We start from the raw sequence: 70,588 nt of genomic DNA, 5'->3' as shown, positions 1-70,588 counted from the left end.
TGTTGCATGACACAGGATGTCGCCTAGGTAAACCACGAGCATGTTCATGGGATGCCCGCCAGGACATCGCTTCTATCAGCCAGCCAAAGTTCGCTGGCCCGCTGTATAGGCCGAATCGAAGTACCGGAACTGCCACAGCCCTTGCCCGATGGTAAACGCTGTCTTTGGCCGAAGCCTGGGCTAGCTCAATCTGCCAGTAGCCACTGCGTGAAATCCAGCGAGCTAAAACCAGCAGGAGCCGCAATGCTGTCTAGCGATCGTCACGCGGGGAGCTGGTAGGGAGTCTTCCGGTTACCTGGTTGAGGCACCTGTAGTCAACACAGAACCGCCAATGCAGCCGCCCTTCTTCGGTGAGGCAGTACGGGCTAGCCCAGGGACTACTGCTTGGTTTATCACTCCTGCCAGCGGCCATTTTCCTTGATCTTTTTTCTTCAGCTACTTGTCGCTTGGCTTAACGGTAAGTTGCCATGAGGCTGAAGTCGGATGGGCCGGGCATTCTCCGTGTCGAGATCGCGTTGACCAGGCTCGCTCAGCAGTCCCTATCTCTTATGGCGTGAAGATGTCGGTTATGCGCTGCTAGTAGTCTCCGCACCTGGCTACCTCCCAGGCTTCACTCAGCCCCTCACAGGCCACGAGTGCAGAGTTCATTTACAGCTTGCCTTGTCTCTCACAGAAGGCCGCCTCTCTGAGCTGAGAGTGGTGTTTGCTCAACCCGCTTCCTGGCTCTGGTGGCGGAGGCCGAGCAGTGGCGCCCCAGCGAGCCGGACCTGGATGAGACCTGTTGTTTCCACGGGCTTGAGTTTCGCTGGGCTTGTGTGGGGAGGGGCGGAGACTCAGCAAGCGGACCTGGATGAGACCTGTTGTTTTCGCGGGCTTCAGGCGGGGAGGGGCGGAGTCTGGGATGATGAGTACTCTTTCTTGAAGTTCGCTTCCTCATGGACTTGTGGAGTGAGTTAGAGAGTTCTTCGCGCCAGCTCTCCGCACTTCATGCTCTGTTTTCCCCGCCCGTGTGCAACACGCCTGCTCGTCCCCAAGTGTAGTGTGAACCGAAATGTCCACCACAGCCCCCATTTCCCTAGCACGCCCAGGCCAAAAAATGCAATCATCCTGAATGCTAGCCAAACAAAGCCGGGCGGCTCGCCGTCTCACCGCTGGATGCACACACACACCACTTTTTGTCCATACAGTTCTGCTCGCTCTCCGGTAACTGTTGTGATGCGCTGCTTGTCTTTTCCCAGCCTCTGGGTCTGGCTACCAGCTGCCGGGTAAGAGACCAGGGCTGCCGTTTGTGATGGTGGGAGCCAGTATCAATCAAATGCGGACACCGAGTCCCGCCTTTAGCGGCAGTCCACATACAGTCCTCTGGTTTGGCCAGCCGCCCAGCCGGGTAGCCTTTCCATAGCCCCACCGCCCGTGCCACCTTCTTCTAGTAACTGGGGCTGAAGGCGTGAGGGGTGCCAGGGCTGGGCAGTACCACGCGATGTGTCCTGCTCGCACACCGGTAGCATCCGCCTCCCAGTCGGGCTCTTCCCACTCAAGGCGTGGGCGCTTGTGGTGGCTGTGTCGTGGTCTGCCACGCCACCTCCCAGTTCCTCCCCGCCTTCCTCCATCGATGTCTGGCGCGACGAATGCCTCGGACTCTGTTGTGCGGAAGATGTTTTCCACCGTTCGATTCCGCGAGGGTCCGCTGGACAGCCAGCTGGGGGCTCAGGTGAAGGTGTTCTTTTTAGTCGCCTGGGCGGATGCCTCGCATGAATGCTTCCAGTGCCATCTCTTCATGTAGACCCTGGCTGTATCGCTGGGTAGCCCCGCCGGGCATACAGCTTTAGGTCAGCCGCTGAACTTGCTCCAGTCTTCGTCCAGCTGCCGTCTGAAGCGAAGTTGTTCTCTTTGGCATCGCTGATGAAGATTCTCTGGCCAATCGCCGCTTTGAGCTGCTTTGATTGCGGTCCAGCTTACTTTGTTCCGGCTGGTGGCAGGTCTTTCTAATACTTGTAGCGCCTCCTCCAGAGCCAACGCCACCTGTACGCCCGTTCCTTCTCCTCGGGCCCAGCCATCCAGCTCAGCCATTCAGCCGAACTGTACCAGGTATGTCGTCGCCAGCGCCTCTCACCATTGTAGTGGGGGCAACTTTGACGCCTTCTACCTGCTATCGCGACCGGGACCGCCTGTTTCCATCGCCTCGTGGGAGCTGGTTCCAGTGATGGATGCTGCCAGTCTCGTTCGCCTCTCCTCCTGTGGCCGGGGTCTCTTCCGTCACGGTCTGCAGGCTAGTCTCCCGTCTCCTGGGCCCAGTAGATGGCCATGGGCGAAATGCTGTCAAAGAGCCTTTCTTGGCAGGATTACCTTTATCATCGCCAGGGCATCAGTTGCAGCTCCTCCCCCATCTAGTAGGGTCATCATCCCATTTCTGACACCAATGTAAACTGCAAAGTTACTAATTATGCACCAAAACCCACAAATGTCATTACACAGGCAACACTAAGGAGGTCAATTAAACAAGCACGATACACAAACAGGGTAGTCACATACAATACACGGGTAAAACACATGAGGTACAACATAAAGAAAGACTATACCAGCTAACGATACATGACAAGGTAAAACGAATTACTCATACTAAAACCAACATCAACATTACACACACACACATACACTGCACAGCATTATGGGAGTTCAGTCATGAACCAGCTAGGCTCAGTTCACTACACAGCCCCCAAGACTTAGTCTATGTCCCTTTGACTTAAGTCTTACCCTCACGCCAGTCCATGAGCCTGGCTGGGACGCCGACGCTGGCGTTGTGAAGCCCGCTGTAGGGGACACCGGGGCGGCTGCACGGTGACCGGTGTTTTGAGCCCGCGTCTCCCACGACCCTCAGCTGAGGCCAGGGGTCGAGCACGGGGGCCAGTCGATCCGCGGTGGAGAGCCACAACTCTCCGGCGCTTTAATCAGTCTCACACGATAGACCCCGCCAGACAGCTTCTTAAGACATGCATACGGCCCGACCCACTGGCTAGTGAGTTTTGAGGAATGCCTTTCTTTCTCTCTGGCAGTACACCCAAACTTTATCGCCGGTTTGGAACTCCTGGTCACGCGACAGCGGCGTATCGTAAGCTCCGCTTTTGACGATTCCAGCTTCATAGCCTGCCTGGCCAACTTCGTGTACTCCTTTCAGTTCGTAGCTGCTTGTAGTATTCCAGCCCTGGCTTTACCTCCAATCTCCGCTTCCAGAGGCTTAACCGAACACCAAGTCCACCGGGCGTAGCTCTCGCCCGAACATCAGAGCTGCGGGTATTTTCATTGACTCTTGTGACTGCTGTGCGATATGCCCAGAGCACCAGGGGCAAGTGTAAGTCCCAGTCCTTTTTATCGGCGGTCGGCCAATATGGCCAAGCTGCACTGCTAGCGTCCGATTAAACCGTTCCACTAGCCCGCCGCTTTGGGATGCAGAGGTGTCGTTCTCATTTTCCTCGATGCCCATGCCCGAACCGCAGAACATCTCAGTGACGGTCTGTCGCTGTCGTCTGGGCACTCTGATCTGGCACTGCATCGTCTCCAGCCACTTAGTGAAATAGTCCATAGTTACGGCCGTGGCGATTTCCCCTGTGACTGGCAGTGGGCCCATGATATCGACCGCTACCTGCTCCATAGGAGCCCCGACTGCATATTGCTGCAGCAGAAGCGCTGTGGCGTCAGCGTGGGGCCCTTTTTTGCTGTGCGAAGCCACAGCAGTGAACATGCAGTTCAACGTCAAGCCTGCATCCCGCCAATAGAAGTGACTTCTCAGCCGACGAAGAGTTTTTGTATGCCGAAATGAGCCGCCCCCACTGCCCCATGTACCTGTTCAGTACACAGGCTCGTAATCCAGCAGGAACCAGCAACTGAAAAATGTCAGATTGTCTATCCGGGAGCTCGCCAGTGTCTATACAACAGTCCTTGCGTGCTACTATTCCTGCCACTGTGAATAAATCGCTTTGGTCTCTGGATCGAGTGCTGATCGTCAGTCCGTGGCGATCGCTGACCCCGGCTCGGATCCATGACCACACTGGGCGAAAGTGTGGCGTCCTCGATTGTGCCTTTCGATCTCCTCCCTTGACATCACGCCCAATCGGGCGGTTGCGCATGGCCCCAGCTGCCGCTGCGAGTGCTGTGTTGTGGCATTGGAGGCGGTGTGCGCTGTCTCCGCCTCTCGATCACTGTAGCTGGTAGCGGAAGGCGGCGAGCGACCTCGAGTGCTGCTGGCGAGCGTTGACTCTCGCTGGCGTGAAGCTGGCAAGCGGTGGCCCACTGATGGCGCGTAAGCTGGCGGCGCTGGCGAGCGTTGAGTCTCTCGCTGGCGTGCTGCTGGCGAGCGTTGGCCCCCTCACTGGCGTGCTGTTGGTGAGCGTTGACCCTCTCATTGGCGCGACACTGGCGAGCATTGAAAACAGCGACTCTCTCTCTCTCTGCCAGCGGTGATGCAGCCTGTAGCCGACGCCGCTGGCTCGCTTGAGCCGCGGCCAGGCTCCTCTCCTCCTCCGTGGCAGTGCTGGCACTGGTCTGCTGCACACGGACACCTGGACAGGGCGTCCGCGTTGCCGTGAAGGCGACCCGCCCGGTGTCGAATCTCCATGTCGTAGTCCTGGAGCACCTCCAGCCAGCGAGCCAGCTGGCCCTCTGGTTCTTTGAAGTTCAGCAGCCAGGTGAGCTATGCATGGTCCAGTTCTCAGCAGGAACCGTTTGCCCGAGAGGTAGGTTCGAATGGCGCACTGCCACCACCACAGCCAACAGTTCTCTGCGGGTCACGCAGTAATTCTTCTCCGCCGGGTCCAGTGAGCGGCTGGAAGTATCGACCACCTGCTCGCCCTGCTCGCCTGCTTGAGAGAGGGGGCGCCGGCGCCCACGTCCGCTGGCGCCGGTGTCCAGGGATGAGCGGCAGTTGAGGGTCAGGGAAAGCGAGCACTGGGGCCTCACATAGCGCCCTCCCTTGCCGGAATGCCGCGCCGCACTCTCGCGTCCACTTTCGAAAGAGCTGGCCTTTGTGCGCCAAACGATGCAACGGGCTGGCGACTGTAGCAAAGTCCCAGATGAAACGCCCGGTAATATGACGCCAGGCCCAGGAAGCTCGCGAGTTTAGCACCATCGTCGGGAACAGGCCAACGCTCTCCCCGCTCCACCTTAGCTGGGTCGGTGGCCACTCCGGCGGCCCCGACGACATGGCCCAGGAATCCGGTTTGCCTCCGGAACAGGTGGCACTTTTTTGTGTGCAGTTTGAGCCCAGCACCCCGTATGGCGTCGAACACCTTTTCCAGATGTCCTATGGCACCGGTGAAGTCTGTTGCATGACACAGGATGTCGTCTAGGTAAACCACGCAGCATGTTCGCGGGATGCCCGCCAGGACACGCTCTATCAGCCGCTCAAAGTTCGCTGGCCCGTTGCATAGGCCGACCGGAAGTACCCGGAACTGCCACAGCCCTTGCCCGATGGTAAACGCTGTCTTTGGCCGAGCTTCCGGGGCTAGCTCAATCTGCCAGTAGCCACTGCGTAAATCCAGCGAGCTAAACCAGCAGGAGCCGGCAATGCTGTCTAGCGCATCGTCAATGCGGGGGAGCGGGTAGGAGTCTTTCCGGGTTACCTGGTTGAGGCACCTGTAGTCAACACAGAACCGCCACGAGCCGTCCTTCTTCCGGACGAGTACAGCCGGCGCAGCCCAGGGACTACTGCTTGGCTCTATCACTCCTGCCGCGGCCATTTCCTTGATCTTTTCTTCAGCTACTTGTCGTTTGGCGAGCGGTGGCGATGAGGCTGAAGTCGGATGGGCGGGCATTTCGATTATCGATGTCGTGTTGGACCAGGCTCGTTCGGGTGCAGTCCTCATCTCTTGCGGCGAAGATGTCGATTATGCGCTGCTAGTAGTCTCCGCACCTGGCTACCCTGTGCTTCACTCAGCCCCTCACAGCTACGAGTGCAGAGTTCATTTACAGCTTGCCTTGTCTCTACAGAAGGCCGCGCTCTCTGAGCGGAGAGTGGTGTTTGCTCAACCCGCTTTCCTGGCTCTGGTGGGCGTGAGCTGAGCAGTGGCGGCCTCAGCGAGCGGACCTGGATGAGACCTGTTGTTTCCACGGGCTTGAGTTTCGCGGGCTTGTGTGGGGAGGGGCGGAGACTCAGCAAGCGGACCTGGATGAGACCTGTTGTTTTCGCGGGCTTGTGTGGGGAGGGGAGTCTGGGATGATGAGTACTCTTTTGCGAAGTTAAGCTTCCTGCTGCGACTTGTCGCGGAGTGAGTTAGAGAGTTCTTCGTTGCGCCAGCTCTCCGCACTTCATGCTCTGTTTTCCCCGCCGTGTGCAACACTACGCTGCTCGTCCCCAAGTGTAGTGTGAACCGGGAAATGTCCACCACAGCCCCCCATTTCCCTAGCACGTCCAGGCCAAAAATGCAATCATCCTGAATGCTAGCCAAACAAAGCCGGCGGCTCGCCGTCTCACCGTTGATGCACACACACACCACTTTTTGTCCATACAGTTCTGCTCGCTCTCCGGTAACTGTTGTGATGCGCGTTTTTGTCTTTTCCCAGCCTCTGGGTCTGGCTACCAGCGTGCCGGGTAAGAGACCAGGGCGCACAAGCGAGATGGTGGAGCCAGTATCAATCAAGGCGTGACACCGAGTCCCGTCTAGCGTGCAGTCCACATACAGTCCTCTGGTTTGGCCGAGCCGGCCCAGCCGTATGCAATCCATAGCCCCACCCGCCGTGCCACCTTCTTCTAGTAACTGGGGCGCGAGCGTGAGGGGTGCCAGGGCTGGGCAGTACCACGCGATGTGTCCTGGCTCGCCACACCGGTAGCATCCGTCTCCATTAGCCGGCCTCTTCCACTTTCAGCGTGGGCGGCAGGTGGCTGTGTCGTGGTCTGCCCGCGTCACCTCCAGTTCCTCCCGTCTTCCTCCATCGATGTCACGGCGTACGCAATGCCTCGACTCTGTTGTGCGGAAGATGTTTTCCACCCGTTCGGATTCCGCGAGGGCCGCGGACAGCGAGCTGGGGGCGCTCAGGTGAAGGTGTTCTTTTAGCCGCTCTGGGTGGATGCCTCGCATGAATGCTTCCAGTGCCATCTCTTCATGTAGACCCTGGCTGTACGTTGGGTAGCCCCGCCGGGCATACAGCTGCAGGTCAGCCGCGAACTTGCCCAGTCTCTCGTCCTTGTGCCGCCGTCTGGAAGCGAGTTGTTCTCTGGCATCGCTGATGAAGATTCTCTGGCCGAATCGTCGTTGCAGAGCTGCTTTGATTGCGGTCCAGCTTACTTGCTCCGCTGGTGGCAGGTCTTCTAATACTTGTAGCGCTTCCCCCTCCAGAGCCAACGCCACCTGTACGCCCGTTCTCTCCGCCGACCAGCCATCCAGCTCAGCCATTCAGCCGGAACTGTACCAGGTATGTCGCCAGCGGCCTCTCACCATTGTAGTGGGGCAACTTTACCCTGGGGCGCCCTTCTACCGCTGCTATCGCACCGGGGACCGCCCGGTTTCCATCGCTCTCGTGTGGAGCGGGTTCCAGTGGCGGGATGCTGCCATTAGCCCGGTTCGTCTCCTCCTGTGGCCGGGGGCGGGTCTCTTCGTCACGGTCTGCAGGCTAGCTCCGTCTCCTGGGCCCAGTAGATGGCCATGGGCGAGCGCGCTGTCAAAGAGCCTTCTTGGCAGGATACTCATCATCGCCAGGGCATCAGTTGCAGCTTTCTCCTCCCATCTAGTAGGGGTCATCATCCCATTTCTGACACCAATGTAACAAACTGCAAAGTTACGCACCAGAACACACGAACATCATTACACAGGCAACACTAAGGAGGTCAATTAAACAAGCACGATACACAAACAGGGTAGTCATATACAATACACGGGGTAAACACATGAGGTACAACATAAAGAAAGACTATACCAGCTAACGCATACATGACAAGGTAAACGCAATTACTCTTACTAAAACCAACATCAACATTACACACACATACACTGCACAGCATTATGGGAGTTCAGTCATGAACCAGCTAGGCTCAGTTCACTACAATACGTTGTTCAGGGATTTAGCAAGTGGGGAAATTGCCTCTCTGCACAGGTAGATTGAATATGCTCTGTGAATAGAGCAGTCTGAAATGTATTTCGTTGGATATCACTCATGACAGGAATAATATATCCCTCAGGGAGCCCATACCATACCTGTGGTGAAGGTGTTTTTAAACTCTCACTCTGTCTGAACTTTTGATAAAGCCATTACGATGTGTTTGTGTATTTCTAGTAAGCAATTATTAAGCAATTTCTGTGGTAATGTCTGGTTTTGAAAACCTTTCTTTTAAGATGCACAGTTCTACATTCTAAAAAGATAAAAGATATGTTCCCATTTTTACATCTCTTAGAAGTTTAAGTAACAGGTGTATCTATCATGATTTAGTAAATTAGCACTTGTTCTTTCCACCTAAAAAAAAACATAACTTGCAATAACACCTCCTGGGCTCGGAACCATTTGATTCATGGCATATGCCACTTGAACAGAGTCCAATTGTTTGAGTGGAGTATTTCAAATGTTTGACTGCAGGCTGAGTTTTGGGGGAAAAGCTGCTTGGCAAGGTTTGCGACAAAGCTACAGTGATTACAGCATTCATAAACTGAAGTAATAAAAAGCAAAGATTATTTTATAATTTATTATGTTTACATATGGCGTGCAAAGTTTTATAGGTGTGGGATTTACCATATCTTGATTTTTGAGAAGTGGTTGCAACTGAGCATTTTGCAAAACATTAGCGACAGAAGTGCACTGGTTCATTTTGCAAAATGTTTTTGAAACCCTCTCTGGTTTGTGGTGATGTGTAATCTCTCATCTTTGCATGACATGTTTATGTGTCTGTATGTGTGTAGTGTGTGTGTGTGTGTGTGTGTGTGTGTGTGTGTGTATGTGTGTGTGTGTTCCAGTGTGTGTATTCCAGTGTGTCTGTGGAGTGTGTTGTAAAAGCTTCTGTGCTGTAGCCTGAAAAGTTTAATCAACTGAGACATACAATATCATAATCATATTTGAAAATACCAGTGATACTCTAATGTAATATCACATATCTCATGACAGTTTATTAGGATCAACCACAAGCTATGTGTAATTAATCCCTTAGAATTTTTTTTCTCTGAAATGAATTACATTTTCAATTTATTGCATCTGTAATATATTACAAAATACAGTTTGGAGTGGAATGGAGAAGAGCAGTAGTTGGTTTCCCTGATCAGAAAGGAGAAAAAAGATGCACTTCAAATATGTTTTATTGCATATACATGTTTCGCCATAGTGCCTTCTTCAGTGTGCTCAAGTGAATGAATGTTACAACCACTCACCCATACTGTACATACACCCCCATAATCAACCAATTAAATTAAAAAAAAGTCCATCATTAGTTTCAACACATGTTATAAACAGGATTGCATCATACACGGGTCAATTAAATCAGTAGCATCCATTTCCATCCTTTACAAGAAACAAGTCAAAGACAAGACCTCATCCATGCCATTAGGTGTGCATGTGTTCAGATTAAAACGGTACCAAGCCTCCCTCTGTAGCAATTCTCAGGTTCTCCTCCTCTAGACCAACTGACGGTTTCAGGCCCATAAACCTAATTGAATTGGCATCATGGCTTGACCTTTCATCATTCTTTCTAATGGCACACTTATGTTTCAAACATGAATCCCCAAATCCCCCAAAAAATGTCATGGCTAATAATACCCTATATTATTTTTGCCACCTTTGTAACATTTTAGTTTTGGTTTACCGTGGTGTATGACTTTTTAAACAGCGAGTGTGCTTGGTATGATGATCAGCTCCTCTAATGCAGGGTAGGACTACGTTTTGACAAGCATACAAATTCACCTTGTTCTTGCCCCATCTGAAATTACTTCTCTACTTTTGCTGCCTCCATCCTTTCTGTATTTGTTGTGTAAAAAAACGTTGTATATGATGGCACTGAAGTCTTAAGTTAGTGAATTGGCTAACAGTGTTAGTTGGTCACCAAATAGCCTACACATTGCGCTACACGCTGCGTAGGCTACGTGCATTCTCTCTCCTGCTGATTTGCGTTCAGTAGCCAAGTGCGTAATATTGCAAAAGTTGTTTATTGTAGCCTACAGAAAATAAATAGCCTATCATACTGTCAGTTAATTGCCTACAGTGCAGTGAAGAGTTTGGAGAGTAAAGTTATAGGGCAACTTGAAGTTTTATGAAAATAATTTACGAACCAGAACATGGACCATGAAGCTTCTATTTCTTGCAGCTGTTAAAACACCCGCTAGATAGTTTAAATACCCACCAACATTCGTTTTTGCAGTACAGATTATTTCTCAAAGTTATTTGTCTACTACTGGCTGATTTATCAAACTAGTGCTTTCTCGTTCGTCCTCCGCAAACTACAGGTGTTTCGGTAGAGAGCCATTGAATAAGCGATGCTAAGCAATTTCTGTAACACTTTTTGTGACATTCAGCAAATATCTCCTCATTTAATGTAGGTTCCTTCGGACAATAGGCCTACGTTCTACTCTACGTGCAGTTGTCCTCCATCTCAGTTGCATCAGTTTTCTAATTTTGAAGGTTCTAAAACATTATTATGCTTTACTGAATCCTTCTCGTTTTCTTTCATTTGTCCAGCTAACTTTTCCATTGAACCTAGCCATTTATGATGGATTACACACTCGACATTCTGAAATGTCCTGCACGATCAAGGCCAAATTAAGTTATCACGCAGCCAATGTGTCAACAGCATCAGTGCTGACGGTGACGGTGCGTTTCTGATGTCAGATTATTATGTAGGCTAGCCTACTAGACTGTTCTCACGTTGCAGCGCTTTACTTATAGTAGCATTAATCAATATGAGGGGCAGAGGGGGATAAATGTTGTCCCCCCGACGATAAAAAATAATTTAGCAGAGGTAGGGATAGGAAAAGCAGAGGGGGGGAAATCCTCACCATCCCCCTCTACAAATCGCACCCTGCTCACTTCTCTTTCTGGGACGGTAAGTCTCAATGTTGCAAGGTTGGTTTTCCGCCTGGGGACGATAGGCGCAGCGGGGAAAGTCACCATTTTCACCGGAACAGGTCATTTAACCATCCGAATGATTTCTAAACGGGGTTATTACGTTGAAATAGTTGCCAAGTTCCCCTTTAAGACATGACAAATGTGGATAAGCAAGTGATTTTGCCTTTTACTTTAAACGTATGTGTTTGGATGTGCAACATAGTTCTCTATGAGCATGCAATTGCATATAGACAATTAAAGCACTTAAAGTTACCATCTGGTATTTTGAAAGAAAGAGGTGTTGGAGTGGATGCAGGGAGATATGACTGCAGCAGGCAATGTTTGTCATGTTTCTCAAGATCCCCCGGCGGTTCTGCTACAAAAGAGCAAATGAGTGATCGCCTGTCTACATAGATAGATAGATTAGATAGATACTTTATTGATCCCCAAGGGGAAATTCAATGATGCAATCCTGCTTATAACGTGTTGAAACTAATAAGTGATGGACTGTTTTAATTAAATTGTTGTATTGAACAACACTGTATTGCCATTGGTTGATTATGGGAGTGTATGTTTGGGTGTGTGTACTTAAGAGTGGCTGTAACATTTATTCACTTGAGCACACTGAAGTGGGCACTGTGCCAAAATGTAAAACATTTTTGTATGCAAAGTGAGGCATGTTTTCTCCTTTCTGAGGTTTGGCCCATCACTCTTAAAGACAAAAAAGAGATGCTCATACCATACAATCCTCTGAGAGGGTTTTCCTTATGAAGATTTTGACTTTTACTTTGCCACAATTGGACAATGCATTGCATGGTGACACACTTTAAATACAGTTTTAATGCTTAAAAATAACCTTTCAATCAATTATCACATCAATCGAATTTATTATCACTTCTATGCAACTCCACACACAACACAAAACTGTGTTCTGTGTTCACAGTTCCTTTCTGTTATCAATCCAATGTGTATCGCATTACATTCATTTGCTTAGTATTATATTACTGCTGAGCGTCGTGCCTAACAACGCCCCTTAGCAGTTCTAAAATCTCGGGGCTTATTGCTTAATTACTCGTGCAAGAATGCAACTTCCCTATTACAACTTTTTACCTAATCTCCGAAATGGTAATTTTTAACCTAGCTTGGTTTGCCACACTTTCTTCTTGAGAAACTGTGCTTCTGCATTCTTCAGCCATATAAACCCGAGTTCATCTGTGACAGAAATAGTTAACTGGGGACTGATCATGGCTACCTCAACAGTCATTCTGCTTGTTCTTCTCCTGGGGACGCTAAACACAATCCAGTGTCAGTATGAAGAGGTAATCTATCCTGATGTATCCAGCAGAGAAAACAGTAAATTATCTTCAAGAAAAGAGTAGATCTGGCTTTGGTCCAGGTGGTTCTGTCCTGTTTCAGAATAATAAGACTGAACTTTTTAGGTGACTGATGTAAAACAGTCCATGGAATTTTATGTACAACTCTGTGAAATATCCTGATTTTTAAAATCAGATGTATTGTCATATGCATGACTGCAATTTTTTAATTCAGACAAAATCAGAGGATGTTGAAGAGGGTGGCCCACTTGGTGAGTGCTTTCATTAAATTTTTCACATTTCATATTACCGGCTAAAAGCTGAATGATGGTTTAAAAGGCATTAAGAAATCAAGGACATTTATTCTGTCTGATAGAAGTGACATAAATCTTTGAATCAATAACCTTTTAAGGCCCTGCATGTAAGCATAATGTAGCCTGTAGCATTTTAAACATTTAAGAATTAAGTATTAAGAAGAGGTGGGAATATGCATATGTGTAAATGTTAAACATGCATCTTAGTAAGAAAATGAGGAGGATAACATAGTGTCCAATGATTGAAAGGGCCTCTGATATGTCAAGGTAAGAAGAGTTAATGTCTTTAAAATAGAAATCCTAATACATTTTAATTATCGGGATAGAACTAAACATCACATATCAGCATATAACCTAAATATCATAAGTAAAAGGAGTCCAAGGTCCATGGCCATTTTGACCACACATACTGTAGGCCTAACAAATAGACTATATTACATTAAATCTAGCATAATTTTAAGTATAATTTTATGCTTTAGACGATATTCCCCCATGAAGAAAGTACACAGTGTCTGCTCTGATTGAAAGGGCCAGCAAGAATGCAGGTAAGAAAGTGTTGCACCTCTACTACTGTATAACCCAAAAGAAGAAAGTATTGTTTTAAATGATACCATTTTAACCAAACATTATGCAACAAGATGGTTATTTTAAAGTACTTAGGTATCATGTCTTAAACATTGTACATAAATGTAATTCTGATATTTATAATTATTTATTTAATTTTAAAATACTTATATGACCCACAGATCACAGAGGGTGATTGCTCATTTAAAACTGAAGTTCCAGAACTCAACTGTTGTGTTTGTCATGTCATGTTGTCATGGCCACCTATCTACGGAAGTAGTATGCTTTCGCCTCACTACATTGGCAACCAGTACTGTAAGGGTCATCTTTCATTGGAAAGATATTGCATTTTAGTTTTGGGTACAATTAATGGTTCTGTACTTGTGTGCTTCTAATTCATTGTTTAGATATTACATTTTATAATTATTTATTTAATTTTTCAGTTTAGAGGTACAGAGGGGTTATCGCGAGTGTACACTTGGTTCCGAATATCATCTTCATTGGCCAGATACATTTGTTTTAAAGGCCGAGTCAGAGAGGGTTAAAAGCTAGTAACCAGTATCTTTGGTCATTTCAACAGAAAAACATTTGTTTAGATTTAGTTAGTGATGTCTATGGTGGTCATCCTTTATCAGATATTACTTTTGTTTAGAGGTACAGTTAAAGTGATTCTGTAAGGGCCATCTTTCATTGGACAGATATTACATTTGTTTTGTACGATAAAGCTGCAATCAAGGATCTTTGGTGCAGTGCAGTCCTTAATCTTATCTATGGTGTATCTTCTTTATCTTTGCCTTTATCTTTATCTTTGCACGACAAAGGAGAGGGCCTGCAGTCTTTGCTCAGTCCAGTGGGAAAGGGATGGAGATAGGTGCACATCCAGTCACGCCTTGGGTACTGTGCCTAATAATTTGAGCAAATGTCACAACAACGAACTTGGTGAATTTAGATTTTCCATCAACTTCAATCGAGAATTTGGATTTTGATTGCTTTATAAATACTTTGAGAAAACCAAGAATTTAACAAATAGAAACCAGACAAAACAGTAATGAAGGAAGAATCCACAAAAAGAGCATCCTCAAGCAGTCCTCATAAAAAGTGACCTTTTAATGGATGAGTTCCCATATGTGGTGCAATATACAGTACATTGTTTCCACAATATTTTTGATTCTTGCATTTTGATATAGTGTCCCACTGATGGTCATGTTGATGGTGCAGGTGCTGGTCCTACGTGGGGCGTAGAGGTGGAGGACAGATTGTGTCACTGGCTCGACGAGGGTGTGTGTACCACCAGGTGATCCAGCATGAGCTCCTGCACGCCCTGGGCTTCAATCACGAGCAGACCCGCAGTGACCGTGACCGATATGTCCGTATTTACTACCAGAACATCCTCAGAGGTGAGCAAGACCTGCTGATTTCTCTTTTACATTTACTCATTTGGAAAATACAATACATACAGTATGCCAATTATATCACAAGGGCCTTTGTCCCTGGAGCAACTTGGGGTTAAGTACCTTGTACCTTGCTCAAGGGCACAACGGTGGAAGCCAGGACTTGAACCCACAACTTCCCCAACTCAGGCTACTGCATGCTAGACCGGCTCCTTAGCCACTATGCTACCACTGCCTCCTTATTTAATCCTACTACTATGTGTTATAACCTCTGACTCAGTTTGTATATATACTGTATTACATTTTTTGTTGTACCATCACCCCCATTTCAGGGGTCTAGGGGGTCTAGGGGATTCTGGGGTGTAGGGGTCTAGGGGTCTAGGGGTCTTTTAGGGGTGTTGGGGGTCTAGGGGGTCTAGGGGGTCTAGGGGGTCTGGGGGGTCTAGGGGGTCTAGGGGGGTCTAGGGGTCTAGGGGTTCTAGGGGGTCTAGGGGGGGTGTTGGGGGTCTAGGGGGTCTAGGGGTTGCAATTGAGTCCATCTGTCTTTCCCCGTTGCTTGAATTTCCCCTTGGGGATCAATAAAGTATCTATCTATCTATCTATCTATCTATCTCTCTATCTCCATCTCTATCTCTCTATCTCTCTCTCTCTCACACATAACTTAAGAACTACTGAATCTACTTTCAGACAAGGTAGAGGGTCAGCATCTTGATCCTCCTACATGATTATCCTGGGAGCTGGATTTCCCCCCCTCTTTCTTTAACATTGAGGAATATGAGTGAGGGTCTGCAGTCAGGGTCTGGATTTTATTGCAGGTAGTTTTTAAATGGCACATTGTGTGTTCACGGCTCACTAAACATTGGTTTTCCACAGGACAAGAGCACAACTTCAGAAAGATTAACACCAACAACCTGGGCACCCCCTATGACTACGGCTCAGTCATGCATTACGGAAGGTCAGTTCTGAGCTGCAAACACACACACACACACACACACACTCTCTCTTCTTCTCTCTCTCTCTCTCCCCCACACACACAAACACAGAGAGAGAGCGAGAGATAGATAGATAGATAGATAGATAGATAGACAGATACTTTATTGATCCCCAAGGGAAAATTCAAGGAAAGAGAGAGACAAAGAGAGAGACAGTCATTGATAATTCTTTTTTTTTCTGGTCACATGTTAGGTAATGAAACATCAAACACTGCAGTAAATGCTTGACTTGGTGACATAGATGTATCTTCTGCTTTTCAGGTATGCCTTCTCCGCAAACCGGCAGCCCACCATTGTCCCCATTCCCCAACGGCCAATGTGTGTAGATCGAAGAGCCACCCAGATGAGCCGCATGGACATCCTGCGGGTCAAACGCTTCATGGATGCAGTATGTAGCACCATTGCTCACCCATAGCCTTACTGCTGTCCAAACGCCTTTTGCTGGATGCAGCAGTATGTAGCACCATTGCCTTTCACTCCATAGCCTGGTCCAATTCTATGGATGCTATATGTAGCAATCATTGCTCACTCCATAGCCTTACTGCTGTCCAAACGCCTCTATGGATGCAGTATGTAGCACCATTGCTCACTCCATAGCCTTACTGCTGTACAAACGCCTATACAGTATATATGCATATACAGTATATATTTAGTTAATTACTTACTTAAACACATGTTTGACTTAAAATGTACATTATTTTACCATTTCTTTACTAAATGAATAGTTGTTTAGTGGTTAGTGTATAGAATTAAGATTAATATAGATTATTTCAGGTGTAGCCTAGTGTAATCTGACATGTGTTGATGACCGCAGGACAGTTTATGAAGTATACTTTCAGGAAAAATAAGTTATTTTTTGTCCTTATCCTTTGTTTCAGGATAAGTTGGGCTGTTGCTGACAAGACCCCAGACCGCAAATCAAAAGAAGAACTGGCTTTCCCGCTCAATTGAAATGAAGGAAATGTTTGAAAAAAAAGGAAGTTTGATTGTGTTCCCTTCTAACAAGACTGTTTTGTTATAGTACTACAAGTTTATATCAACCCAAACCCTTGACTGTACACAATGAGTAAATTCTTAAGCTTTCATGTTTAAACCAATAAAATTGGGCAGCGTGAAACAGTTGAAGCTCATGTTTCCTTTGTCATTAGTAATTTCCTTCATTTGTCATCCCCAATATGTTTCCTTTGTTATTAATCAAATTTTAGCCCTGGCAGCTGCCGGGATATTTGTTTTCTTAAAACTGCTGGCCATCAATCATTATCTTGCCCACCAAACCACTCTAGATTTCTAGGCTAGATCTGAATCTGAACTGACCACATTTTAGCGCTCCAAGTCACTTGATATGACTTAAAAACACAACTGAGACCTAGCACCAGGGGGCCTCATTTATAACGGGTTCTTACGCACAGGTTTGATCTTAGACCGTGCGTACGCTCAAATCCATGCCAACGCTCAGATTTATAAAAAACCGCCTTTTGACGTGAAAAAAAGTGCTTATCTCCACGTCAGGTTCAAACTTGACGTACGACCATTTCCTTGTGGTAATACCAGGGTACTGCAAGTAATCTGAGGTCCAAGTGCAATGCATTTTCAAAATTCCAAGACCAACGATCTCATGTCTTTCTTTGCCATATGCATGATCAATATCAGAAGATTTTAAAGACGTTTTTGGACGCAGCTTAATGTTTCATGGTTTGGCTAATGAGAACTATAGCCCACTTAAGAAAGTGAAAAGACGTATAGCTTACTTATTTCACAATATCTAAAAAAAAAAACACCAAGACCTACGATAGAATAATTGAAACATTCTTACAGGTGATCTAGTATATTTAGTGTTCTCACCAATCTAATATTGACCATCAAATGTCCAATTGCCCTCGTTTAGGAGAGGAAGGCATTCAAAAAAGGCGTTCGAACAGTTTGATAATGTTGGAGGTTATTGTGCAGTATTGGGAATATAGGATAGTATTTGATCATACAGTTTTGAATGTTAAAAGTGAATACACTTTTTTGAGAGGTGGATAAACTCTAATAAGAGGTGGGTAGGCTAAACTCTATTTCTGACATTTCAGAGGTGGATAAACTGCATTTACTCGCGTTTAGCCTCCACTACATCCTAATTTGCGCTCATAGGCCTATTCCCAGCTTCGTAACAGAAAGGTAATATTTGACTGTAAGCTATACAATGTAGGCTATAGATATTTTATATCATATATAGCCTACACAACCAAGGGACGGAAGTTATCCTCTGAAAGCAGGGCATCTTCATATTTAGTGTTGCGTAAAGAGGTAACCCTTTTACGCAACCCTTTTATAAATGAGGCCCCCCAGGGGATGGTTTCTACGCATCCCTTTTATAAATTAGGCCCCTATTTTGAAGCTATGATTAAAAGTAGATCAATGTAGAATGAAAATATGGAGTACCTTAGACCATTATTTGGCAAAGTATGCTCATGCGTTTTGTAAAATGCCCTATGGAAACTCCCCATAGGACTTTTGTCCAAAATGCATACTGACAACCAAATGCTTACTGCCTATGAACCCCTTTGAGTAGAAGCATAATGGTCTTAAATAAATGGTAACACTTTGAAGTTTCATGCTTTCATTTGAATTGTTCTTCAGGGATTCTGATAATGACTACACTAAATATGGAATAATTGCACAAAAATATATATCTTTGCAATTTCTACTTCAATTCAATTGGTGTGTATAAGATGGACTATACATCTGCACAACTAATATTGGATAAAATAACATGATTATTAAATTTCTATGGATTCCTGTGAATATCTCAAGACCGAATATGCTATAGCATATTGCTAAGGCTATACACTGGAGCTAGAAGGTAGGGAAGCACCAAAGGTGGAGGATTAACTTCTTAAAAGTGAGACATAGTTAGATTTATCTGATAATGTAAAGTGCTACACATATTCTACATGAAAAAAGATTGTCATGTATTGATTCCCAAAAATTCAAGCTTTCAAATGATGTATAATATGACTATGCTACATACCAATCTGATTTAGAATGTTGGGGGGTGGTGGGCGAGGGGGGTAAGCATCCTGCCGGCAGGACACCGCAGACGATGTGTCTTAACTGTCTTAATAGTTGTCCAAGTAGTGCGCAAATAGACTTTTTGTAATATTATGACATTTACTCTATCTGATGACAAATCAGTGACATTATCTATCTCTGAAAACTGTTTCACCTCAGAACAGAAAGACCACAACAATCACATGTCGACCAACTGGAAAGAGATGTACATTTTGCAATTGATTAAGTAACTTAGGTACTCGCACAGAGAGGTTGTGTAACACAGTCTTTCATCTCTGCTTGTATCCATATTGACATCATCACAAAAAGAACTCCCATAATTGTGTTTCACCACACTGCTCCTTCTCTTGCATCCAAGAATTGATACCTGTCTCCGTCTTCGCTTACCTCACTATCTTCAGGGCGCGGCGTTGTCTCCCCTTTGCTTTCTGCAGAGATGTCTGAGGAGGAGCTGCCTTCTGAGGATCTGCCTGTCTCTGTGCTGCTGCAGAGGGCTAACTTCGGCCGGAGTGCGTCAGACAAGCACACACATGCAAGACTTGCAAATAATGCAGTGTGTGGCTAAATTACATTGACATTAGCTATCTTAATAATGCAGTGTGTGGCTAAATTACATTGACATTAGCTACCTTAAATCTATCTTAAAATTCAAGATTCTTTATTTGTCACATGTACTCCTGACTTTGTTACCAAAAACAGTGTTGTCACACAAATAATAAATTAAGTTTAAAACATTCATACTTCGAGTCTTACTTCAAGTAAGTTACCACACACAACTTCATAGAATTTTCTTGTTGAAACACTGTATGCTTTAATATTCTGTATAAAACCGTATAATCCATCAGCATCATAGCACTAGGCCTACTTCAATAGTCTTTGGTTTTACAGCTTTGAATATAAACAGCCATCTTTGCTCTGAGATTATTGCAAACAGCTTAGTACACATGGAAATTGCATGAGTCATATGTCATGCCTTGAAATAGTGTTTTCAGGATATGTTTCCCGCACTGTATTGGGGGCAGCCGTGGCCTACTGGTTAGCACTTCAGACCTGTAACCGGAGGGTTGCCGATTCGAACCCCAACCAGTAGGCACGGCTGAAGTGCCCTTGAGCAAGGCACCTAACCCCTCACTGCTCCCCGAGCGCCGCTGTTGATGCAGGCAGCTCACTGCGCCGGGATTAGTGTGTGCTTCACCTCACTGTGTGCTGTGTGTGTTTCACTAATTCACGGATTGGGATAAATGCAGAGACCAAATTTCCCTCACGGGATCAAAAGAGTATATATACTTATACTAATACTGTATTCTCACTAGTACATGCTGCTGATGAGATGAATGGAAATCCAGAATAAGACCATCAGTCCATACAGTAGGTCCGTTTCTCATAAGTGACCTTTTAATCAAAGAGTTCCCAAATGTGGTGCAATACGCATTGTTTCCATGTCAGAAAAAATAACATTGCAATAATTTTTGATTTTTGCATTTTGAATAATTGAAAGGAAAGTCTGTTGTTTCCCACTGAGGGTCATGTTGATGGTGCAGGTGCTGGTCCTACGTGGGGCGTAGAGGTGGAGAACAGATTGTATCTCTGGCTCGACGAGGGTGTGTGTACCACCAGGTGATCCAGCATGAGCTTCTGCACGCCCTGGGCTTCAACCACGAGCAGACCCGCAGTGACCGTGACATGCATGTTCGTATTCTCTACCAGAACATCGCCAGGGGTGAGCAAGACCTGCTGCTGCATCCGCACAGAATGATTCAATGACTTTTACATTTCATCATTTATATTTATTCATTTAGCTGGCACTTTTTTTTTTTTTTTTTTATCTAAAGCGACTTATTATGTCAATTATATTACAAGGGCCAGGCTACTGCATGCTAGACCAGCTACTTAACCACTGCGCTACCACCACCTCCTTATTTAAACCTATGTGCTTTAACCTCTGGCTCAGTCTCTATATATTCTCTATTTATTTTTTGTTGTACCCTCACCCCCATTTCAGGGTCTCGGGTATTGTAATTGGGTCCATCTGTCTTTCTCCATCTGTGGGTGTGTGTGTCCGCACACATAACTTAAGAACTACTGGTTCTACTTTAAGACAAAAGGGTCAGCAATATCTTGGACCTCCAAATGATTATCCTGGGTGCTGGATTTCCCCCCTCTTTCTTTAGCATTGAGAAATCTGAGTGAAGCTCTGCAGTCCCTGACAGCTGTTATTATTATTGTTGTGGACCGCCTTTGTACACAACATGGCAATGAATGCTTAACAAAATGGATTTTATTGCAGGTAGTCTATAAATGGCACATTGTGTGTTCACGGCTCACTAAACATTGGTCTTCTACAGGACTGGAGTACAACTTCAACAAGATTGACACCAACAACCTGGGCACCCCCTATGACTACGGTTCCGTCATGCATTACGGAAGGTCAGTTCTGAGTTGCAAACACACACACACACACACACACACACACACACACACACACACACAAACACACACACACACACACACACACACACACACATACACACACTCTCGCTATCACACACACAAACACACACACACACACACAAACAGATAGAGAGAGAGAGGGAGAGAATCATTAATACATTTTTCTGGTCACATCACATGTAAGGAAATAAAATGTCAAACACTGCAGTAAATGCTTGACTTGGTGACATAGATGTATCTTCTGCTTTTCAGGTATGCCTTCTCCGCAAACCGGCAGCCCACCATTGTCCCCATTCCCAACGCCAATGTGCAGATCGGAAGAGCCACCCAGATGAGCCGCATGGACATCCTGCGGGTCCAACGCCTCTATGGATGCAGTATGTAGCACCATTGCTCACTCCATAGCCTGTCCAACGCCTCTATGGATGCAGTATATAGCACCATTGCTCACTCCATAGCCTTACTGCTGTACAAACACCTCTATGGATGCAGTATGTAGCACCATTGCTCACTCCATAGCCTGCTGCTGTACAGCATATGTGTCACCTCTGTCACTGCACAGTACTGCCTAATGAGCTTAAAAATGATAAATTATGATAATAAAAAATATATGATATTATTATATTATATTTTTTTGTTAATTACTGTATTACTGTACAGTATTCTGACATGTATTGATGTCCGCAGGACAGTTTGTGAAGTGTACTTTCAGGAAATTAATACATTTTGTTTGGCTGCTTTTTTTAGAATAAGTTGGGTTGTGGCTGACAACATGAAGACCTAGACCGCAACTCAAAAGAAGTGGCTTTCCCGCTCAATTGCATAAATGAAAAAAAAAAGAAATTGTCTGATTGTGTACCCTTCTAACGAGACTGTTTTGTTAGCTTTCATGTTTAAACCAATAAAGTTTGGCAGAGTGAAATCAATAGTTTAAACTCATGTTTCCTTTATCATTAGACATTTGCTTCATTTGTCATCCACTATATTGAAGGGCAAAAATACATACTCCCTTGTCTCATGAAGATCTGAATTATGAATCAAATTCCTTGCATTCCAGATGCAACACATTGGTTTACAGTAGACACAGACGTATCGGCGACATACAGAAAAATAGACATGTAACCCACTGTAGGCTATCATGAGTCTATTTGATGGAAATGTAACCTACATGTAACCCACTGTAGGCCGTCATGAGTCTATTTGATGGAAATGTAACCTACATGTAACCCACTGTAGGCCGTCCTTGAGTCTATTTGATGGAAATGTAACCTACATGTAACCCACTGTAGGCCGTCATGAGTCTATTTGATGGAAATGTAACCTACATGTAACCCACTGTAGGCTGTCATGAGTCTATTTGATGGAAATGTAACCTACATGTAACCCACTGTAGGCCGTCATGAGTCTATTTGATGGAAATGTAACCTACATGTAACCCACTGTAGGCCGTCATGAGTCTATTTGATGGAAATGTAACCTACATGTAACCCACTGTAGGCCGTCATGAGTCTATTTGATGGAAATGTAACCTACATGTAACCCACTGTAGGCCGTCATGAGTCTATTTGATGGAAATGTAACCTACATGTAACCCACTGTAGGCCGTCATGAGTCTATTTGATGGAAATGTAACCTACATGTAACCCACTGTAGGCCGTCATGAGTCTATTTGATGGAAATGTAACCTACATGTAACCCACTGTAGGCCTTCATGAGTCTATTTGATGGAAATGTAACCTACATGTAACCCACTGTAGGCTGTCATGAGTCTATTTGATGGAAATGTAACCTACATGTAACCCACTGTAGGCTGTCATGAGTCTATTTGATGGAAATGTAACCTACATGTAACCTACTGTAGGCTATCATGAGTCTATTTGATGGAAATGTAACCTACATGTAACCCACTGTAGGCTGTCATGAGTCTATTTGATGGAAATGTAACCTACATGTAACCCACTGTAGGCTGTCATGAGTCTATTTGATGGAAATATATGAAATTTGAAACATTACGAATGGAAGATAGATACCTGTCTACGGTGCATCCTAAACACCGGGCTGGGACATTTATGCTTTGCTAAATAGTTTTTTCTGCTGTTGACTTGCTCACAGTGCTTGGTGGCCCTGTCAATGTTTTGTAAAATGTTGCATTAAGACCACAAAATGTCTACACGAAATAAATGTGAGCATTCATTCCCAAACACCCACTAGAGACAACTCCCTAATTTCAGTCTTCAATTTCTTTTATTTTTCAACAAAGGTGTTTCAAGTAAGGAAAAGCATGGTTTAGTCTACAAAGGCTAAAGTAAAGTAAAGTAATTGATCATACTTGTAAAATGTTTTGCGTGCATAAATGGAGAGTCATTAAGTATAAACTGCTCACAATGTAGTTTAGAGACAACTCTAAATCACCAACAAAGCAGTTTCTGTGCGCAACAAATAGGTTTCACACCTGTGCTTATGCCCCGTTGATGTGGGCTCTAAGCAAAGCCAAGCCAGAGAAAAGAACCAAACCAGGAACAAACAACATCACCACCAGAACAGCCATCAAGAACATTTCACTTGGGTTATTAAGCTTCTTCTCCTTCTCCTTCTTGGTGTTTCATTGAATTAGGCCCACAATCAGCAACATAACATCATACGATGCAGCGTCTGTGAAATAAAAAATTGTGTATGCAAAGTGCGGCCTGTTTTCTCCTTTCTGATCAGTTATACGTTTGGCCCAGCACTACAAAGAAGAGCCTGAGTGGAGCCTGCTCCTACCATACAATCCTCTGAGAGTGGTTTCCCTATGAAGATTTTGACTTTGACTGCCATAATCAACCTAATTTATTATCACTTCTATGCAACTCTACACACACCACAAAGCTGTGTTGTGTGTTCACAGTTCCTTTCTGTTACCTATTCAATGTGTATTCATTACATTAATTTACTTAGTATTATATTATTGCTGCACGACATGCTTATGGCCTATCAGGGCTTATTGCTTAATAATCATGCAACAATGCAACTTCCCTGTTTTATTTACCTAAGCTATGCGGTACGCAAAAGTAATTTTTTTAACTTGGTTAGCCTGGTTTGCAACAGTGTCTTTTTCAGAAACTGTGCTTCTGCATTCTTCAGCCATATAAACCTGAATTTATCCCGTCTAAGTGACAGAAACAGCTTACTGGGGACTGGTCATGGACACCTCTGCTGTCATTCTGCTTGTCCTTCTATTGGGGACACTCAACACAGTCCAGTGCCAGTATGAAGAGGTAATCTATCCTGATGTATCCATAGAGCAGGGAAAAGTCAGACCTCAGAGAGAGGAGCAGATCTGGCCCTGGTCTGGGTGCTTCTGTCCTGTTTCAGAATACTAAGACTGAACTTTTTTAGTGACTGATATAAAACGGTCCATGGAATTTTATGTCCAAGTCTGAGAAATATCCTGGTTTTTATATTGTCATATGCATTGTCTGTAACGTCTTTTTCCAGGCAAAATCTGAGGATGTTGAAGAAGGTGGCCCTCTTGGTTTGAGAAGAGGTGAGTTGTAACAAAGTGGATAAGTCTTGCATGACTGCATACTCTGTATTGAATAGTTATAATGTTAATGCTATTTTTAACTTTAGACAAGTTCTCAGAGGAGGATAACGTAGTGTCCAATCTGATTGAAAGGGCTGCTGACAAGAAGGAAGGTAAAGAATAGTTGCATGTCTCAAAAGAAATCCTCTCATTATACATTACTGATTATCGGGATATAGAACTAAACATCACATATCAATATTTATAACCTAAATATTATGTAAAAGGAGCCCAAAGTCCAAGACCATTTCGACCACACATAGGCCTAACAAGTAGATATTACATTAAATCTGCTGTAAATAATAGTGTTATTTTATGATTTAGACGATATCCCTGAGGAGGAGAAGTACACCGTGTCTGGTCTGATTGAAAGGGCCAGCAAGAATGCAGGTAAGAAAGTGTTGCACCTCAGAAAAAAACTCCTCTAACTACAGGTCACTCATGATTATTAAGGTAGAATTAAACATATATGATACTGTACTATATAACCCAAAGAATCAGTTCCATTACCATTTTAACTACACATAAGCCTAACAACTATATTAAATCTCCTGTATGTCTTAAATTACTTGTATGTTTACTTAATTGCTTGTTTAAATAATTCTGTTTTATTTATTTCAATTTCAGGGCAAGCGCTTGATGACCCAGAGATCACAGAGGGTGATATCGCAGTGTACACTGGGTTCCAGAACGCTGACCCCTGCACCTCGCGTGGCTGCAAGTGGCCTCGTGCCCGGGACGGCTTAGTCTACGTGCCTTACTACATCTCCAACCAGTACTGTAAGGGTCATCTTTCATTGGACAGATATTACATTTATTTAGAGGTACAGTTAGTGATTCTGTAAGGGTCATCTTTCATTGGACAGATATTACATTTATTTAGAGGTACAGTTAGTGATTCTGTAAGGGTCATCTTTCATTGGACAGATATTACATTTATTTAAAAGATGCCCTGCCACACGTATTTCATTACTTTGTGGTAATGTCTGAAGTTCTACCATGGACACTGTAACATTTTATGTGGATAACATGCAGGGTTGCCACCTGTGTCTGACAAAAATCCTGGACATTTTGACCATCCAATCGACCTTTTTGTTTGTAAGCAACGGCGCCTTTCGCACATCTAACCCAAGATAAAAACCGTCATTCTAAGCGACAATTGTATAGCTAAAATTAGTAAGAATGACAATTTCTAGTTATTTGTTTAGTTAATTGCTTTATTTAATAGCAGACCTTTATTATTTTGTTATATTTTCAACAGTTTTTAGTTGTGGACACCTGGGGGCAGTATTGAGAAAAAAGGGGGATACATCATTAGGTTCTGCTTCTTTGCTTATGTGGAATAAAAACAAATAATGTCATTGTTCAGTCTGTAAGAACCAAATGTAGCGATGTGAGGTGTAGTGTCATTCAGTCTGTAAGAATAACCAGATGTAGCGATGTGAGGTGTAGTGTCATTCAGTCTGTAAGAATAACCAGATGTAGCAATGTGAGGTGTAGTGTCATTCAGTCTGTAAGAATAACCAGATGTAGCAATGTGAGGTGTAGTGTCATTCAGTCTGTAAGAGATGTAAGGTGTAGTGTCATTCAGTCTGTAAGAATAACCAGATGTAGCAATGTGAGGTGTAGTGTCATTCAGTCTGTAAGAATAACCAGATGTAGCAATGTGAGGTGTAGTGTCATTCAGTCTGTAAGAAAAACCAAATGTAGCAATGTGAGGTGTAGTGTCATTCAGTGTCCAGGATTTTAATTTTAATTTTCCTGGACAGACCGGGACAAATCCGGGACAATCAGGAAAATCCTGGACAGGTGGCAACCCTAATAACATGCCTTGGTTACCTTGTTTCAAGCCATTCTAGCGTGGTATTTAAAGCCTGCATGAAGACTCAGCTCGATTTGCGCCAGTTCTCATTAATATTCAACGAGCTAAGCTGCTTGACTCTGATTGGCTACCAGCTAGTAGGTTTCGTCCATAACATGACAGCCATTATCAACTAATTTTAGCTTCATGGCATGAACTTAGCTTGGCTAGCGAGTGCTAGCATTGTCCAAACGTGCATAAATAAAACCTGCTAGGCTAGCGAATTCATTAAACCCCTTCCTTGAGTTGACAATAACGTTTTACTACGGGCACTGATCGTAGACTGCTGCGATGGTAGCCTACTGCTCCAGGCTTCAACAGCAACCTTTTTGCAAAGCCTGTAGCATTGCTCCAAAAAATAAACTAAGGTCATTTGATCCTCAAGTCTGGGTTCTTGGGCAAAATGCATTGTTGAAGTTCTATTCATGCATAGCGCACAAGTCCGTTGACATTCAGCCATCCTTGCATAGGCCTACGAAAACTGTCACAGAGCTAAACGAATTTTGTGGGTGCGGTCTCAACTGGGCGAGCTCATGAATAGTAATGAGCTCATCAATTCCACGTCAATCTGAAGAGCTTTTGCAATTGGCCTAATTTCTCTGCTTATTTCTTTTCAGTGGCTAAAGCTGACAGAGGATGTACAGTAGCTGTTTATTTTCACATTCACGACATAGCACAAACACATATTAAAAAACGGTTTTGTGTGGCAGGGCACCTTTAAAGGTACAGTTAGTGATTCTAATAACAAACACTTTTGTCAGATTTATCTAATCTTTATCTATGGTGTCTCTTCTTTATCTTTATCTTTATCTTTATCCTTATCTTTATCTTTGCCGTTCTTCCTTAAAGCGTCCCGTGAAAGAGCCACCATTGAGAGGGGCCTGCAGTCTTTTGCCCAGTCCACCTGTATCCGCTTCCGACGACGCACAAGGGAGAGAGACTATGTGCACATCCAGTCACGCTCAGGGTACTGTGCCTAATACGCAGCAAATGTCACAATAATGCACAACTTGGTGAATTTAGATTTTCCATCAAATTCAATCGAGAATTTTTATTTTGAGTTCACAAGACAAATCAGTAATGAAGGAAAAAAAACATCCTCAGTCTTCATAAGTGACCTTTTAATCTAAGAGTTCCCAAATGTGGTGCAATATACTGTACAGTACATTGTTTCCGCATCAGAAAAATAGCATTGCAATGATTTTTGATTCTTGCATTTTGAATAATTGAAAGGAAAGTCTGTTGTTTCCCACTGATGGTCGTGTTGATGGTGCAGGTGCTGGTCCTTCGTGGGGCGTAGAGGTGGAGAACAGATTTTGTCCCTGGATCGACGGGGGTGTGTGTACCACATGGTGATTCAGCATGAGCTCCTGCACGCCCTGGGCTTCAACCACGAGCAGTGCCGCAGTGACCGTGACCAACACGTCTATATTTATTACCAGAACATCGTCAGAGGTGAGCAAGACCTGTTGCTGCATCCGCACAAAATGATTCATTGATTTGTCTTTTACATTTCTTCATTTATATTTATTCATTTAGCAGGCACTTTTTTTATCTAAAGTGACTTACACATGTCAATTATATTACGAGGGCCAGGCTACTGCATGCTAGACCAGCTAGCCACTGCGCTACCACCACCTTCTATTTAAACCTACTATGTGTTTTACCCTCTGGCTTAGTTTGCATATACTGTATTAAATGTTTTGTTGTACCCTCACCCCCCTTTCAGATGTCTAGGCAGCATTTCCGCTTGAAAAAAGTGGTGCCGGTCACTGGTCCAGACATTTTGATGATGTGCCGGTCAAATATCCTATCGCTTCTTAATTAGTCAAGTTGAGGAAAACTGAAGACAGGCAGGCTATAGCTTAAAGAATGACACAATCAGGCTGTGTAGAATGCAACATGTTTATTAGCCTAATTTAAACATGCTTAACTTGTGTCAATTAATTTAAAGATCTAGCCAGTTTCTATGCTGTTTTCATGTACAGCAAGAATCCGCTTTGTTCGTTGTATTAAATATGTTGTTTGTTGCTGCTACCACGTTATTTCCAGTGGTTCAACAGTTTCACTTGCGCAGATGCGCACACACATTGAATGAGCGCTCACACCACTACCCCCTAATGCTACGCCTCTTTATTTGATAACACTAAATACACTAAACACTAAATCTGGAAAATGTTTAGTTTCTTTTTCTTTTTGTCTGCGGTTCCATGATACCATTCTGTTGTGCCGCAAATTATCCGCGGTCATAGACAGGGAAAGCATGCTCTGGGAACAGAACACAGTTGTATGTCCAGTGTAGCCATGGGTCTGTCTACACGGAAAATGACAAGTGTCTTGGTACGGCCGCACCCCCTACACCTCCACTTCACTGATTCTGACCGATACGCCTGACACTTTGGCTTTTTCTCTGGTGGGGGTGGAGCTGACCGGACATCTGAGGCTTCAGGCGTTACCGATTTACCATCATCCATTGCGTCTGGCCTCTGAAAAAAGCTTTTAAGGCTAGTCTGCCTGGGCCTGGCCATGTTTGAACCGTCTCACTCATTCGTTTGTTGTTTATAACAGACATTTTAAACGTGCACTTTATTTGAAATGCAGCATATGGTAACGGTAGAGCCTGTTCCTTTAAAAGATAGCCAAAGGATGGTGTATTCTTGCTTTAGTATAGGCCTACATTTTAGGCTTATTCTCAAATTCATTGTGTTAGGGGGGCGGGTTTATTATTCGGACAATTTGACCGGAGAGATTTAATTTTGTCAATTTTCATTTTTTTTCCGGCCAATGTCCAATTACCAGACAACGGAAACCCTGGGTCTAGGGTATTGCAATTGGGTCCACCTGTTTTTCCCCGTCTCTCTCTCTCTCTCTCTCTCTCTCTCTCTCTCTCTCTCTCTCTCTCTCTCTCTGTGTGTGTGTGTGTGTGTCTGCACACATAACTTAAGAACTACTGGTCCTACTTTCAGACAAGGAAGAGAGTCAGCAAAATCTTGGACCTCCTACATGATTATCCTGAGTGCTGGGTTTCCCCATGTTCTGAGAAATATGAGTGGGAGTCTACAGTCACTGACAGCTGTTGTTATTATTGCTGTTACTAGTAGTTTTGTTATCACTACCTGGCTGCATGAGATATTGGAATGTGCCAGAAAATGAAATATAGTGTAACATTTAACTAGAATAATGTAGTTAGTAGATTTACGCGGTGTACCGCCTTTCTACACAACATGACAATGAATGCTTAACAAAATGGATTTTATTACTGGTAGTTTATAAATGGCACATTGTCTGTTCTTGAATTTCCCCTGGGGATCAATAAAGTATCTATCTATCTATCTATCTATCTATCTATCTATCTAGCTGTTCACAGCTCACTAAACATTGGTCTTCCACAGGACTGGCATACGCCTTCAACAAGATTAACACCAACAACCTGGGCACCCCCTATGACTACGGCTCCGTCATGCATTACGGAAGGTCAGTTCTGAGTTGCATGTGTTACCACCAAGCCAGGGTGCGAGCGTGGCTCTGTAGCATTTATCCCAATCTGTGATGGGATTAAAAAGTGTACTACAAAACATGTGTAAATGGCTTCTCACGACTGTTTATTCTACCAAGAAATGTGGATTTTCAAATGCATACATTGTTCCAGACATATTCATTCAGCTACAGTACATGAAGTCATTTACCATAGCACCATAGATCATTAACTTTTACTTCCACTTGAACTGCATTTCAGATTTAGTAAAAAATAAAGAAAATATGTTGGATTTGTATTCACATAGCATTAAACTATGAAGCTTAGAAGCTTTCATGAACTCATATTTTCATTGTTCTAAGCAAATGTTCTTAAATGCATCTCAAAACATAAACCTATTCACTTTAAACAAATACTGTCTAATGACCATCATCTCCTACGTAAAGGTGCTCTGCAAGGGCGCGGGAAGGGGGGTGCTGAGGGTGCTGCAGCACCCCCTGCTGGCAGGAGATAGATTTTAAAAAAATATTATATATATTTTAAATTAATTACTAAATCGCTGTCTGACATTATTTATATTTTTGTATGTGAAATGATGAGTTAAATAGCAAAAAAGGGTTATGGATAGGTTTGAATATAGGCTACTAAAAATTAACAGTTATAGAGATCAACGTGAACGTGAGTCAGTGACATGACTCACGTTCGAGCGAGCAGGCTGAGGCTAGTTGACTGGAACGTTAGTAGAAAAGAATATGTCGCAGAAAAGGATACACAATTTTTTGATCCGCCATAGTAATGTGGCGATAATTAGCCAGATTTCATCTGATGTTGTACTTGACGGTTCCTTGTCCACCGCCGAGGCAAACTGTGTTGGAGCAGCTGAAGAGTCTGACTCTGAAATAACGTTAGCAAGCAACTCGGCTAACGTTAGCAGCACCATCATAGCATCTAGCACTAACGTTAACGTTATAGAAGGATTCGAAAAGCCCTGTCAGCCAAGCGACTTCAGTTATCCTGGAAGGAGGTTCGGGACAGAAACTTTTGAACAATCTTTTCAGCCAGGCTGGTACTCAAAGTGGCAATGGCTACAGTATGTGTCGGATAAGGACTATGTGCTGTGTTTTGTGTGCTGTAAAGCTAAAGAAAAGGGGTTCCGTCATGCCGAGGGAAAGAATTCTTTGACCAGTGGAGGATTTGCCAACTTGCGCAAAGCTACAAGCAAATTTTCCAACCATGATTGCTCTGACCTTCACCTCTATGTGCTATATTTATGGTTATGGTTATGGATTTAGCAGACGCCTTTGTCCAAAGCGACACATAAATACAAAACAACATAATAATATTTAAAATTGAACAGGGAACAGATTAAAATGTAGGTCAAATATAGTAAGGAGAATAGTTGTAGTACACAATAATATCAATTCAAGCAATAGCCTAATAAAAAGCAATGTAAAAAAGGGGAAAGGCAATAATAAAACAATAATGTCAATTCAATCAATAATATAAAAACAATGACATGCTAAGACTACATTAAGGAGAATATCAATAATAAACTATAATGTCAAATTAATTAACAGCCCAATTAAAATAAAACAACATTATATAAACCATAACACATAAGCGCTTAAACAACTAAGTATATGTTGAATAGGAATGTCTTTAGACCCCTCTTAAACGACCCAAAACTACCACAGGAACGGAGAGCACTGGGCAGTTCATTCCACCAACATGGAACTACTGAAGAAAAGAGTCTGGAATTAGACCCAGTTTTCATGACTGGTCGACACAACATACGCTCACCAGAAGACCGCAGTGGGCGGTTGGGGATGTAAGGCTTGATTATTGAATTAAAATAACTAGGAGCAGATCTAGTTAGTGAATCAGCTGTAATGATCTTGTTACACAAGCGGGTAAGCCAGCTAATAGTGAATTACAATAGTCCAGCTTAGAGATGACCATGGTCTGAACAAGAAGTTGTGTGGAATCTTGTGTCAGATAAGGTCTGATCTTCCTAATGTTGTAAAGCATAAACCGACATGATTTTGCAATAGAAGCTATATGCTCAGAGAAGTTAAGTCGGTCATCAATTACAACGCCCAAGTTTCGTGCCGATCTAGTTGGGGTCAGTGAAGTTGAGTCAAGCTGGATGTTAATCTGTTGGGGAATAGCTGTTTTAGCTGGAAACACCAAAACTCTGTTTTGAGAGATTAAACTGAAGGTGTCGATCTTTCATCCAGGCTGAAATATCCTTAAGGCATGCAGAAATCCGGTGGGAAACACTAGAGTTATCAGGTGGGAAAGACAGGTAAAGTTGAGTGTCGTCTGCATAACAGTGATAGTCAAATCCATGGGAGCGAATGGTATCACCTAAGGAAGTGGTGTAAATAGAGAAAAGCAAGGGTCCTAATACTGATCCCTGAGGCACACCTGTGGTGAGGTCATGAGACTTAGATACCTGTCCCTGCCAAGACACGTTGAAAGAACGCCCTTTAAGGTAAGATTCAAACCAGTCAAGAGCTTTTCCAGAAATTCCCAGTTCAGATAGTAATGCAATAATGCATATTTAAAGCCAAACATCTCTGGTGTGGTTTAGACGATCAGAAAAGTAATTTTCCTTAGCTATACTGAAATAGGCTAATGATGTCAAGTGCGCTTCTGTGGGGTTAGGGTGGGCACAGTGGAGTCGGAGTGCTGTCGCGGAAAATTGGAATTTGTGGCTGCACAGGACTTTTCTTACACTTCTTGCTATCACCCGCACACCGCACTAAAATCACGTATTCAGCAGTCAAAAACATGTCCAGGGGGAGAAATCGTTGGACATCCATTATTTGTTTTGTTGTCTGAAGTTGCAGCGCGTTTTCTAAATGATGTGCACGTGTTGTCAAATGAAGATGCAGATGTTTTCTTAAGTTGGTTGTGTTTTATCTATTTGCACGTGTTTTGTTGATTTGCATCTGTTGTCATAAGTTGCACGTCGTTTGCACCTGTCAGCCACCGTACTGCACCGTACTTACACATGCACACACCACACACCACACACACACACACACACACATACAGTACACACACTCATACACACAAACAGATAGAGAGAGAGAGGGAGAGAATCATTAATACATTTTTCTGGTCACATCACATGTAAGGAAATAAAATGTCAAACACTGCAGTAAATGCTTGACTTGGGGACATAGATGTATCTTCTGCTTTTCAGGTATGCCTTCTCCGCAAACCGGCAGCCCACCATTGTCCCCATTCCCAACGCCAATGTGCAGATCGGAAGAGCCACCCAGATGAGCCGCATGGACATCCTGCGGGTCCAACGCCTCTATGGATGCAGTATGTAGCACCATTGCTCACTCCATAGCCTTACTGCTGTCCAAAAACCTCTATGGATGCAGTATGTAGCACCATTGCTCACTCCATAGCCTTACTGCTGTACAGCATGTCACCTTTGTCACTGCACAGAACTGCCTAATGAGCTTAAAAATGATAAATTAAATTATGATAATAAAAAATATATGATATTATTATATATTTTTTTGTTAATTACTGTATTACTGTACTGTATTCTGACATGTATTGATGTCCGCAGGACAGTTTGTGAAGTGTACTTTCAGGAAATTAATACATTTTGTTTGGCTGCTTTTTTTCAGAATAAGTCGGGTTGTGGCTGACAACATGAAGACCCTAGACCGCAACTCAAAAGAAGTGGCTTTCCCGCTCAATTGCATAAATGAAAAAAAAAGTTGTCTGATTGTGTACCCTTCTAACGAGACAGTTTTGTTTGGCAGAGTGAAATCAATAGTTTAAACTCATGTTTCCTTTATCATTAGACATTTGCTTCATTTGTCATCCATTATATTGAAGTGCAAAAATACATACTCCCTTGTCTAATTAAGATCTGAATTATGAATCAAATTCCTTGCATTCCAGATGCAACACATTGGTTAGACACATACGTATCGGCGACATACAGAAAAAATAGACATGTAGCTTAGGCTATAATGAGTCTATTTGATGGAAATATATGAAATTTGAACCATTACGAATGGAAGATAGATACCTGTCTACGGTGCATCCTAAACACCGGGCTGGGACATTTCTGCTTGCTAAATAGGTTTTTCTGCTGTTGACTTGCTCATAGTCTTTGGTGGGCCTGTCAGTGATTTGTAAAATGTTGCATAAAGACCACAAATAAAAGTGAGCATTTGAACTAACGTTCATTCCCAAACACCCATAGACTACTCCCTAATTTCAGTTTTCAATTTCTTGCATTTCAACAAAGGTGTTTCAAGTAAGGAAGAGCATGGTTTAGTCTACAAAGGCTAAAGTAAAGTAAAGTAATTGATCATACTTGTAAAATGTTTTGCTTGCAAAAATGGAGAGTCATTAAGTATACAGTAAACTGCTCACAATGTACTGTAGTTTGTGGCAATGTGGTTATCACAGAACAAATACCTATTTTATTCTTACTATTCTTTCTATTCTATACACTCTTTTATTTCTTAAAAAATATATTACTGTATATGAAGAGCCTTCATTAGGAAACTAGATAGTTAGGCCTATTCAAATACATAATGCCCCACCTTGATTAGAACCTTGAAATGGGAGAACATTTTTACATTGTGTTGGTTAAAAATGACTATTCGCTGATAAATTGGTTATTAGTTTTTTTAAAAACTTAAATGTCAAAATCGGTATCGGCCTTCAAAATCACATATTGGTCAGCACCGGCTTTGCAAAAAACAATGTCCACAGACAAGGGTGAATATGTGGCATAATTTATGAAAGTACGATGTATTGCGACATCAGATGCAAGTCAAATTTGTAGTTTCTTATGTCTCATTCCATCGAACTACAGATCTGCTACCCGATCTGACAAACTTACATAGTGCGGTTATAGCCGATAGAGGGCCGCGAAGCGAATGCAGAAGTGCCGTTCACCCTGTTACAAGTTAATGAACCACTGAAACGATTTTGCAAACATTATTTTAAGTTACAAAAAACTCTTTGGTGTTGCTTTAAGATATATTGTAATTTTTTAAAATGAGTGAATTTGGCCTGCGTGCCCTTGATTATTTTCAGATTCGCCTTCTCTAAGAACAGGAGGCCAACCATGGTGCCCATCCCCAACAATGACATGGAGTTTGGCCAGGCCACTGAGATGAGTGAGAACGATATCATCAGAGTGAACAAGCTTTACAAATGTGCCATTCACATGGTGGATTCTATTTTTCAAAATACACATAAAATGTCACATAAAATACACATAAAATTTGTGTTTGCTGTTCTATATTGATAATGTTTTTTCTTATCAGGCAAAAGAAAGTGACAATGAAAAAGTTGCCTATGAACCTTCAGAACATCTTCTGTTGGGGGTTTACATGAAGATTTCAATCTGGTTCTCCACTCAGTTGCTCAGCTGCCAATCAAACCAAAAACCATGAGCAATTTGTCTGTTGATTGTTTATGTCATCACTGGAAAAGCAGTATAGGAAATATGCTATGACAACTGTTTTTTACATGAATGATAGAATGATATCTCGTTGGTCTCTGTTTACTTCCACTACACTTGTTAGGTAGACTAACGAGGTCCCAATATGAATGAATGCTTATTCATTTTATCAAGTATTTATTATTGTTTGACCATTTGTACCACATGAAAGGACAACAGTTTTACTGATTAAACGGCAAGAGAGAAATCAAAAGGGGGAAATGTTGCAAGAAAAAGAATTCAAATCAAGCAACAATGCAACTTCCCTGTTGCCCTCAATTAAAACTTGTCAACTGTCATTTTTTAACTGACCTGGTTTGCCACACTGTGTTCTTAAAAAACTGTGCTTCTGCATTCTTCAGCCATATAAACCTGAGTTCATCCTGTCTACGGGACTGAAACAGTTCATTGGGGACTGGTCATGGACACCTCGGGTGTTATTCTGCTTGTCCTTCTCCTGGGGACGCTAAACACAGTCCAGTGTCAGTATGAAGAGGTAAGGAGCCTAATCTATTCATCTATTCTGATGTACTGTATCCATAGGAGCAGATCTGAGCCTGATGAAACTCATGAGTCAGATATGATCCAGTCCTGTTTTAGCATCAGGTTTTCCCTCCGATTGCAGGAAGCTGATAGGATACATTTTAGCTTCATTTTAGCTTAAGCTTAATTTTATGATATTGTGTGTGTGTGTGTGTGTCTGTGTGTGTGAGTGTGTGTGTGTGTGTGTGTGTGTGTGTGTGTTGTGTTTCTTGGTGACTGATATCAAACAACTAATTGAACTTCATGACCCCATCTGAGAAAAACATCCTGAAGCGTTTTTCTTTTACTAAGATGTATTGTCATTTGTATATAATGAATTTTGTAATTTCAGTCAAAATCAGAGGATTTTGAAGGGAGTAGCCCAATTGGTGAGTTGTTTTCTTTAATTCAATGATGATTTAAGAAGAGAAAGGTATTGAGGACATGATTTCCTAAATGACAGTCTTGGCTTGTTCAAGTAATTGAAATGAATCAGGATTGCGTGAATGACCTTATATTTAGATAGCCTACAATTCTGAACTCTTTAGCCTATAGAGCCTTGCACTGAACAATTTCTACCTTATATAGTATTTGGGCGCTTTATAAAAATACATTATAATTCTTTCTGGAGAGTTGGTTAAAAAGCACATGCAGAAACTTTACATATGTTGAGATAAAAACAACACACAAACAATAATTATGTCACTTAAGGCTAAGATCTTAACAATGTAGCAAAATGTGAAGTATATTAATGTAATGTGTTATTCTTTTTAATTAATGTGTCATGTTGTGCTTTAGACGATATCCCTGAGGAGGAGAAGTACACAGTGTCTGCTCTGATTGAAAGGGCCAACAAGAATGCAGGTAAAGAAGTGTTGCACCTCAGGAAAAAAACCCTCTTACTCTAAATTAGAGCGGCACAAAATTGCCTTTAGGGGAGACCTATCACAACTATCACAACTAATTACTTGCAACCTCCTTATACTTGTTTTGAAATGATGTGAGATAGGCATTGGTGGCGGAGGCAGATAATGTCTGGCTATATCAACACCAAGGGTATTAATGTCACTGGCAGCCATAGACAATCTGATTTTTTTCCAATGGATAACTACAGTAGTACGTTTGACCCATCCAATGTATAACTGGCAAAAGAAGGCTGCATAGTGTTCTGTCACTGGTAAGCTCACGCACAGCATATTTGAACTCATCATTGCAAGAGGTGCAGGTAGAGATTTGAATTTGCGTAAGCAGAGCATCCACTTTCGGAGGAACATTATGAAACACTGTGGATTGTAAGTTTATATTTAGGGCTATGAATTATTTATTGTTTCAGGGCAAGAGTTGGATGATCCAGAGATCATAGAGGGTGATATTGCAGTGGACACAGGATTCCAGAATGCTGCCCCTTGTACGTCCCGCCGTCACCGCAACTGCAAATGGTATCGCTCCAAGGACGGCCGCGTCTATGTGCCGTACGTCATCTCCAGCCAGTACTGTAAGGATCATCTTTTATTACATCTTTTCTGTGGGCTTTTGGAACTGATGTTGAAGGATTATTTGTGAGTACTCAAAATAATCAAACTATTTGTGCAATGTTCTATATGGCAGGGGTTCCCAACCTTTTCTGGCAGGTGACCCTATGTCACAAAATGTTGGCGACCCCAATTATTCACAACATCTCTGTTATAACACCCAGTCGAGAGTGGGACTTTGAATTTCCCCAAATGTCCTAGCAAGCTAATTCGCTTGGCTATCTTTGCGTCTGTGGTTGTTTTGCTACTTTGCTTGGAATGTTGATCAAGCATGATTACGTCAATCAAGCATCTACTGTAATGTGGGCTATCTAGGTTTATTTTGATGTAGCCAGATTGTAATGAAAGATCTGATTACATGGGGGTTTTCATATTTTTTATGTAATGTATGTATATTTTAATGTAATGTACTGGTCAATCGTAAGACACCCAGTATCTCAGGCGACCCCATTTGAATTTCATGCGACCTCAAGGTTGGGAAACGATGATGTATGGTGATTTGCTAATGTTTGTTTGTTTGTTTGTTTGTTTGAGCATTGCTGGAGTAACCCATGGTGGTTACATGGTACTGATATGCAGCTGAATCATAATTTAAGCAACTAATGTTGGTGTATTTATATAATTTGTTTTGCATTTTTAAAAGCTTGGTAGATATGTTTTCTTTACCATTCTTCTCTACAGCCTCTCGTGAGAAGGCCATTATTGTCAAGGCCATGAACTCTTTTGCCAATGCCACCTGTGTCCGCTTCCGACCACGCAAAAGACGTCGCTCCAAGGATAGAGACTACTTGTACATCAAGTCCAAAAGAGGGTATCATACCCAATAAGTAACAGAACAGTACTAAAATGTTACCTTTAGATTTTCAATGAAGTTATCTGTGACATTAGCCAAAAATTTGATTAATTTAATCCTGAAAACTGCAGGTGCTGGTCCTACGTGGGGCGTAGAGGTAGGCGGCAGATCGTGTCCCTGGCGCGACGAGGGTGTGTGTACCACCAGGTGATCCAGCATGAGCTTCTGCACGCCCTGGGCTTCCACCATGAACAGGCACGCAGTGACCGTGACATGCATGTCCGTATTCTCTACGAAAACATCATACGAGGTGAGCAAGACCTGCTGCTTGAGGTAGCAAGGTGAGAAAGACCTGCTGCTTGAGGTAGTCTGCCCCCAACATCAAGCGAGGTGAGCAAGACCTGCTGCTTGAGGTAGTCTGCCCTTAATTATTTAACAGCAAAATAGTTCCGTATCTATTTCCCATATATTTGATCTACTGCCATATGTTTTTCTTTACATTCTGGAAAACACTTTTGACTCTTGCCAGGCATTTTCTTATTACTGTTATAATTATTACTGTATATATATATATATATATGATTTGTATTAAAACCTGTTCATAGGACATTTTACAGGTTCATTACTTACTTAAAAAAGTTTTTCCCCAGGAAAAAAAAGGAACTTCAAAAAGATTAAGACCAATAACATGGACACCCCCTATGACTACGGTTCAGTCATGCATTACTCAAGGTCAGTCATGCATTACTCAAGGTCAGTTCTGAGTTCCACACATCTTGTTCAACACCAACACTGGCATATGGACATATGGCATCTACTGTAGCTGACTCTCTCCCACACACACACACACACACACACACACACACACACAGGGCACGATTACATGATTCCATGTTCTGACAGAGTAGCAATGCACATACAGAGATGTGAAGATGAGAGATGTGCACAGACAGAGAGAGAAATAGAGAGAGAGAGAGAGAGAGAAAGAGAAACCATATACCATAGAGTGCACTCAAATTTATATTATGGATAATTTATGTTTTGTGTTCATAATGCTGATCTAAGACAATGGGGAAAAGAAACACTGCAGTAATCAGCATGCTCTCTTTATTCTCTTTATTCAGGTATGCTTTCTCCCGCAACAGTCATCAGTATGCTCTCTTTATTCTTTTTTTCAGGTATGCTTTCTCCCGCAACAGGCAGCCCACCATTGTCCCCATCCCCGATGCCAATGTGGCGATTGGGAGGGCCACCCAAATGAGCAGCTGGGATATTGCCCGAATCAACCGCCTTTATGGATGTGAAGCACCGGTCTTAGTCTAGTACGCCATTAGGCTAAGCTTAAATATTGGTTTTATGTATAATGTTTGTCATCACACAGCACTGTACAAAAAATCCATAAAATATATTTTTAGGTAATCACTCCAACACACCCACAAACACACTTTTGAATTAAAATATTTAGAATTCCAGCTTTCATGCAAAATAACTTAAATGCTTAAAGGTACACCATGCAAGACTTTCACCGTAATATAACCTTTACGAAGTGAATTTGATAGTAAACATACTTGTAATAGGGGAATCATTCACCTAGCACAGCCATACAGCATAGCCAAGGCGCTAATGACAGAACCAGCCATGCAATTTCAAGAATAGCCGACCCGAAGACATCTCACAAGAATCGTGAAATCGTCTTTGGAGATAGTTTTTGCCTGTTGTTAATCATTATCCTCGTTCCTTGTATAATTGTTCCCTATGTTGGTCTGAAGGAAGAGGAAGTTCTTGTGAAATGGGGTAATTGCAAAAATAAATGCTTTTAGAATAAATAATTGGTGTGTTTCTGACTGGAGTCTAATATTTACTTAAAGGAACCATATGTAAGAAAAATATTTCAATTAATCATAAAATGGCCCTGATATGTCACTAGACATTAAGAAATCATGTTCATTTCAAATACTTATATCACTGACAACAGTAGTCCGGCCAGGATATTGTCATTTAAAAAGAGAAGTTGCAGCCCTCAACTGATGTTGATGTTGTGTTTTGTCATGTCATGTTGTGTTTTGGCCTGATGCGCCACCCTCCACCTATCTACTAATCACAAAGTCAGTAGTGTTTCGCCATCAGGTTTGGCAACCTCGAGTCAGGGGGGAGGGGGAGGGGATACACCGCTCTTCAGTATTTTAAAAGTGATTGCAGTACCAGTTTTGGCCACAATCTTGCATATGGTTCCTTTAATATAAACCCAAACCTACATCCTACAGCTGGGCATCCTAAAGCGTCTTTCGGATGGCAGGAGCTGGTACTCCTCATGTAACACGTGGGAGGGGTCCAGTGCAAGCTTGTCTGACAGCCTGAGAGTATAGTCCAGCTGTCAAAGAATGATCCTTCATAGTGTGTCCCTCCAACTTTGAGCAAATGTTCAGAAGTCTTCTATAAAAGTATTCTAGCTTTGAGCTGGACTGAAAGGCTATAGGCAAACTGCACCCCCCATACTGCAGGATACTTTGTATTGTGGAAGAACTGGCATATGTCCTTACCGGCTCCAAAGCATCTAAGTCTCCTCAGAAAATAAATTCTCTGTTGGACTTTGTTGTAAATGTAATCCACATGCGATGACCAAGAGAAGACACTATCCACATATACCCCCAGATATTTGAAGGATGCTGAGTTTTACGTTTTAATGGTTTATCATGAATTATGACTGGAGAGTGTGTGTGTTGTGTTGCTCCAAACATGACCTCTTCTGTTTTGATGGGATTTATTATGAGAGCATTTTGCTCACACCATTGGCCCACTTTGTTCACGCTCTCATAATTGAGTTCAGGCTGTATCTCCTCTGTCATCAGAGCCACCAGTGCCGTATCATCAGAAAATTGGATGAGGTATTGGTGACGGTAATGGTGCGGTCACTAGTGTATTGTGAAGAGTAGTGGTGAGCTCATTCATCCTTGTGGGGCCCCACAGCTCATTGTGACCAAGGGGTAGTGTGTGTTATTGACCTTGACCAGCTGTTGTCTACTGATGAGAAAAGAGTGGTACCAATATATAGACCGATTTACAGTATGGATTAATGCCCAGCTGTTGCTTTTTGGGGAGAAATAAATCCGGTTTAATGGTATTGAAGGCGGAGGAGAAGTCAAGAAACGAAACTCTAGCATATGGTTTGTGATAAGATAAGTCCAGGTGTTTTAGGACGAGGTGTGTGAGGGGAGCAACAGCATCTTCGCTGTTGAGGCCACACTTCTGGGCAAACTGATATTGGTCTAGTTTGCTCTGTACTGACCCGGAGAGCAAGGGGCAGATGATTCTTTCCAGTGACTTCATAGTTTGGAGGTCAGAGCCACAGGTCGGAGGTCATTGCACTCCTTTGGGCATGCTTCTTTGGTAGTGGGATTACGTGTGAGGCTTTCCAGGCTGTGGGGACAGTGTGAGTGTCCAGTGACTGTTGGAATATGGGCTGCCACACAGGGGCAATATGTAGGCTACACTCATAAACACTCCAGGAACCATTTAATACCACTGGGACAATAACCTCCACCATAATAAAACCTATTCTGAATGCCTTTTAAAAAATCTGATACCGCATGGTGCAGTTCACCTTATTGTGATCACAGAATTCATAGTTTACCCACCTCTTGTTTTACCACTACACTCCTGATTATAATATAATATTCAGTTTTGAATGCTTAGCTGAAATAATATTTTTCCCTATCATCTTATTTTTAAAGCAGACCTACTTACGGCCATGTAATTGGGCTATGTGTTTTCTACAGCAATAGCATGTTTGAACGGGCACTTCACTAGTGTAGTAAAACGAGCACACAACATACTAAAATGAGTGCACATTCAAAAATATCTTGCAATGACACCTCTGTACTACTGAGATAAAAGGCACGATTGCACACTCACACTCACATATAAACACACACACACACAAGCACACACACAACTAAGCACACACACACACACACACACACACACACACACATAAACAATGGCGGACATTACTTGAGTACATTTACTCAATTACTTGAGTACTGTATTTCAATTTTGTTAAACTTTCTACTTTTACTCAAGTACATTTCTAGGCCAAATATCTTACTTTTTACTCCATTACAATTTTGTGACAGCTGAAGTACAGCTGAAGTTCCTTTTGGAAAAAAGACTGTCCAAATACATGAGCTAGGTTTTAAATAATGGTGTTGCCTAACCTATATTATTGTTATATCCACTATTTACCAGATCGTGTTTACCCCTTTTCTCAATATTGATGTTACCATAACTAGCCTCATGACGCCATCGAACAAATGATGATAGACAATGATAGACAATGATACATAGATATACAATGATAGACAATCTGACACTTTCAAACACAAAAGAGAACGTCTTGATTTGGTCCGAAAGTGGAAAGCATTTAACAAAGCAAAAAGTGGTTACTTTGAAGTATCTAAGATAAGATTTCACATTAGTTTGTTTTTAGTTCTTTCTACATACAACAATTCTTAATTGATTTTGTCCTTGAATGAAGGACAAAGGCTCAATGAATGCCTATGTCTGTGCCGAATCATTTCAACAGTAGTAAATGCAACTGTATTCATAATACATTGCACTTTTACTTTTACTTTCGATACTTAAGTACATTTGAAGGCAAGTACTTTTTTACTTCCACTCAAGTGGAAATGTACTTTTACTGGAGTAACATTTGACCATGTGTATCTTTACTTTCACTCAAGTACAGGATTTGTGTACTTCGTCCCACTGCACATAAAGACACACACGCACACACACACGCATGCGCACACACTAATGTACACACACATACATAAACGCACACACACACACAGGTAGAAACACACACATACAAACATAAACACACACACACACCCCATTACCACACACACACACACACACACATATGCACAAAAGCAAACACACATACATAAATACACTCATTTATATACACTTGAGTTGTAAGAGTAGGGGATTAAGTAGGAGATGGAGACAAATTGACAAGCATGTTTTTTTTGTTGCGGTGAAAATGTGCAGGACAGAGCGGTTGTCATACAGTATTTTGTACCACTATGCGGTACGTCTAGTTTATCGTATTTATATTTAGCGTTTGACCAGTTGTACCACATGAAAGGACGAGTGTACAGTTTCACAGAGTGAAAGGCAAAGGAGAAAGTAAAAGGGGGAAATGTTGCAAGAAAATAAATTGAAATAAAGCAACAATGCAACTTTCCTGTTAATTAAGCCTTGTTAACGGTCATTTTTTAACTGACCTGGTTTGCCACACTGTCTTCTTGAGAAACTGTGCTTCTGCATTCTTCAGCCATATACACCTGAATTCATCCTGTCTAAGTGACAGAAACAGTTTACTGGGGACTGGTCATGGACACCTCTGCTGTCATTCTGCTTGTCCTTCTCCTGGGGACACTGAACACAGTCCAGTGTCAGTATGAAGAGGTAAACTATCCTGATGTATCCATAGAGCAGAGAAAAGTCAGACCTCAGAGAGAGGAGCAGATCTGAGCCTGATGGAGGTTGTGAGTCAGATATATGGTACAGGTACTGTTATTCCAGGTGTTCCCTATGACTGTAGGAAGCTGATACAGTAGGATACTGGGACTACACAGCGAGCTTCATTTTATGATATTGTTTTGTGTGTGTGTATGTATGTGTGTGTGTGTGTGTGTGTGTGTGTGTGTGTGTGTGTGTGTGTGTGTGTGTGTGTGTGTTTCTTGGTGACTGATATCAAACAACTAATTCAACTAACATGACTCCATCTGAGAAATATCCTTAAGTGTTTTCCTTTTAATAAGATGTATTGTAATATGTACATCATCTAATGAATTTTGTAATTTCAGACAAAATCAGCAGATTTTGAAGGGAGTAGCCCAATTGGTGAGTTGTTATCTTTAATTCAATTGTGATTTAAAAAGAGAAAGTTATTGAAGAAATAGAAGTCTTGGCTTGTGCAAGTAATTTAAATGAATCAGGATTGCGTGAATGACCTTATATTTAGATTCTGAACTCTTTAGCCTATAGAGCCTAATTGCACTAAACAATTTGTATCCTGATAAAGTATTTGGACACTATATAAAAATATATTATAATTCTTTCTGGAGAAATGTTACATTTGTTGAGTTAAAAACAACACACAAAGACAATCATTGTGTCACTTAAGGCTAAAATGGCTAAAAGTGTAGCAAAATGTGATGGTAATAATAATAATAATAGCTTTCCTACAGGATCTTTTTAGGTCATGGACATTTTCATTCATCGAAGGCATCAATTTGCTACAGGGCCTTTTTTTAGAGTTTAAAGGAGCCACTCTGTCATGCAAGACACCTAGTTCACTATTGAAGGCCTCTACTATTTGGTCAATAGAATAATTGAAAATATCTGAATTAATGGAGTCTGATAGAGCTATAAGCTATATAATGGTATTTTCATGTTATGCATTATTCTTTCATTAATGTATCATGTTGTGCTTTAGACAATATTCCTGAAGAGGAGAAGTACACTGTGTCTGCTCTAATTGAAAGGGCCAACAAGAATGCAGGTAAGGAAGTGTTGCACCTCAAAAAAGAAACTCTCTTACTGTAAATTAATAATGAATAAAAAGCCTTACTCACGCACAGCATCTTTGAACTCATCATTGTGAGAGGTGCATTAGTTTGAGTTTGCATAAGCAGAGCATCCACTTTCGGAGGAACATTATGAAAACACTGTGAATTGTGAGCCTACACATAGGGCTACTGAATTATGTTCTCCTTCTTTCAGGGCAGGAGTTGGATGATCCAGATATCATAGAGGGGGATATTGCAGTGGACACAGGATTCCAGAATGCTGCCCCCTGTACATCCCGCCGTTTCTTCAGCTGCAAATGGCCTCGCTCCAGGGACGGCCTCGTCTATGTGCCGTACGTCATCTCCAGCCAGTACTGTAAGGGTCATCTTTTATTACAAAGTTGTTATATTTTCAACCAGTGCAATTACAAAATATTAATCAGGTTTATCTTAGTTTTTTTCTCACTGGTTTGTCAATATATACACAATGTATTTGATCTTAGATGAATTTAGCATTAAAGCTGCAGTTTTTTTTGATCATATTCTCTGAAACCAACACTATGCTCCGACAGAACAGTTTTAGAAAAAAACATGAGGGGCATGAGAGTTGCAAACATTCAAAATGTTGGCTAAGTCCCCTCAATCTGTCAGACTTGCCAACTGCTGCTTTAAAGGTTGTATTCAGTCCTAGTGTGTGCATGCTTTGGGACCTGACACCATACGTATGTGTACAACAAATGTGTTGAAAATGTGTTTTTAACACATCTCTGTGTCCAGATTGGGACACCACAGTTTGTGTTGTTTCCTTTGTTATTTGTTACAAAATATGTACAATATATAAAAGTATGTAAAATATAACACAGCTTGCATTGAAAACAACACAACTTGCGTTGTTTTTCAACACATCTCTGTGTCCAGATAGGGACAACACATTTGTTTTAAGAGTGTACATTATGTGTACACATACACAAATCTGATAGAAAACATGTCCGTCATAACAAAGTCTTCAAAATTGTTCCAATAATAACTATACTGTACTGTATTTATATAATTTGTTTGTTTTTTTGTTTTTGTTTTGTATTTTTAAAAGCTTGGTAGATATGTTTTCTTTACCATTCTTCTCTACAGCCTCTCGTGAGAAGGCCACTATTGTCAAGGCCATGAACTCTTTTGCCAATGCCACCTGTGTCCGCTTCCGACCACGCAAAAGAAGAATCTTCTTTAAGGATAGACACTACTTGAACATCGAGTCAAACACAGGGTACCATGCCTAATAAGTAACAGAACAATACTAAAATGATACTTAGCTTTAGATTTTCAATTAGGTTATCTGTGACATTAGCCAAGAATTTGATTAATTTAATCCTGTAATTTTTTATGAAAACCATGCTATGTTCAGAATTTTCAAAAACACAACTTAATTCCAAAGAAACCATCATCAAGCAATCCTCAAAAAGACATTTTAAAGGGGGAATACACATGTGTGCTGCAATCCTCAAAAGGACACTTTAAAGGGGGAATGCACATGTGTGCTGCAAGGCACTGCAACACATACTGTAGAGCAATGATATGTCCGCAGTATTTGGCAAAATATTTGATTGATTTGTTTTGATAGTAAAAATTAGATTGAACTTTTTTTATGAGTTGAGAGAGTGGGCTGCTGTTTCCCACTGATGGTCACGTTTGAACCTCTGGCTGTGCTGCAGGTGCTGGTCCTACGTGGGGCGTAGACGTGGGCGGCAGGTCGTGTCCCTGGCGCGACGAGGGTGTGTGTACCACCAGGTGATCCAGCATGAGCTCCTGCACGCCCTGGGCTTCCACCATGAACAGGCACGCAGTGACCGTGACATGCATATCCGTATTCTCTACGAAAACATCATACGAGGTGAGAAAGACCTGCTGCTTGAGGTAGTCTGTTATTATTCTGAATTATTCAGCAGCAAAATAGTTCCGTATCTATCTCCCATATATTTAATCTACTGCCATATGCATTTTTTACATTCTGGGAAGCACCTTTGACACTTGCCAGGCAGAATATGAATATATTTTTTATTACTATTATAATTATTACTGTTTATTAATCATTTATATATATTAATATATATATATATATATATATATATATATATATATATATATATATATATATATATATATATACATATATATATAATAATATGTGAGAGGTGTACTTACACGTTTTTCCCCAGGAAAAGAGAGCAACTTTGAAAAGATTAAGACCAATAACCTGGGCACCCCCTATGACTACGGTTCAGTCATGCATTACTCAAGGTCAGTTCTGAGTTCCACACACCTAGTTCAACACCAACACTGGCATATCACATATGACATCTAGCTGACTCTCTCCTTCACACTCGCTCACATATTTTGTGTTGGTCATTCAGATCTAAGAAAATAAAAAGTCAAACACTGCAGTAATCTCTTGAAATCAGTATACTTGTATACAGCATACTACTATAGTTTGGACTTAACCGGAGGGTTGCCGGTTCGAACGGCTGTTTAGGGCATTTGTGAACGGCTGAAGTGCCCTTGAGCAAGGCACCTATCCCCTCACTGCTCCCCGAGCGCCGCTGTTGTAGCAGGAAGCATACTGCGCCGGGATTAGTGTGTGCTTCACCTCACTGTGTGCTCACTGTATGCTGAGTGTGTTTTACTAATTCACCGATTGGGATAAATGCAGAGACCAAATTTTCCTCACGGGATCAAAAAAGTATATATACTTATACTATACTTATACATACAAAGAGATCGAAATTACGTTTCCCGCTATCCCACGGTGGAGACAAGACATATTTTACCAATTAGGTCCACAGACAAACATAACATTCAAGTAAACAATATAAAAAGTAAATAAGGCACATAAAATGAAGAAATAAGAGCAAAATTTGGGTTGAAATTGTGCAATTGTGCATACATTAGACAGTCAATATAATAGTGCAAAAGTCAGGCCAATAAATGGCTGAGGTAGTTCTGTTTGACCTAAGTATGCAAGTGGCATAGTGGTGCAAGTTATGTAAGAGCAGCAGAAGTGTGTTCAGGACAACAGGACAACAACAACAAGTTGCAAAGTGTGCAAGTGGAGTAGTGCAAGTGGAGTAGTGCAAGGCAGTACAGTACTGTACCAGGCTGTCAGTGAACAACAGACGGCACACCCAGACGGTTTCACCATCTTCACTGGAGATTTTAACCATGCAGACCTTAAAACATCAGGAGAGAACAAGCATGTTAGTTGCCAGCCTCATTAAACAACATAGCATAGTCCACTCAAACATAGCTAGAAAATATAGGCCTACTTTTCAATATGCTCAACTGTCCACAGCTCATTGACACACGAGGGCAAAAAGGTGAATGTTCCGTTGCTACGGACAGAGAAATTAGTTTAAGATATGTTCCAATGCAGGTATAAAACATTCAATGAAAAATGTGCATATTAAGAAATGTACCAATGCAGCCCAGCAGCTCAGGTCACAATGAGGTGATCACAAATGTTAAAACTCCATGCAGAAGCCTGTGTCCTCCGTGAAGAGTAGACACAACCTTCTAGAAATTACCCTGATAAAATGAAATAAAGAAGTATTAAAATTCAAATGGCAGTGATTAAACATGCTCTACCATGACCAACAGTACCTGCATGAAAAGGGAGCCCAACTCGCACAATAGTGTCCAGCACCAACATAAAGAGAATCTGACTTGCAGCCAGCAAACACTTATCACTTCCTAATTAGTCCTGTGACTTCAAGACATCATGTGATCCTAGGTGTTGTGTGGATGTGATGCAGCTATGTGTGCCTGTTTGTGTAGATCCCCACACTCTCTTCTTTTCAGGTATGCCTTCTCCCGCAATGGGCAGCCCACTATGGTCCCCATCCCCAATGCCAATGTGGCGATTGGGAGGGCCACTCAGATGAGCAGCTGGGATATTGCCCGAATCAACCGCCTCTATAAATGTAGTCAACGGTCTTACTCTGGTACGTCATTAGGCTAAACTTATTGTATTGTATATTGTATCGTTATATGTATAAGTATGTGTAAGTATTGGTTATGTGTAATGTTTGTCATTGCACTGCACTGTACAAAATATCCATAAGATATAATTTTAGGTAGGCTAATCACTCCAACACACCCTCAAACAAGCTTTAGAATTCAGATATTCAGAATTTCAACTTTTATGCAAAATAATTGCATTCAGGAAATAAGCTGCTGATTTTTGTTTGTCTGTTGTTTTCTAGAATAGGGCTCTGAATATCGCTCCAGGCCTTAGCCCAAAAGAAGGAGAGGCTTTTCCAGCTCAATAAGCCCATTTCCAGGTGTCCGGCCTCACTGATGTTAATGGCACCTTAATTGGCAGGGTAAAATGTCTTCCTGTTTCTGTCTCCTCTGTACTGTGCTGTTCCAGAGGAAGTTGGTTTACCCAGTGGCGATATCTTGTGAAATGGGCTAATTGCAAAAATAAATGCTGTTTGAATAAATAATTTCTGTGTGTGAGTTTCTGACTGGAGTCGAATATTTAGACTAATATAAACCCAAACCTAGCTCATGTTTCCAAAGTGAGGGCCAGGACGATGTTTGTCATCACACAGCATGCACTGTACAAAAAAATCAAGAGATCTTTTATCAGGAAATCACTCCAACACACCCACAAACAAGCTCACACCCACAAACCCACAAAATGTCAGCTTTTATTTGAAGGTCATGCAAAATCACTTACATATGTTGAGTTGTACTGTATTGTGCACATTCAGGAAATTATCCGGTGTTTTTTGTTTGCCTGTTTTTCTTTTTTAGAAGAGGTATAGGGCTCTGAGTATCGCTTCAGGGTCCAACCCAAATGTAGAAGAAGCTTTTCCAGCTCAAATGCAAAATTAATTGCTGTTTGGGTTTCTGACTGGAGTCTCATGTCTGGTAAAAATTTAATTATGAATTTAAATGTCTTTGCACTTCAGGTTAAACTCTCTGGTAAAGAAAAGCTATAGGCAGCATACAGTTTCAGTGCACACTATGTTCTTCATCATACTCTGGATGGAGACCCTCCAACTGTGGTAACCCTCCCCTCTGTGTTAACTCAACCACTAATTATCCCTGACCATGTCTGGCGGCTCCCAGTTTTGAGAGTGATGAGTCCATAACACTCCTCTCTGTTACTCACACACCAGGTACTCTTCACACAACACACAGAGGGTTTCCTGTGCTTATACAAGCATGAGATATCACACAAAAGCACAGGGGTGGATGAGGACAACTTGAAATCAATAGCACATGAATAGCTGTTCATCTGTAGATCTAAAGAGTTTTTAGATAAAACTCTTGGAGATGTTTGTAATATATGTAAACATAAAAGTGTTATTTTCAGTTAGTGTACAAAACCATCAGTGGTTTGGAATTTTAAGGAACCCTATATATTTGTATACAGGCTCATATGGATCAATGACACAATGTCTTAATAATTGAAGAAGGCTTTAACAATTTACATCTTTTCCAAATCTGGTCTTTAGCGACTCCTTCCATGCAAGCTCGCCACAATACAGTAGATTACAACATATGATCAATTGCTTGATTTAGCAACTTTTTCTCCTAGCCTACCTAGCAACAAAACAAAAATAAATCACTTCAAGTGACCTATCTGGGGACTCTGACAACTCACACAACCTGTTACCCTCGTCAAGCAACAGAATAAAGTCACTTTCCCCAATCTGTGACAAATGGCATGATTGCCTATCTTTTGTAACCTGACTCAGAATTTCATTCTGCCTAGCTCCACTCATCCATCTGGGATCGATCCATTGGAGTGGTGCTTCAGAAGGCTGGGCCTTATTAAAAAATCCTTGCATAAGATTGGATAAGCCACTTGTCCGTCATCTTCGAAGCCAACCCGTGACGCTGAGAACAGTCTCACAGTCGCTTCTACGCTACGTCACATCTATGAAACTCCCGCCCTGCGTCCTGATTGGCTCTCCCATACAATCTTGTGCTGAAATCACTCTCAACGGAACCGGTCCCAGATGGATGTGAGTGGAGCTAGGCGGAACGAAATTCACCTGGCGAGAGTCAGGTTATATCTTTTGTGCTTTTCCTCAGGTCTAGTGACCCAGTCTAAAAAGCATAGATCTATTACAGGTACACATTGTCTCAGTCAATGTCATGTGAACAATGTGCCTATATTTGCGGTCTCGGCTCATGAACGTTGTGTATGTATAGAAAAAAATATGGGTATATAAGAATGAACGGTTACACTTTACTTGACAGTATCGATATAAGAGTGACATGACACTGTCATGAACGTGTCATAAACAAGTCATAAACGTTTATGACATAACACTTTTGTCATTTGTCAAATGGTTTTTGTCATAAATTAGGGTTAGGATTAGGGTTAGATTTAGGGTTAGGGTTAGAGGTTAGGGTTAGGATTAGGATTAGGGTTAGGGTTCATGTGTCATGACAGTGTCATGTCACTCTTACTGTATGTCGATACTGTCAAGTAAAGTGTTACCAAATGAACACCCCTGCTATAGCATCATAAGCATGTGTCGGTAAGTATGTGCCTTGACATTTTGCTTTGACTTTTGGTGTGGCTTAACTACAGAAAAGGTACAGTTTCGGTACAGTTTAGTCAAAAAACTATATTTTATATTAGTTAGATAGATAGATAGATACTTTATTGATTTTTAGAAATAAATTATTGTCAAAAATTCTACAATTTGAGAGTCCTCAGACTGGCAAGAGATATATATATATTTTTTAAATTATACTCATTGGTATAATGCTTCTGTGATTATAGATAATTTAAAGATGCACTGACAACTGTTTGGGACAGCTTTAGTTCTCCATTTGCCATACTCTCTTGATGTTTGTGACACATTACAACTGTCAGATATTGAGAATTAATGTTGTTGAAACCTACTTCTGCTTTTGTGGTAAACGAGTTCCCAAACTGTTTTATTTATTATGTGTACATTTTGACGTTTATTCAAACTTCTTATGATAAATCGTAATTTGCGGTGACTCAAATATACTAAATGTACCTCTTACCGCAATGCAGTCTCCCAACAGAGAAGCCATACAAAGTCAATACACATCTAGGTTTTCACATGTAATCATGGTCTATAACCATATTAGTCCAATGTACTCCTTGGAGAAAGTAATGTAGGCTACATTTCACAATGGATTAAGTAACTCAGCAGGTTCTTACACAGAGAGGCTGCAATGCTTGTCTCTATACTGGCCTTAAAGAAATCTCCTTTGCTCACTGTCATGTGCCTCATTTCATGTCCTTGTTAATGTTTCACAGAAACTTTCCAATGCTCACTAGAAGCTTTAAATATTTCCCCCCTTTTCCCCATTATTGGTTTCATTTAGCAACACATCCAGGGTTCCTCACACCGTAAACAAAGGGCAGTGCAAATAGGTGGCAAAAACAATGTCTCCCTCATAAAAGCTAAAACTGCATATTTTCTGGCAGTTCCAGAGAGAAAAGGATAAGAAATGTTAGGGTGCACACAAAAATGTGACATTTCTGGTTAGATGTACACAAAAGCAAAATTCAACCATGTCCACAAAAATGCTGACCCCTTTCCTCCAGTTAAAAATGTAATTTGAGATTTAGTCACGGACAGCACCACAAATGTTTGTCTGTGTGTTCTCATAATATAAAGACAGTCTCCAATGTCTGAGGCTGTCATCAAAAGGTCAAAGATCTGTCAAATTAGTTAGTAATTAAATAGTATTATAATAATTAAATAAGTGAGTAGGCATATTAAAAATAAATAGTTATAGTACTGTTTAATACACACTGTTGTGGAAGCTGATTTTCAGGTTGAAACATGTTTTAAAAGATCAATATGCCTTGATTAAACAGTAGATTTTCTGCTGTCCTATGAACCCATTGAGAGGACAAGTGCCTATTAGTCATTTCCTGAGTGGAAACAGAGGCACATCATAGTCAGATGTCAAGGTTTCATGTGTATTTAAACATGATAAAATACTGCTGTACAGTAGAAAACATACAGGCCTGCACAGTACATATGCCACAGTACATATACAAACTCAGCTCACCTGCTTCACTCATTCACGTGGGGGTGTCACGGTACAGTTTACTCTTGCCTCATCAAAACATAAGTAGTTGACTCTGTATTCTATCCTATTAGTCCTACTTTATTTAACCCTACCTTACCTTACCAAATTAACGCGTATGTACTTTATTGTACACTTATGCCAGTTTTCAGGTACCTATGTACCTGTACGGTGCACTGTTTTTATTAATGTTTTTGGAATATTAACCTGTGTTTAAAATTAATGTGTTTATTGTGTGATGTTTCCTCACACAGGTGTCTGTCATGGCTGTGTTCAAGTTTGCTGTGGGTGTGCTGGCCCTGCTGCTGGTGTCCTCTCCCTGGGCTGAGGAGGTGGAGGTGAGGGTTAGCCCCATTACTTCTATTGATTCCTCAATGTACAGAAAGGGAGAGAATACTTCAGGCACATTAGAAGAAGAGAACCGTTCAGCACGAGCTTCTGCACGCCCTGGGCTTCAACCACGAACAGACCCGCAGCGACCGAGACAAAAACATTCGTGTGATGTGGGAGAATGTCATTGAAGGTGCGACAAAGGAATCGCATTTCATAAAAGCTATGATTTTCAATTATTGTTTTGTCTCATGTTTTCTGGACTTGTAAACTTTTTTTTTTTACATTCAAGCATCATTTCTATATTTAATGACCCATGTGCTGCACCTCACACCAGTCGATATACAGAAATAAACTGAAACTGAAACTAACTGAAACGGTTTTAAAATGGAAAATTTTTTGTTTTATGCAGACAAGAAGTACCCTGGAAATCCAGAGTTCTCGCGAGAGCACAATGGAATTGTCTCTGCGAGACACTCTGGCAAAGAGCAATGATGCACGTTACTTTTACCCCAACACTACGGGGAACCAGCTAAACTGATGAAGACAGCGCTGCAACGTTGGAGGACAGTACACATTGGTCGTAGTGTTATCCAATAGCGTGCAGTGAGATTTTTAAATGTATGCTTGTTGCCGCCCCTCGAGTTGGGCCATTACATTGTTCTTTGCCAGACCCTTAATCTTTCTAGATTATCAGGGTCTGGATTTTCCAGGCTAGACAAGAAGCACAACTTCAGGTCGATCGCCACTCTGAACCAGAACACACCTTACGACTACAACTCAGTCATGCAGTACTCCAGGTATGAGGTCTACCAACACCATGAGGGGAGAGGAAATATCAATCAATCAATTTTTCATTGTTTCTGATATACTTAAACATCCCAGCAGCCCCTGCTCCATAAAAGCATTGATTTATTTATACATTCATACTTACTTTTATCCATTCTGAAATCAGTCAATACATTTATTTATTCATGCTGCAATATATACAGTAACTGAAACCATCGCATCATCTCTTTATAGCAGATAAAAGCTAACATTTGGACCCCTGATTATTTCAGGTACGCCTTTTCTAAGAACAAAAAGGCCACCATGGTACCCATCCCTAACAGTAATGTAGACCTTGGCAAGACCACCCAGATGAGCCAGAATGACCTTCTCAGACTGAACAGACTGTACAAGTGTTGTGAGTAGAACTTGCCATCAGCGTTTATCACTTGTACTTTTATTTCCTGAATTAAGAGTCAGACTTAATTCTCAGACCAAGGCACAGACTCTTTTTATTGTATGATTGATTATAAGTGATATTTGTTCTGTCAGAAACAAGAAGTCAACAATTCTCCCCGTGGAACCTGCAATGAGAGACCAGATACCGCATGTCCTGTACAGCGAGGATGATGCACTGCGTTTGTGGTCCTCCGATCTGTCATCTGTCCCTAGGCTACTGTAAATAAAGCTGAGTAAATAAAGTCATGAGAAAAAAATCTATCTGTTGCTTGTTTTTTTTCCCACACTGGACCACAATGAGAAAGGAAATCCTCTCTAAAAAGGGTTAAAGAATGAATAAAATGGAGTAAAAGATGGTTTGAGCTAGTTGTGAAGTTGTCCTTGCCCTGAGCAAGTATGTCATTATATGCATGCCAGATGGATGTAGCTACTGTAAAATATCAACTAAACTGTGACTGTTCAGTACTATTATTATAGTGTGTCATCATGTGCATGTGTTGATGAGTGCTTGTTCCTGCTTCATTATTGTTACATGTGATTAAATGATGAAATAAAAAACAACAACATTGCCATCTAGTGAGACTTCTTTACAATGCACTGAACATGAAAATCATGTGAGCATGAAAAACACTGTAAATTCAATTCAATAAAATAAATCAGAAGTGCTACTTTCAACACACACACACACACACAGCATCAAGTAATAGAAATGACACTTCAAATTGCTCAAACCTCCACCTCAAAGCAAATCAAAGCAAAACAAATCAAGTAAATAAAGAAATTCAGGAAATAAAAGACAGAAAGAAAATAGCTTTATAATAAGGTGTGTTTACAAACCATTTACAAGGTGTTACTAAACGGTTAATTTGCTATTTACTATCATAGACAACATTAGTAAATTGCTTACAGTAGTTAAGTCACTTAAAACATGTTGCAAATGCTTAATTAACCATTTACAATTGGTAGTAGCCATCAGATAACATTCGATTATTTACATATAGTTCATAAGACACTCAAAACATATTGTATGCACTGTGTAGTGCATAATATACATTATTGTTGGTAAACCTTGAGCCAATATACCCATGTCAATAACCCCATATAAACATACAAACGTATAGTTCATCATTTAGAAAGATCATAATAAATGGTGTATAAGAAAGTGAGATGGGTAACTATGTATTACATCTTTCTTATCAGTTTGTAAGTTGTTTTGCAGCCCCCCATGAAATTGAGTACTATGTATACTTTACTTAAGATGCTTTAGCAGATGGTTTCAGCTAAGGCAATTTAGAGAAACTATGCCGATTGAGGTGGGATTTCAACCTGGGTCTCCAGCTTGAATGGCTCCTTTGTGCTACCAATGGCATCCCATCATTTGAATAAAAACTATTATTCATTGTGCATTACTGCATTACACATTACATTGTGTAGTACTCGTTTTAAATTAAGGGGCTGCAAAACAACTTAACAACTCATAAGACATTTATGATATTGACATTTATGGCTATAAGCTTACCATTAATAAATGTGTGTTCTGCATTAATTAAACATTACCTAGAACATTTTTTCATGTGGCTTACTTACTCTAGGTAAGCAGTCTATGTATGTTATTTATTTATCTATATAACAACTAATAAATACATAACTAAGCAATTATTAATAACTTGTGAATGGTTTATTTAAGTGAATTATTTAAAATGGTTTGTTCATATATAGTCCGGTGGACAGCCCATAGAGCCCCATTGTGGACCCGGAAATGTTGAGTACACCAAAGTTTTATGATGGAAATATATAGTATGGGTTCTCAGCATGCAGAAACTGCCGGATACTAATTTGCATATGTTGGGCAATTTGTGTGATTGCGCTAATTAGCATAAATTAGCATAATCACCTATATTGATCATATTATAAGAGCTGCTTGGACAAAATGGTCAATGATAGTATGTTTTTAGGGGTTACTGGAGATGCTGAGTCCATATCTGACATTTTCAAGATTCAAAATCACTATTTTAACTTGGTTTGTTCATGTTTTTACTCTCATTAAGATGATTTTGCTGAGTTTTTTGGTCCAATTTAGACAGTTTTTTGGAGGATAGGGCTGTAGCGATATACAGTAGGGCAGTAAGGATACACCAACCTAACAATTCGATTCGTATCATAATTTTTGACCGTTGACCCACGGTTTGATACAAACCTCGATTTTTTTGGAGAGGTCGGGCTAGACATTTCAATAGCCTACCTTAGAACACCAGAGGATTACAATATAATATATCTGTATTATTTTATATCCTGATATTAAAAGAGAGAATACTGAATGTCTGATATTTATGACAGCACACTTTATGCAGATTAGCCTATAGCTTAGGCCTACTACTTCTATTACAACTCCACCACATTCAGCTGTCTGAAGCCTGGAAATATTGTACACAAAGAAGCATAGTTGGCTAGCTTATCATAGTCTACTGATTGGACTGTTAAGTTTCCTCATGTGTGTTTAAGGTAATACTCTTCTCGTAGGGACAAGCCCTTTTGGGAAACATTGGTATTGAGATGATCACTCAACTTGAATGCAAGAGCTTTAACAAATATGTGCAGCATGCTAATGATGCTAAGCAGATTTAATAGTGTAATGATTGATGAGATCAAAAGCTTTATTAAAGGTTGGGAGCAGGGACATCGGCACAGAACATAGCACACGCCAGGGAAGTCAAGAACACTCGCACCTTACACACATAGGGTTGGACGCAGCCGCACCATACAGGCACAAGCACACATAATAACAACCCCAAAGTTCTCCCAGAATCCCCAGCTGGAAACATTGTGGGAATCTCAAGCACAGTCCAGCACGCTGACGTTACACAGCTCCCCCAACAAGCCATTGCCATCCTCGGCACATTCAGTCAAGCAAAGTCTCTGGCACTGCCACACAGCAGGTGGGGTGCACACACTGCAAGAGCCCTACTCACCCAGGGGAACCACAACCACCAGCAGCCCAATGTGGGTAGTGCTGGCAGTCACCTGGCCTGTCGCCGCTCGTCCCCAGCTCCCTTCAGAGAACGCCCTCAGGTCGCACTTTTCGCAGTGTGCACCACCACAATGTTCCTCCAACACCTGGCGGGGCCTAGCCTCCACACCACTGAACACCATAACTGGCACCGCACCTCCAACGCTCTGCTCCGTCGTCTCGCCAGTCGAGGCAGCAGACTCCAGCTCCATCGTAGCCGGACCACGCTGTGCAATCGCTACAGCTACCGACGTTGGCGTCCCTCCTCTGCTGCCTCGTCGCATAGCGGTCCTCCGCTGCTCCCGGCCGCTCTAATCCGCCACGGTTGCGCCAAGGCCTAGACCTTCTCTCTGGCTCATGCCATCGGATTTTACACAAATGTTTTTTCCCCTTATTTTTCTAAAGAGCGCCGGTGAATAGGCCAACAAGAACAGGCACCCGCACAGCATGGTGCCTCCCACACGCACCCAAAGGGCCCTTCTGTCGGAGCTGCCCAACCGTTGTGCCTCAAACGGCTCCGCCAACCGTCCATCCTCAAGGCACCACCTCCTTGCCGCTCCACCTCTGCTCTGCTCCGCAGACAGGGCCACCGCCAACTCCAACCTAAAGCTGCCTGGCGGGGCCAGGGGCTCAAGATCTTCTCACGGTGAAGTCAGCGCCCAGGTCGGCGTCACCATCTCATCTTCCAAGGCCGCTCTCCCGGTCGCGTGAAGCCCTTCTCCGCCGTTACAAGGGCTCTTTTCGGATCCTTTTGCTTGGGCATCCACCTAGCGGTGAGCATGGACAGATTATGAACTTTCGGGCCCCTGGGCCCAGATGTATTAAGGGCCCCCCACTAATTGTCGCATGTGGAAGGGGGGTTTGGGGGTCCTTCCTCAGAAATGTTTTAATTTGTTTGATGTGATTTCCTGTATACTGGTGCATTTTGGGGATGGACTAAATTCAATCAGATTCATACACCATACATCCTGATGTGTTGATATTGAGGCAATGATTTAATGCAAAGGCTTGGGCTTCAGGGCCCCCTGACCCTGGGCCCGGTAGGCCCGTGCAGTAATCCATCCCTGGCGGTGAGGCCTCCCACTCCTGGCTCCTCCAGCACTGAAGACACCGTCTCCTACAGAACGCAACTTACTCCTCCATGGAAAACGTGCCCATCTACAGGTGCTGTTTTGGAAAGCAGCAGACCGCCCTGATCCACCGGCTGTGGATATCACCGTGTTTGGATGGAGTAAGAAGACAGGTATGAAGAAAGGAGAGGAACTCGCCCACCCTCAATTCAAGTCCTGTTGCTCCTGCTGATTTGTTAGATGTTATCAGCAGTAACTACAAAGCTGGGTTAAAACTGTGTATACATGTATCTGGAAAGTGCAGCTGTGCAGCCGCAGGCCTGGCCTGTACTAATTATTGTTTCTGCAAAGGCAGTGATGTTACATGTTGCAATATATATATATACACAGCTAAAAGAGCAGAAGGACAGGGATGAAGAGTCTGGAGAAGATGGCGACAGGACAACGGATGAGGACAGGAGGAGTAGTAGATGCTAGTTCCTCCCTTTGTTACTCAATTGTGAGTCACAGCAGAGGGCCAGTGAATAGCTATTTCCAAAATTATTGTGGAATTCAGAAATAACTTGAAATTATTCCTGAACACTGAACATTTTTATCCTCCAAAAATCTGTCTAAATTGCCCCCAAAAACTTAGCAAAATCAGCTTAATGAGAGTAAGAACGTGACCAAACCATGTTTAAATAGTGATTTTGAGTCTTGAAAATCAGTCAGATATGGACTCAGCATCTCCAGTAACCCCTAAAAACATACTAACATTGTCCATTTTGGCCAAGCAGCTCCTATAATATGATCAATATAGGCAATTATGCTAATTTATGCTAATTAGCTTAATTACACAAATTGCCCAACATATGCAAATTAGCATCCGGCAGTTTCTGCATACTGGGGACCCATACTACATATTTCTATCATAAAACTTTGGTGTACTCAACATTTCCGGGTTCACCTTTCTGTCAACTAGCCTAATAGGATACCTTATCACAACACTACTCTATAATTTCAATATAGTGTCTTGGGAGATTTCCATCACCCATCCCCTGAGAAAAATAAAAGGGGACTGTACTAGCCAGAAACTTGGGTTACTGTAAGTGTTTATCTAAACATGATAAAATACTGCTGTACAGTAGGAAACAGGCGTACAGAGTAGCCTATATGATTAACTTCAAGGACAGTTGAGTGTGCTCTTATACATTTTTTCTGATAAAGTTGAACAACTTTCCAAGGGTTGGGGCAGCCGACAAACCTATAAAAGTTGAATCTCAGCTCATGCATTTCACTTTACTTGTGTGAGGTCAAGGTACAGTTTACACTTACATCAACAAATTCAACTTTTCATGTATTCAAAACATAGCAAATATCTTTTGAAATTCTTAAGGATTATGTACTTATTGATATCAAACTATTGTCACTTATTGATATCAAACTATTGTGACTGTGAAGAATAGCCTATTTAGTCTAATATTCAATCTGTGCAACAGTTTTTTCTATTTTTTATTTGAACCATTCAACTGTTTGAAGTGAAAAATATTTCCTGTGTGATGTTTTTCCTCAGGTGTCTGTCATGGCTGTGTTCAAGTTCGCTGTGGGTCTGCTGGCCCTGTTGCTGGTGTCCTCTGCCTGGGCTGAGGAGGTCGAGGTGAGGGTTAGGTCCATTACTTCTCCTAAGTCCTTAGCCAGAGGAAAGGAAGAGATCGCCTTAAACCCACCAAAACAGATTAAATGCTAAACAGATGTCCCCACCACACTATTGCATTGTATTTAGTACAGCAGCCACATGTGGTGTAATAAGTATAAGTATAAGTATAAGTATAAGTATATATACTCTTTTGATCCCGTGAGGGTGTGGTATTACAAGAGAGCCAGCTCTCCTTGCTTTGCATGCTTGGTTGTCTGGACAATACAGAGCTTAAGCGTCTTTGACATTATCAAACAGTTGTTTCTTTGCATTGTATTTCTAGTTCATTTCTGGATGTTTTAACTATAAAGGCATCACATAGCACCTTTAATGAGCCAAAGTTAATAAATGCTGTATCCTGAAACCTTCATAGATAAAACGTATTTAGACAATAATAATGTGCTAAATTTAAAATACATTTTAAAATGAATGTTAGAATAACAATGTGCCTGCATAATTTTCTGCAACTAATCTTACTTTACTGCATTGCCTGATATTGTGCTCTCTTTCCTTCCTCATCATATGTGTTTTAAAACCGGTATAGTGATCTTTTCTGATGTTTAAAATTGTGTGGTTTACAATGAAACAATGTAGGAACCGAATTTTGAAAATGTTTGATAGATAGCTGTATTGTTCCCATGGGGAAATTGGGTTTGCTGCACAATCACAAGGGTCTTCGTCGTAGACTCACAGATATCACACATGTCTTGCTGAGTTGTTGTCCCAAAGGCCATGGTATACTGTGTAGATCCTGTGTTGAGATATCTGCTTATTTTACAAAGAGGAAAGAGAACATTTTGCCCCTTATACCATCTCTCTGCCTAATGTCTCTTCTGTGCTCAATATTTTCCTGATTCTGCAAGTCATTCTGCAAAGTTGCTTATTTCCAACTACAAAAGTCCACTCTTTGATTTCTTCAGAGGTCTCCCAGGAGGAGATTCTTCCTGTGTCTGAGATTCTTCACAGAGCCAACACCGGTATAAGTAAGGAACATCAAAAACACTTTACATCTAATTCTAAGTATAAAGAACTTAAAGTTCATTAGACTTGTCCACCATTAATTGTTTGATTATTGTAGTATAGTAAAGTATTAAATGTGCTTAGTCCTGATATTATTGGAGAGTTTATTATTTTATTAAAAAGAACAGGTTAGCGACATTCATCAATTACTTTTCACCAGCACATGATGCTGATGAGCTTGAACTGCTGGATGACATCGCCGTGGACAACGAGAATGACAGGAACGCTGACCCCTGCACCTCCCGCGGCTGCATGTGGCCAAAGTCCAGTGATGGAAATGTCTACGTGCCCTACGTCATCAGCAGGGACTTCTGTCAAGTTCCTCTGATTCCGTCATTACCCATTCCCCCACAGCTTCCTGTGAGATGTCCATCATCCAGCGTGCCCTGGACTCCTTCGCCTCTAACACCTGCATCTGCTTCAAGTCCCGCCGATCTGAGAGGGACTACATTGGCATCTACTCCAAGAATGGGTGTGAATGAGAATACAGATACCACTGTAGCAGCTAGGAGTGGTTACATGGATAGAATATGACTCCATTTCTATCTGGAGAGTCTGTTTCTATTGGGAACATAATGTGCAAGCACAGTTATTTCTGTGAATAATCTATGCATTCTGTGTGGGTTGTATTGCTGTTGTTGGCATAACATACACTTAAAACTAATTTGCGTCCGAACTTGCATCCAGATAAGTGACCAGCCTCTGTGTCCAGATAGAGACAACAGTTTGTGTTGTTTCCTTTCTTTATTTGTTACACAATATGTGTTGAAAATAACACAACTTGCGTTGTTTTTTAAACACATCTTTGTGTCCAGATAGGGACACATTCGTTTTAAGAGTGTAGCTTTGGTCTGATGTCCTTTCCTTGGCTCCAGGTGCTACTCCTACATTGGCCGCCGTGGCGGTCAGCAGGTTGTGTCCCTAAACCGCAGGGGTTGTCTGTACCACAACACCGTTCAGCACGAGCTGCTCCATGCCCTGGGCTTCAACCACGAGCAGACCCGCAACGACCGTGACAACCACATTCGTGTGATGTGGGAGAATGTTGTTGAAGGTGGGATAGCATATACACTGTAGCAAAATATCTTCATTCAGTCTTAGTAGCCTATTTGTAGTGTGGGTACGAGTTCTTGATTATCATAAACGCAGGTAGTGACTTGAGATAATGCAGCAGAGATAATGTTCATAACTGTTTATTTCATACAGACATGAAGCACAACTTCAACAAGAAGAGCACCCTCAACCAGGGAACTCCCTATGACTACAACTCTGTCATGCAGTACAGCAAGTCAGTAACACAATGCACACTGGTCTACCAACAAATCTACACTGATTCATTAATTTACATTTATTCATTCAGCAGATACTTTTAGTCCAAAGTGATTTACATACAGTATGTCAATTATATTACAAGGGATTACAGTGTCCCCAGAACAACTTGGGGTTAAGTACCTTGCTCAAGGGCACAACGGTGGAAGCCGGGAATCGAGACCACAACGTTTCAGGCTACTGCATGCTAGCCCAGCTCATTAACCACTACGCTACTACTAACCCCAATTCTTGCTACTAACCCCCTGGCTTGTAGCAATTGTTGGCCGTTGTTTTCAAGACCAACAGGCGTGTTTCCGGTTCCGGTCGGCGTGCTCCGTATGTAACTACCTAAACTTCCAAACTTATCTATCTTAAATCTCCTTGTTACCATCTACTTTCTCTGGATTTACTGGCTACCGATTATATCTCGTGAACAAACTCTTGCATAAACTGTTGTTGCTTTCGAGGCTTTGGATTATCGGACTCTATAACCTTGATCGCCAAACTTTTCTGTCAAAGCGTTAGCGTTAAGCGTTAAGCCAGTATCAAGGGCTGCAAATAATACCGGGCCAAGGAAACGATATCTGGAAGAAGAAAGCATCAAATTCCTTCTAACGTCTCTCAAAACTAGTGACTCAATATAAAAGTGAGATCTTCTCAGATTACTTACCGCTACCTGTGTTCGAGTTATCAAGGAACTGCCGCGATATCGCTGTTGCTAGCCAACTAGCAAACAAGCGTTTAAAAACAGTTGACACCGGCGAGCCCTCGCCATCGCGACCACGATGCCTCCCCTCAGCTGTGCACCAGGCTGCGACTCATGCGTCCTTCTCAGCGAAAAAGATAGTGGAACTTCGAAGCCAGAATAGCGACCCTCCATCAGATTGAGAAGGATGAACAGTTCCTCGACACCATTCTCTCCGTAAATGCGTTACCTCTCTTACACACACAAATGCCAGATGCCCTGATTTCCTCTGTCCTCCAATGCTTTAACCATGCCATGCACTAATGCAACTTCTGTCCCTGTTGCCTCTCCCGGCCTCTGCTGAGAACCAAGCCTGCTCTGCTGGCCAGCTCCACTCCACACCAGCCTGAGCCATGGCGTGAAGCAAGCATCACAAGCACGGCAGGCGGTCCGGACGGCACTCAGGCCCAGCCCAACCTATCTGACTGGAAAATCGCTATGCCATTCTGACCCGAGGGATGAGGAGCCCCTCCAGCCCGAGACAACCATCCTGGTCCCTCCTCAAAGTCGGCCCCCCGACCCCCTCCTCCCGGACCTCATCAACCTCCACCCTGGTCATCGGCAGTTCCATGGTTAGAGACCTCTGCATTCCCCATCATGTAGCGGTCCCTCCAAGGTCTACTGCTTCCCTGGTGCCAAGGTCCTTGACATCCAGCAGAAACTCCCAAGCATCCTGGCCCGCCACACCAAGGTCAACAACATCATCGTTACCGCATGGGCCGCGAGCGACATCAGAGATAAGCAGTCAGTAGCACTGCAGGAAAACTACAAAACTCTCATCACCACTCTGATGGGCACAGAAAAACGCTTTGTCATCTCTGGGCCTCTCCTACCTACAGAAAAGGTGCTGAGAGATGGTCCAGACTGTTCGATCTCCACACCTGGCTCAAATGCTACTGCGCTTCCCTAAGCATCCCTATGTCAACAACTGGGGCTTGTTCTGGGAGAGGCCCAGTATGCTGAAGCGTGATGGTCTCCACCCAAACCAACATGGAGCCAGGCTACTCTCTGACAACATAAGCGTCCACACTGAGACATTGACATTCTGTAGAAAATATTACAGATTCAGCCCCCAGGTATTGATTCGAATGGCATTATACATGTGGATGAGTCTGAGAATGTTTTCTGCAGGGTAACATACAATACTACTACCATAGATCAAGCTGTGTCATGCAATAGCATGACTTATGCTATAGTTCTATTCCAACGTTGATTTCTACCCAGCGATATGTAAAAAGAAAAGACAAATTTAAAACTAGAAACCTAACAAATATTCTTTCCATACCTCAGCATATTCCTCAAAAGCCAGAGGCATTTTCAGCTAACATGGGTTTACTAAATATAGGTGCACTTACTACCAAAACCTTTGCAATCAATGATCTTATTAGTGAAAAAAATTGGATTTTCTGTTTCTTGTTGAAACCTGTCTGACTTCAGACAGCGAAGCTGTTCTTGTTGAGACTTGTCCCCAAATTATAATTTCTTCCACTCAATTAGACAAGGCAAACGAGGTGGTGGAATTGCCTCCATTCTCTCAAACAAATATAGTTGCACTAGAGTCAACTTTGGCGAATTAAGCTTCCTTTGAGTATATTGCCCTCACTCTGAAGGCTGACCCAGCTGTACTTCTATTAACCTTATACAGCCCTCTAAACTATGGACTGGCTTTCTCGACCAGTTTTCTGAACTTATGTCGCTCATCATCACTAGCTATGATGGGATAATTGTAAATGGCGACTTCAATATTCATGTCAATAAGACAACTGATGCTAAAGCCAGTAAGTTCCTTAATGTGTTGGACAGTTTAGAGCTAAAGCAGCATGTTACAGGACCCACCCACAACCTTGGCAACACCCTCGATCTAGTCATTTCCAGAGGGATAGAAGTCACAGACTTATCAGTAAATGATATAAATATGTCTGATCATCATTGTGTATCTTTTAATATTGTACTACATACTCCAAAAATTCATCCCGAAATTGCAATCAAATCGCGACTCTTGGACATTAGAGCAGAACAGCAGTTCATAGCTCTTATAGACTCCATAAATTTAGATATTTTACATCATCCCATTGATCAAATGGTAGAGGCTCTTAATCGTGAATTAGGCGCTCTGCTTGACAGAGTGGCACCCTTAAAGACTAAAAAAAGGCCCTGTAGCAAACTGACACCTTGGATGAACGAAAATATCCATGATCTAAAAAGATCATGTAGGAAAGCTGAGAGAACATGGAGAAAAACTAAGTTACAGGTTCACCGTGCCATTCTAAAAGAAAAAAATTGCAAATTATAATAGAGCTATTCGAATGAGAGGAGGAACCACTTCTCTAAGGTAATTGCTGAAAACAGTGGAAACTCTAGGGTGTTGTTCTCTACCATTGATAGGCTATTGCATCAAACACCTTTTGATACACTCAGTCAGGCATCCTCTCTAAGATCACGAAGAATTTGCAGACTTCTTCAAAAACAAAGTCATTTCTATAAGGGAGGCTATTGGTAACACAAGTAATATGTTTGATAGTACACCCAAAAACAGCCCCCAAAATTAAGGTCCTTTAGCACTATTACTCAATCTGAGCTTGGTAAAATTATAACTCAAACCGGCTCCTCAACATGTGTTTTAGATCCAATCCCTACTACATTCCTCAAAAAGTATATGATGGCTTAGCTCCTTTTTTCTCAAGGTAATAAATACCTCATTAGAAACAGGTATATTTCCAACTGCTTTTAAAACCGCTGTTGTGAAACCTTTACTTAAAAAAGTCAAAACTTGACCATACCAATTTGAGCAACTACAGGCCTATATCAAATCTATCGTTTTTGAGCAAAGTACTTGAAAAAAAGTTGTTTGCAATCAGTTAAATACCTTCCTCAACGAAAACAGTATCCTTGAAAAATTCCAATCAGGTTTTAGATCAAATCACAGCACAGAAACGGCTCTAGTAAAGATAGTCAATGATCTCAGACTAGCTACCGACTCAAACAAAGTCTCAATCCTTATTCTTCTGGATTTAAGTCGCGGCATTTGACACCATTGATCATAGCATCCTAATTCACCGCCTTGCTTGCGAAGTGGGTGGAGTCTCTCTGATAATGCTCTAAACTGGTTTCAAACCTACATTACTGGCAGAGATTTTTTATATCAGTCTAGGAGATCATGTATCTGAAAAACATGACTTGCCTTTTGGTGTGGCCCAGGGAGCTGCCTTGGTCCCCTGCTATTTTTCTCTATATATGCTTCCATTGGGAAACGTCATAAGTCAGCATAATGTAAACTTCCACAGCTCATAGATGATACCCAATTGTATCTTTCTGTGGAGCCAACTAACCCAGATGGCCTTTGCTCCCTCACTGCATGCCTAACCTCCATTAATCAGTGGATGAGCAAAAACTTTTGAAACTAAATGATGACAAAACAGAGGTACTTCTGGTTGGACCAAAACTAAAAGCGAGATATTATTCTTAGTAATCTGGGGAACTTGGCACACCAGGTCAAACCAAAAGTAACAAGCCTCGGTGTCATCTTAGATACAGAGTTAAGTTTTAAGCCCCATATCAGTAAAGTTACTCAGACAGCCTATTTCCACTTGAGAAACATTGCCAAAGTGCGGCCCTTTTTAACTCAACAAGATGCAGAAAAACTAATTCACGCCTTTATCACTAGCAGGTTAGACTACTGCAATGCACTTTTCACTGGTCTTCCCAAAAACATCTAAAGAAATTGGCACTCATACAGAACTCTGCGGCTAGACTTTTAACTAAGACTAAGAAGAGAGACACATCACCCCTGTGTTGGCTGAACTGCACTGGCTCCTATTTCCTATAGAATTGATTTTAAGGTTATGTTAATTACTTACAAAGCTCTGAATGGCATAGCACCTTCATATATCTCTGAGCTTTTAATATCTTATCAACCACAAAGGAAACTTAGATCATCCAATTCTAATCTTTTAATCGTACCCAAAGTGCTCCACAAACAAAGTGGAGAAGCTGCGTTTATCCATTATGCCCCCAAACTATGGAACACCCTGCCTCTGTACATCAAGCAGGCGAGTTCAGTAAATATTTTTAAAAAAAGATCTGAAAACATACCTGTACAGGAAAGCTTTTAGTTAACTCATCTTATCCTGTAGACTACATTTTCAGATTATTCTACATCTGCTACTATTGGAGGGCGCAGCCAGCCAGAAGCAGATGGGCTCCCCCTATTAAGTCAGGTTCTGCTCAAGGTTTCTTCCTGGAATATGGGAGTTTTTTCCTTGCCACAGTTGCCATATATAAGCGTGCTTGTGGGGGTAAGAGGGTTAAGGCTGCCAGTCTTATGGCGTCATTTTCTATATTTTTTTGATATGTTGCTGAGTATAACATAAACAGCAAAGAAAAGTGATTGATAATGACTGACTGACTATTACTGTGTTACATGCTTCAAATGTAAAGCACTTTGAGCTGCATTCTGTGTATGAAAGGTGCTATACAAATAAAGCTTTATTATTATTATTATTATTATAATTCATTTATTAATTTCTTACCTCTTCATGAATATTCGGGATGGATATGGATTTTCTGTCATTCCAGATACGCCTTCTCCAAGAACAACCGCCCCACCATGGTGCCCATTCCCAACAACAACGTTGAGATTGGCAAGGCCGGTCAGATGAGCCAGAATGACCTCAACAGGCTCAACAGGCTGTACAAGTGCTGTGAGTAGAACTTTCCATGAACTATCTATTTACTGTCTTTTTCCTGATCAAAAGCTCTGGGTCAGGTTTCCTGATGTTTTCTCTCAATGCTTTTACAAAGACTCTAAAGGTATACCTTACTAAAGTTGTTCACTTGCTTAACTTCATTGTTTTAAATGATCTGTTTAATAGAAATAAAGGACAACAATGCTGGGGAACCTGTTGTTAAAAGCCAGATAAGACTCCTGGATCTAATTCCCCCTGTCTTATACTGTATCTGTCACCTGTTTCAAAATAAAGCTGTGCATGTCATGAGAAATACAACATTTGTTTCTCTTGTCTTTCGTGTACAAAGGGTCAGAATGAAATAATGCTGAAATAAAGTTTAAAATGGAATTAAAGAAATATTAATTGTTTTGTCGACAAAACAACACAGCAGATGTTTGAAATGATACATTTTGGACTACTCTTTAGGACTATTGGTTATTGGCATAGTGAAGAAGTCTGCTAGCCTTGTCATGGCCCGCAGGCCTGAGAGCAGAATTGGACCCCGCAAGCAGACTCGGATAAACCTTGATTTAAAATGGGAAGTGTTTTTTTTACTGGGACTTCTTATCACACAGCATGATAGTCACAAAAATAAAGCACTTAAGCTTGGTGTGGCTTTGGCCTGATGGCAGAATAACTCCACCGAGACTGATCCCTGGAGTGGAGTTTATATACTGTGGCTGATTCAATCATTAGCACAGATGTGCCGAAAGCTGAGCATGCAGGAAAACCAGGGAGTGGATATCGGAGCGTGCGGTCTGTGCACAGTGCAGGGTAACAGGGAGCAGAGCAGGGGAATCCCGGGATGTAGAGGAGCTGGTTTCTTGTGTGACAGGCCATGTGAGATCTCAAGTCTTATCCTTCATCTGTCTCTTTTTGTATTGAGTATTCCAATGTGTAAACACAATACCAGCCATACATGCATTACAAATGCATTATAAATGCTGGCTGTACATATTTGGTTGTGCTTACTGGCTGAGGCTGACTGTTCTTCACCTGTGTCTGTAGTAGCCTAGGCTACTTGCCAAAGACATGTGCACTGGACTGGATTCCCTTCATTATTTCTTTCAAAGTTAGACTAAGCTAATATTTTAATATGCCTACTTTATATAATTTACTATGTGCATCTATTGTCCCATATGCAGCACAGCAAAGTTAATTCAGTACTTTACATTTTGCATGTATCTAAACCAACCAAAGCTTGACTGAAACATTGTAAAACCATTCACTTGTTTTAAATTAATAAAGAGACAGGTCCTCCTCGCATGATCCTGCTGAAAACTGCTGGTTTAATCTCAAGCACGCACGTATTATAAACGCACGTTTTTTATGTAGCCAGTCGCCAACATTCAAAAAATATGCGGTTATATTTCACAACTTTTGCGAAGTAGGCCTACTGGGAAACGCTGGCAAGCAAGCTGCTGACAGATATTACAGGTATTATAACTTAGAGAGATATTTTCTTCCCTAGGCTAGGCCAGCAAAACACGCTGGAAATATGAGGTCTATAAGGCAATCAAAGCCGGAGACAGGATATAAAAGGGTATAGAAATACAAACAATTTATTAATTCTCTCCAACCCTCGGATTTAGGGGAGGGTACCAAGTTTCATGTTCCCTGGTGTTTCAGTCACCCGGGAATCACTGACCAAAATTGATGACGGTAAAAGAAAAAAATAAATTTCTTTTTTATATTTTAAATTACTTGTTGTCCTGATTCTTCCTGTGGATCTTAGTGGGCACTGAGGAAGCAATAATTTCATTGCTAGTTTTTCATGATTACTATTTCAATTGTTTCATATCAAAATTCACTACTTAATTATGTATTTTATGTAGTTTGTCGACTGGTTCAGACAAGTCACATCCATAACGTGAAACCGTCACATCCATAACGCCAGTTTTTCCTACATAATGCATTACGAAAATCACGCATAGTTTCAAAAACACACTTTTTGTGTTCATTCAAGTCTCCTTCATGCTACATATATCATAGTTTCGGCAGTTTCCTTCAAAATTCACAGAGTTTGTAGAAAACCTGTAATCTCTCACAAAAGTGTGTCCATTTCATGTCACATCCATAACACTGATAAAATGCCTTGTATTCTTAGGATGAAATTGATTATATGAAATTTGAGGATTTCTCAGTATTCAGAGGACAGAGGTTGCATTAAAAGTTATGCAAATGAATTCACTGATACTAATGTTGCCCCCACTCTAAGGCATTTTGTTTACCAATATGAGTCCAATTGTCACATCCATAACGCTGGAACTGCCCTTAACTGCTTGAGAGACCCCGCATTCGTTTCCTTTCAATGAGTATTGTTTCCATGCCAACTTTAGACCTGTTACATCCTTAAAATATGACTGTTGCTACGCCTCTGCTACAGTGAAAACCACTGAGCTACAAGCCGTCTCCTAGCTAAATGTGTCGGTATTTTATAATAAATAATAGCTTGGACTTATATAGCGCCTTTCATGGTACC

The 70,588-nt window shown here is 41.9% G+C and overlaps 6 protein-coding genes across 7 annotated transcripts; all 6 read left to right on the top strand.

Moving 5' to 3' along the window:
- The first annotated feature begins 12,872 nt into the window (after window positions 1-12,872).
- Window positions 12,873-16,701, top strand: LOC125307602 (low choriolytic enzyme-like). The gene is made up of 6 exons (XM_048263655.1): window positions 12,873-12,901; window positions 14,417-14,595; window positions 15,463-15,544; window positions 15,843-15,950; window positions 16,131-16,150; window positions 16,460-16,701. Exons 1-6 carry the CDS (start codon window positions 12,873-12,875, stop codon window positions 16,462-16,464), a joined length of 423 nt encoding a protein of 140 aa, XP_048119612.1. The 3' UTR covers window positions 16,465-16,701.
- A 3,351-nt stretch (window positions 16,702-20,052) lies between these two features.
- Window positions 20,053-22,012, top strand: LOC125307626 (low choriolytic enzyme-like). Its single transcript, XM_048263681.1, has 4 exons — window positions 20,053-20,355; window positions 20,981-21,062; window positions 21,339-21,463; window positions 21,834-22,012. Exons 1-4 carry the CDS (start codon window positions 20,319-20,321, stop codon window positions 21,836-21,838), a joined length of 249 nt encoding a protein of 82 aa, XP_048119638.1. The 5' UTR covers window positions 20,053-20,318; the 3' UTR covers window positions 21,839-22,012.
- Window positions 22,013-24,268: 2,256 nt separating this feature from the next.
- Window positions 24,269-33,331, top strand: LOC125307601 (low choriolytic enzyme-like). Its single transcript, XM_048263654.1, has 9 exons — window positions 24,269-24,343; window positions 24,564-24,612; window positions 24,699-24,764; window positions 24,976-25,041; window positions 25,279-25,431; window positions 27,362-27,479; window positions 27,789-27,967; window positions 29,905-29,986; window positions 33,199-33,331. The coding sequence occupies exons 1-9, from the start codon at window positions 24,269-24,271 to the stop codon at window positions 33,329-33,331; spliced, it is 921 nt and encodes a 306-aa protein (XP_048119611.1).
- Window positions 33,332-35,838: 2,507 nt separating this feature from the next.
- LOC125307621 (low choriolytic enzyme-like) lies at window positions 35,839-40,151 on the top strand. Of its 2 annotated transcripts, none has more exons than XM_048263678.1 (8): window positions 35,839-35,977; window positions 36,356-36,392; window positions 36,802-36,867; window positions 37,337-37,498; window positions 38,217-38,346; window positions 38,460-38,638; window positions 38,979-39,081; window positions 39,507-40,151. In XM_048263678.1, the coding sequence occupies exons 1-8, from the start codon at window positions 35,903-35,905 to the stop codon at window positions 39,649-39,651; spliced, it is 897 nt and encodes a 298-aa protein (XP_048119635.1). In that variant the 5' UTR covers window positions 35,839-35,902; the 3' UTR covers window positions 39,652-40,151. The 2 variants fall into 2 exon arrangements, with proteins under 2 accessions (XP_048119635.1, XP_048119636.1); XM_048263679.1 differs by having other exon boundaries at window positions 35,842-35,977; window positions 38,979-39,060.
- A 3,562-nt stretch (window positions 40,152-43,713) lies between these two features.
- LOC125307622 (low choriolytic enzyme-like) lies at window positions 43,714-49,397 on the top strand. Its single transcript, XM_048263680.1, has 9 exons — window positions 43,714-43,800; window positions 44,202-44,238; window positions 44,834-44,899; window positions 45,121-45,282; window positions 46,035-46,167; window positions 46,613-46,791; window positions 47,117-47,198; window positions 48,753-48,895; window positions 49,157-49,397. Exons 1-9 carry the CDS (start codon window positions 43,726-43,728, stop codon window positions 49,159-49,161), a joined length of 882 nt encoding a protein of 293 aa, XP_048119637.1. The 5' UTR covers window positions 43,714-43,725; the 3' UTR covers window positions 49,162-49,397.
- A 10,792-nt stretch (window positions 49,398-60,189) lies between these two features.
- On the top strand, window positions 60,190-68,087 carry LOC125307600 (high choriolytic enzyme 1-like). The gene is made up of 7 exons (XM_048263653.1): window positions 60,190-60,258; window positions 61,238-61,286; window positions 61,484-61,636; window positions 61,678-61,795; window positions 62,199-62,377; window positions 62,530-62,611; window positions 67,955-68,087. The coding sequence occupies exons 1-7, from the start codon at window positions 60,190-60,192 to the stop codon at window positions 68,085-68,087; spliced, it is 783 nt and encodes a 260-aa protein (XP_048119610.1).
- The last annotated feature ends 2,501 nt before the right edge of the window (window positions 68,088-70,588 follow it).

The sequence above is a fragment of the Alosa alosa genome, chromosome 14, assembly GCF_017589495.1.
Source record: "Alosa alosa isolate M-15738 ecotype Scorff River chromosome 14, AALO_Geno_1.1, whole genome shotgun sequence".
NCBI lineage: Eukaryota > Metazoa > Chordata > Actinopteri > Clupeiformes > Clupeidae > Alosa > Alosa alosa.
The sequence above is the reverse complement of the archived record's forward strand: the minus strand, read 5'-3'. Positions and strand labels throughout refer to the sequence as shown.

What these genes read in the sequence shown, in the direction of transcription:
- LOC125307602 (XM_048263655.1), top strand. Translation starts at nt 12,873, where the DNA reads ATGATTGAAAGGGCCTCTGATATGTCAAG. An exon ending in CTACCAGAACATCCTCAGAG is followed by an intron (nt 14,596 to 15,462) that starts GTGAGCAAGACC and finishes GGTTTTCCACAG; the next exon opens with GACAAGAGCACAACTTCAGA. An exon ending in TCAGTCATGCATTACGGAAG is followed by an intron (nt 15,545 to 15,842) that starts GTCAGTTCTGAG and finishes TCTGCTTTTCAG; the next exon opens with GTATGCCTTCTCCGCAAACC.
- LOC125307600 (XM_048263653.1), top strand. Translation starts at nt 60,190, where the DNA reads ATGGCTGTGTTCAAGTTCGCTGTGGGTCTGCTGGCCCTGTTGCTGGTG. An exon ending in CGTCATCAGCAGGGACTTCT is followed by an intron (nt 61,637 to 61,677) that starts GTCAAGTTCCTC and finishes ATTCCCCCACAG; the next exon opens with CTTCCTGTGAGATGTCCATC. An exon ending in TCTGTCATGCAGTACAGCAA is followed by an intron (nt 62,612 to 67,954) that starts GTCAGTAACACA and finishes CTGTCATTCCAG; the next exon opens with ATACGCCTTCTCCAAGAACA.
- LOC125307626 (XM_048263681.1), top strand. Translation starts at nt 20,319, where the DNA reads ATGCATGTTCGTATTCTCTACCAGAACATCGCCAGGG. An exon ending in CTACCAGAACATCGCCAGGG is followed by an intron (nt 20,356 to 20,980) that starts GTGAGCAAGACC and finishes GGTCTTCTACAG; the next exon opens with GACTGGAGTACAACTTCAAC. An exon ending in TCCGTCATGCATTACGGAAG is followed by an intron (nt 21,063 to 21,338) that starts GTCAGTTCTGAG and finishes TCTGCTTTTCAG; the next exon opens with GTATGCCTTCTCCGCAAACC.
- LOC125307601 (XM_048263654.1), top strand. Translation starts at nt 24,269, where the DNA reads ATGGACACCTCTGCTGTCATTCTGCTTGTCCTTCTATTGGGGACACTC. An exon ending in CCCTCTTGGTTTGAGAAGAG is followed by an intron (nt 24,613 to 24,698) that starts GTGAGTTGTAAC and finishes TTTTAACTTTAG; the next exon opens with ACAAGTTCTCAGAGGAGGAT. An exon ending in GGCTGCTGACAAGAAGGAAG is followed by an intron (nt 24,765 to 24,975) that starts GTAAAGAATAGT and finishes TTTATGATTTAG; the next exon opens with ACGATATCCCTGAGGAGGAG.
- LOC125307622 (XM_048263680.1), top strand. Translation starts at nt 43,726, where the DNA reads ATGGACACCTCTGCTGTCATTCTGCTTGTCCTTCTCCTGGGGACACTG. An exon ending in CGTCATCTCCAGCCAGTACT is followed by an intron (nt 45,283 to 46,034) that starts GTAAGGGTCATC and finishes TCTTCTCTACAG; the next exon opens with CCTCTCGTGAGAAGGCCACT. An exon ending in TCAGTCATGCATTACTCAAG is followed by an intron (nt 47,199 to 48,752) that starts GTCAGTTCTGAG and finishes TCTTCTTTTCAG; the next exon opens with GTATGCCTTCTCCCGCAATG.
- LOC125307621 (XM_048263678.1), top strand. Translation starts at nt 35,903, where the DNA reads ATGGACACCTCGGGTGTTATTCTGCTTGTCCTTCTCCTGGGGACGCTA. An exon ending in TGAAGGGAGTAGCCCAATTG is followed by an intron (nt 36,393 to 36,801) that starts GTGAGTTGTTTT and finishes GTTGTGCTTTAG; the next exon opens with ACGATATCCCTGAGGAGGAG. An exon ending in TCAGTCATGCATTACTCAAG is followed by an intron (nt 39,082 to 39,506) that starts GTCAGTTCTGAG and finishes TCTTTTTTTCAG; the next exon opens with GTATGCTTTCTCCCGCAACA.